At 38.1% G+C, this 60,948-nt stretch overlaps 1 long non-coding RNA gene and 9 other non-coding genes across 11 annotated transcripts; all 10 read right to left on the bottom strand.

The window, feature by feature from the left end:
• Positions 1-13,513: 13,513 nt before the first annotated feature.
• On the bottom strand, positions 13,514-23,026 carry LOC120539228. Of its 2 annotated transcripts, XR_005635575.1 has the most exons (18): positions 22,994-23,026; positions 22,275-22,317; positions 21,896-21,934; positions 21,133-21,167; positions 20,511-20,549; positions 20,288-20,310; positions 18,667-18,808; positions 17,876-17,899; positions 17,079-17,132; positions 16,224-16,291; positions 15,996-16,037; positions 15,742-15,770; positions 15,534-15,567; positions 15,126-15,194; positions 14,899-14,940; positions 14,621-14,652; positions 13,828-13,861; positions 13,514-13,648 (listed from the first exon to the last, which is right to left on the bottom strand). It is a non-coding gene; the product is annotated as an uncharacterized LOC120539228 (long non-coding RNA). The 2 variants fall into 2 exon arrangements; XR_005635576.1 differs by lacking the exons at positions 13,514-13,648; positions 13,828-13,861 and adding an exon at positions 13,973-14,009.
• On the bottom strand, positions 13,726-13,800 carry LOC120539864. Its single transcript, XR_005635719.1, has one exon. It is a non-coding gene; the product is annotated as a small nucleolar RNA SNORD31 (small nucleolar RNA).
• Positions 14,520-14,595, bottom strand: LOC120539865. Its single transcript, XR_005635720.1, has one exon. It is a non-coding gene; the product is annotated as a small nucleolar RNA SNORD31 (small nucleolar RNA).
• Positions 15,009-15,081, bottom strand: LOC120539860. The gene has a single exon (XR_005635715.1). It is a non-coding gene; the product is annotated as a small nucleolar RNA SNORD30 (small nucleolar RNA).
• Positions 15,435-15,504, bottom strand: LOC120539863. Its single transcript, XR_005635718.1, has one exon. It is a non-coding gene; the product is annotated as a small nucleolar RNA SNORD31 (small nucleolar RNA).
• On the bottom strand, positions 15,643-15,714 carry LOC120539862. The gene has a single exon (XR_005635717.1). It is a non-coding gene; the product is annotated as a small nucleolar RNA SNORD31 (small nucleolar RNA).
• Positions 16,103-16,179, bottom strand: LOC120539861. Its single transcript, XR_005635716.1, has one exon. It is a non-coding gene; the product is annotated as a small nucleolar RNA SNORD30 (small nucleolar RNA).
• Positions 17,221-17,290, bottom strand: LOC120539866. The gene has a single exon (XR_005635721.1). It is a non-coding gene; the product is annotated as a small nucleolar RNA SNORD31 (small nucleolar RNA).
• LOC120539867 lies at positions 17,994-18,119 on the bottom strand. The gene has a single exon (XR_005635722.1). It is a non-coding gene; the product is annotated as a small nucleolar RNA SNORD22 (small nucleolar RNA).
• Positions 18,915-18,980, bottom strand: LOC120539859. The gene has a single exon (XR_005635714.1). It is a non-coding gene; the product is annotated as a small nucleolar RNA SNORD29 (small nucleolar RNA).
• Positions 23,027-60,948: the final 37,922 nt, after the last annotated feature.

Here is a 60,948-nt window from a genome sequence, read left to right as displayed (position 1 = left end):
TTGTTTCACATTATGTTCCTTCCTTGTTGTAACAAAGTAAGGATCCAAATTAACCCTTTATCCTTGCGCACATTGCATCGATGATACATCACAACAAAATACACACTGGACCACCGTTTATGGCTGCACGGTCTTATCATAGACTGTACTTGAGCGTTTCCTCAGTAATCGTTCTTGACTGTATCAAGTCAAAATATTAAAGCAAGCTAGGACTAAAGACATAATTTCTACCACTTCTTCAGCTTATGAAATGCTGTATCACAACATACAATTCAAACTTAAGACTGTCAAACACAATAGATTTTAGCATCATAAAGGAAATGCTAAAATAATAGCAGTTGCAGGAATTTCCAGACATAAACATTACAGTTGTATACGTAAAAGGCAGTTTGGGCCATTAACACTTTCATGATTTGACAAGCTACAAAATCAATGTATTCATTTTGAATTTTAGCTGTTCCAACCAACCTTAGTCACTATTATTTTACAGACACTCATCAGAAAGACAATAAAAATCTGCATGTCTCTCAGATCCAAAACCACTTAGCATCTAAATTGTTTTTTCCCCCCTAGAGCTGTCACATTACTGACTAAGCTATCCTACACTCCTACTTGTGCTGCATACAAAACACTGTAATAAAGTGATAATGTACTATTAACACAGTGGTCCCATGAGATGGTCTTTATCTGAATCATATATACAGTGCATTTCCTGCATGCACTTTATACAAAAGGTTTTTCAACTAAACATTTTTCTAGTCAAAACTTGCATTGTCATTTATTGTTGCATCAGATTGCAGTTATTGTAAAATTAAGTACCACCGTTTTTTTGTTTTTTTTCCCCCCTAATCCACCAAAACAAATCCTTTGTACATGTCTGCTTCTGAATGTGCATTACAGGGATATTTTAGTTTACCACGGCAGCATTATGAGCGAGGCAGGTACAAGTCGCGGATCGGGAGGCAGTCCATCACACATCACACTCATACACACTACACCAAATCAGAGCCGACAATAAACCGAACCTGCATGTGTTTATGCAAGTGGGGCAAGAATTTGGATACCTTGAGAAAACCTGTGCAGTCACAGGGATAGCATGCATTCCCCACACTAGCAGTGTTCAGTCTGGGGATCGAATACAGACCCCTGGAGGGATAAGCACAAATTCTCATCCAGACTACCAAACAGAGAGAACACTCCATTAAGAATAGCATTTCAGTATTTATGTTTAAATCTTTTTTTAAAATCATGTTTTCTATTAATACATACTGTATATATTGAACAAGCGTCAGTCAGCCATTATCCAACTTGCTATATCCTAACTACAGGGTCACGGGGGTCTGCTGGAGCCAATCCCAGCCAACACAGGGTGTAAGGCAGAAACAAATCCCCGGGCAGGGCGCCAGCCCACCGCAGGGTACACACAAACATACCAAGCACACACTAGGGACAATTTAGAATCACCAATCCACCTAACCTGCATGTCTTTGGACTGTGGGAGGAAACCCACATAGACACGGGGAGAACATGCAAACTCCATGCAGAGAGGACCCAGGAAGCGAAACCAGGTCTCTTAACTGCGAGGCAGCAGCACTACCACTGCGCCGTCAAATTTCTTTGAACCCTAAGCCCTACTTTATAGTATGTGGTGCATAAAAATATTGCATAGTAATTTTATTTACATATACTCATTACCGAACATCCATCCATCTATTATCCAACCCGCTATATCCTAACTACAGGGTCATGGGGGTCTGCTGGAGCCAATCCCAGCCAACACAAGGCGCAAGGCAGGAACCAAACCCCAGGCAGGGCGCGCGCACACACACACACACACATACACACTAGGGACAATTTAGGATGGCCGATGCACCTAACCTGCATGTCTTTGGACTGTGGGAGGAAACTGAAGCACCTGGAGGAAACCCACGCAGACACGGGGAGAACATGCAAACTCCACACAGGAGCGAACCCGGGTCTCCTAACTGCGAGGCAGCAGTTCTACCCACTGCGCCACCATGCTGCCCCTTTACCGAACATTAAATTTGTCTCAGCATCATATTTATCCGTTTACTTCTTCAGAATTAGCCACTAAGCTGGACCGACCTTAACAGTGATAATTGTAACTGGAGACTGCATCCCATTCACAATTTAAAAATTTTGTTGCATGTACTTTCACTGCATTGTCACAATTTAGTTGTTATACTAATGAAGATTACTCTGGCTTCAAAAGCCCAATAATTAAGCATGCCATTTTTAGCAATCCCATTAACTGTATGTGCCTGTAATTATGCCATTTCCTTTAGTGCTTTACCTGTCGTATTATTAGATTTGCCTCATGCCTCAAATAGGGGCTGAGCCACATGGCTGACTGATCAATAAAGAGGTTTTGAATCACTACATAATTTAACTATGCAATTAACCTGTAGACTAGCCAGAGACTTAGCCATAAGGATTTTAACATGCCTCGATTTTCGAACTTTATACAAAAAGTAGCTAGATTTTCCGGAGTGCAGTTTCTTCCAGATACTTTCTTTTTTGCCTCCAAAATCCCAAACAGATTGAGGGTAAATTATCTGATGGCTCCATATGAGAAAGTGTGGATGTTTGTGAGTATGGTACCACGTTCAAGAATGGGCTCTAATCCCTGCAATCTGAACTGCATAAGCCAGTTAGAAAATGGAGAGACTGTTGGGACAGATATCTGTGGCCATGGCCTTTACATTCAGAAGCTGAAGGCAAGTTTATTTTTGTGGTCATTACTAATTTGTTTCTGTAAATGTATGGCTTTACAATTTAAAATGACTGCATTTTGCAGCAGTTTAGTCACATTATTGTATTCGCAAGACATGAAAGATAATTCAGTAAAAGGATAAAAGTGCCAATAAAAGACGAGTTTGCTTTGAAAGAGCCATGGGATTTTTTTTTCAATTTATTAAACTACAAATGATTTTTAAACAGCTGCAATTCCCTGCAGTCCTGTGCTGGCATTCAAGCCATGAATTAATCTCACTACCTTAATCGAAACAGCAACAAGAGAATGTCTTCTTGTTGTCAAGTCCACAATTAGGCATCTAAACCATGTTAAAGGAATACTGCACTCCTAAATGATATGTTTTTTTCATATACTGGGGGGCTTTGCCCCCGGCTCGCTTCACTCGCCTGCCCACGGCACGCTACGTGCCAGCCACTTCCCGTCTCTGCCGCTTGCGTTGTGAAGAGGGGGCTGAACGCATGCTAAGGAGATGCAGTCGGATCAGCTGTTGGCTTGCTGCGTGTCAATCATTTAAAAGCCTGTGCAGCAACTGTCCTTTTGTCTCACGGGACGTTAAAGTGTCTCAGAGAAAATCACGCATCATCTCCTTCCAAGCCTTCCAAGATTTTTTATTTTATAATAGAGAGATTACTTATACCACATAGTTTGCAGCGATGGCCATGAGATTACAATTTCTTGTTTTCATGCAGAACACAGATACCATGTGCACATTTTCTAACTAGTTGTTTTAGTGTACAATGTATTAAGATTTTACACATGAACAATAAGCTGTAATGACATTGATCTACATTCCTCATATTTTGTGATGTTTATCCATCCATCCATTCCCAAACGTGTTCAATCCAACTACAGAGTCGTGAGGGGAGACAGACGCTTTCCTAGCATCATCACGCACAAGACAGGAATCAACCATTCCATCACAGAGAAGTATGTGGTGCCTTATCTGAGACAGCAGCTCTGTGCCTTGTTGTTGGCGCTGCCTGTAGCCCAGTACTAGAATAAACTGGGTAAGAAAATGGAATAGTGAATAAATGTCAAAAACATTTTATACACAATGTGTGTGTGTGAAGTAAAAAAGAATAGAAATCTTTGTGTAAAAATACTTCTTTTCAAAGAACTTATGATTATACAATGCTTTCAATATATTAAAGGCTCAAATTACTTTACACCCTATTTCTAGCACTATAATTATTTTATAAAATTGCGCATTTTTTCTTTAAAATTTAGGTAGTGATGGTAATTACAAAGCTACTTTTTAAATGTTCTATGCATTACATCCATCTTACTCTAAACTATCACAAAAGTCAAAACTAATCCCAGTGGCACTGGCCAAACTTTTCTGGGATGTTAGTCTATTGCAGGTCATCCTTAGTCACTTATGTTGTCCCCGTATGAAGTCCCCAAATAACCCAAAAGGCATATTTATAATGCAAAAGAAATATTAAGTATACAGAGAAAGCAGATGATGATAGGATGTGAATTTGAACCTGGGTGCCTCAGAAATGTTATGAAACAACACATATTACCCACCCATCTACTCTTTCCTTTTTCCATTCCCTACAATTATCACAGAAGACCATAAAAAAGGGAAGAAAAAAAAGAACATAGCTTAGAGGAAAGGAATATAATTTGAATGGCTCAGCAGAAGAACTGTACATTGTATCAGTGCAAATCCCAATGATTATGCTAAATGCCCTTATTGTCCAAAAATGGTATTCAATAATAGCAGTGACGACGCACTGCACAATAACGTGCAGTGAATACACTTGACTTCAGCATTCCTAGTTTTCATCCTCTTTCTCTTTCTAGCATTCGTTTGCTCAGAAGTTGATGCACTTGCTGCTTCCTGAGCAGCTCTTCTTTTCGTCAGCATCTTTACGCGTTAAAATTGATAGTCAGTGTTTGTGTTGCAATTACTTAGCAGGTTTTCCTTAAGTGCCAGCTTAAGTGAAAAATTAAGTCTTCAATCTGCCTCAAGAATGATTTAAGATATAAAAAGAGGTAGGGGAAGTGATGGTGAAGGTGGTAGGGATGAGACGGCGCCCGTACGCATGCGCCACACAACTGCACTGCTGGCCGCTGCCGAGAGTTGATTCTACAGGGTGCGCACAAAGTTCATACACCCCTATCTTTTGGAGGATTTTGAAATCTAAAGGTTACCTCTTAGGAATCCAAAACATCTGTATGGGTCCCTCAATGAGCTCTGTTTAGCCGAATGCGCCGCCAGGTTCCTGCTCATGTTCTGCAATATTTGCGGTGTGACTTTCTGGAACGCTGCGCGAACCGCATGTTTCACTTCATCGTTCGATGAATAACTGCGCTTCTTTGATAAACCCCGAGAGTGCATTATCTGGAGTTGTGAGATCGGGGCTTTTCGGAGGCCACGGAAGAGGAGCGGGATTGTTGTTTGATCCTCGTCCGATCCAACGTATCCCAAAAACTTCGCATGGCGATTACGAAATGGGCAGGTGCCCCGTCTTGTTGAAACCAAACACTGTCAAGGACGCCCTGGTTTCTCAGATGCGGGATGAGCCAGCCATTCAGCATTTCCAGATAACTGATTTGGTTAACAGAACCATCAAAAAAATAAGGGCCAAACAAATGCTGTGCTGTCATTCCGGCCCAGATCTTCACGTGTGGTGGGTTATGCTCAATTTCTTCAAAGAAATGTGGATTTTCTTTTCCCCAGAAAAACACGTTTCGATTGCGGGAGCTGCGATAAATCGCGCACTTGTCAGAGAACATAACATTTTCCTTCTCAGCATTTTTTGGAAATTGGTGCAGCATCAGATCACAAGCTTGCTGACGTCTGTCCAAGTCAGCATCCAAACGCTCCGCGATCGTGAAAACACTTGTGTCACCCATCGCTTCGTCTTGGAATGACCGCCACATTGTTGCGATTTCTTGAGCGGCAGCAGGTGGCAGCACCAGACAGGACGTCGGAAACACACACGAAATACCGGGAAGACTTGGGCTGATGTCCACAGGAACCAAATTGTCATGGTTATTCCTGTAAATGCTCCTAAAGATAGGGGTATATGGACTTTGTGCGCACCCTGTACAATAAAATAAAATAAAAAATAAAAAGAGGAATAACCTTGGAAGTCCATCAACACCCTGAAAGCGGATAGTAGACGTCACATAGTATATGTGTACCAAATTTCAGGTGGATACTTAAAACGGTTTGCGAGCGACAGGTGATTTAAAATCATGGATAGAAGACAGACAAACAGTCACGGTAGTGTATTATATAAGAAGAAAAATGGTGCATTTCACTTCAGTGGCTATGAAATATATGGAGAAACGTCTTAGAAGAAAAGAGCTCTCCCATGAGGCAATGAAAAGCCATCATGCATGTCTGTCAGCCAAAAGGAGCTGGTGATGACAGATAATCAAGGGGGCTCTTAAAAGGCAGAATCTGGTAACCTCAGGCACCCGACCTCCCATAGGAGCCTATGAACCTTTTTCCCCTCCAAGTTCACAGGTTCGACTCCACAACTAATAAAGAGACAGAAACAAAACTATGCAGCAAAACGATACTGCACAACTTTGCCCTCCAATTGTGGGATCTGTTAAGCAGGTCTTATGAAGAATATACCATTATATTATCTCTATAATGTGCTTGGATACTGTATATTACATATTGTGCAATCTACAAACCAATACATACAATAACAACAAGACCAGGTTTAAAAAGCTAGCGGTTTCAGGTGTGTTTAGCTATCCAGACCTTTCAGATCAGCCTTTACTAAGAGCACAGGGACACCACATATGGGTAAGCAATGTAAGCGTTTAAGCTTATGGACACATCTTGTAGCCTCCACTGGTTTTAAGAGGATTTGACTATTTATGGACTCCAAAATGACTCCAGGTAGCTGGAGTGCTGGTATTTTATCACATCTAGACTGCAACTATTTTAATTGGATGTTAATTCACTTTGTACACGCAAAACACAAACTAAATGTATTACTGAGTTGATAAATTTACAAATATATCCAGCACATGACAAATTACAGATTGGCTGTGTGAATAGTAGGTTCACAGGTCTTTACAGTTAACGAGAATGTTACAATTTTAAGGAAACATTTCCCTAATAGCCCTTTAGAAAACAAACCAAAGATCTGGCAACGTCAACACGGAAAAGAGAAAACTCTGTTATCTCTTTGGCTACATTAAGTTTAGCTGCACACTAATTAATCAAAGAAAAGTCTGTTAAAAAAGGAAGGGGCTTAAAAAGAAGGGGACTTTTGTTATAATATATTTTGTTTTGTGGCACTTTGGTAGTGTTGTAAGACACAGGGGCCAGAGCGAGTCCATAGATCACGTCATGCAGTATAAACACACACAGGCCCATTTTAGCATTGCCAAACCACCGGCCTTTTGTGGAGTTCAGGGACTCCAGATCATCATTATCATTTTCAGACTCTATGAGGCAGTAGAATTCTCTTCTTGATTCTACCAAAGTACACAAAATGATGCAAGTACATCTACAGTAATGTAGGAAATCAGAAGGAAGCAAAGACTTTCTCACAGTACTTAATACATTTGACACTGACAATCCCATACCTCCTGTGACTATCAACCATTGATAAAAAAGAAAATACACACACACACACACATACACAGTCCCTCATTATTATGAACTAGCTAACACCCAGAAATGTGGTTATCAGTGAACCACAGTTTTTATTGGGTCTTATAATAAAGCATTTTCTATGGAGATTAAAGTTTGTACTTATGTCTATTTAAGGTCAAACTGCACAGTGAGCAAATATGGTCCAGCTTTGAACCCTTTGAATCCATTCCTGCCATCACCAAATGGGCAATCAGCTTTTATTTTAAATAGCAACATTCACACACTGTTACGTAACTAATCATTATAATTGGATTACATTTATAGAATACTTTTCTAACTACACAAAGCACTTTACACAGAACAGCAGGAGCCACTTCATCCACCACCAACATACAGCAGCTGCCATTCTTGCACTGGTATGCTCACTAAGCATTAGCTATTAGGCTGTGAATGGGCCAGCGAGTTACTCAATAAGGGTCAGGGGATGGTAAGGCGGCCAGAATGACCAGGCCATGGCGGCAAGCTTTGTCAGGACATCGGGGTACACCCTACTCTCCTGGAAAGAACTCAGGGATCTTTTTGGACCAGAGAGAGTCAGGACCTTTGTTTTACGTCTCATCCGAAGGCCAGTGTCCCCATCAGACCACAGAGTAAACACTTCCTTCAGTGTCAGAGCCCAGGATGTCCGAAATAAGATTAAGAGTCTACAGTTGGTAATGAAGTCAGTCTTACCAACACGTCTTCTAGTTGGACCATTCAATGTACTGTAGTTGCATTGCTGTTTTTTTTTTTTTATCATAGTGTTTACATGTGGCAATGTGGATGTTCAAATAAATGTTTTCTTTTTAAAAAAAAAATGGCGTCCCGTCCAGGATGAGTCACGTAGCCTTAATAGCAGAATGGCAATTTTTTTCCGAAAGCAGACACTTCAACACCAGGCGCGTCCCAAGATTTATAATAATCTAGAAAACAAAACAAAAACGACACCCTCCCAAAAGGCGAGTGGTTTCCGGTGAATTCAGCCTGCCCTTTTTAAATTTAAACAGAGGACTGTGGGTTTGCAATGCTTTCACGTTCTTGTGCTGGTCATAAAGCCCCCGGCTCGACGGCACTTACCAGAATTTCTAACTTAATGAAAGCTGCGCTTCTGTCGCTCGGTCCCGTCACTTCTCGCTTATATGGAGACGACGCGATACCGTCGGTTCGGGAGTCGTCTAACAAAGGAAGCCTGGCGAGAAGCGCGAAGAGCAATGCCAGCTTAGTGGTCAACTAATTCCTAGCGGCTCTGACCTCGAAAGTGAAGATTAGAGACAGCCGGCCGGCCTGCTGCCTCGTCTGTGGCACGGGAGGGGGAGGAGAAGCGCGCGGGAGAGCACAACACGCACACGACGTTTATCCGAATGCGCAGTCAACAGATTCATTGTAAGAAGTGACTGGAGGAAAAATAATAAATGTGCCGTTTGTATTAAATTAATTTGTACCTTTTTAAGTTATTGCTGCCCCCAGGACTGTGCTAAACGAATTCTCATCCATTTGCATACGTCCCCAGATAGCGGACATTAAAAAAAAAAAGTTGGCGACCTGACATAGTTCTTACTCTTCGCCTGTCGCCGAGTACTTTTGTTACACAATTTTGCCAACTATAAAAATAAATCCAAATTGAATTAAGCGTCTGAAAACAGCGCGCGCTTCCTAGCCAGGTCCATAACGTCATCTGCATGACGACATAAGTTGAAACCAATCAGCGAGTGCGACGCCTTACCGGAGTCTCAGGTGTTCAGTTATCTTTACTTGTGTATGCTTTAAGAAGAGGGAAATAAATCCGCTGGTCATGTCCTTGCTTTTTTTGTAAACATTAATTCAGGGGTGTCCAACGCCATCTATCCAACCCGCCATATCCTAATTCCATTCCTCTGAATTGATTCGTTTCTACATTAAATGGCAGCCAAATAGAAATGACACGTAAAACGAGCCAACAGATGACCAGCCAAATTGGAACGTCAAACTCCAGCTAATTTCACTCCAACCAGTTTCTTAATGAGAAGCCAATTATTGCTGTTAAGGCCTTTATTGAATATTATGACTTGCTCTCATTCTGCAACAGCAGTGTTGACTTTGTTTTCCGTCAGGATGTTTTGGTGACCTGAGCAGACCAACATGACCAAGACCTTCACCTTTTTTCAGATTAGCTGGTCATATAGCAGCTATTGTGTCTCATTATTTGGCTGTGCATTAAGGAACAAGAAACTAAGGGGTCGGAGTCACGTCAATTAAAGCCAAGGCAAAAACAAATCAATCAGCAGCAAAAACGGCTCACAAATTAGATAGATAGTCACTGCCAAAAGAGATCCTACTCTGCTGAGCCCTTGAGCAAGACCCTTAACGTGTAATTGCTCCAGGGGCGCCGTTCAATGGCTAACCCTGTGCTCTGACCCCAAGAGGTATGCAAAAACTAACAAATTCCTAATACAAGAAATTGTATAAGGCGAAATAAGAAAAAAAAAAAAAAGCAAAAGATACTTTATTAATCCCAAGGGGAAATTCACATACTCCAGCAGCAGCATATGGATAAAAAACAATATTAAAGAGTGATAAAAATGCAGGTATAACAGACAATAACTTTGTATAATGTTAACGTTTACCCCCCATGGTGAAATTGAAGAGTCGCATAGTGTTGGGGAGGAACAATCTCCTCAGTCTGTCAGTGGAGCAGGACGATGACAGCAGTCTGTCGCTGAAGCTGCTCCTCTGTCTAGAGATGATACTGTTCAGTGGATTCTCCATGCTTGACAGGAGCCTGCTCAGCGCCCGTCACTCTGCCACGGATGTCAAACTGTCCAGCTCCGTGCCTACAACAGAGCCTGCCTTCCTCACCAGTTTGTCCAGGCATGAGGCGTCCCTCTTTATGCTGCCTCCCCAGCACACCACCGTGTAGAAGAGGGCACTCGCCACAACCATCTGATAGGACATCTGCAGCATCTTATTGCAGATGTTGAAAGACGCCAGCCTTCTAAGGAAGTATAGTTGGCTTTGTTCTCTCTTGCACAGAGCATCAGTATTGGCAGTCTAGTCCAATTTATCATCCAGCTGCACTCCCAGGTATTTATAGGTCTGCACCCAGTCACCTCTGATGATCACGGGGTCCATGAGGGGCCTGGGCCTCCTAAAATCCACCACCAGCTCCTTGGTTTTGCTGGTCTTCAGTTGTAGGTGGTTTGAGTCGCACCAATTAACAAAGTCATTAATTAGGTTCCTATACTCCTCCTCCTGCAGCCCACGATAGCAGTGTCGTCAGTGAACTTTTGCACGTGGCAGGACTTCCAGTTGTATTTGGAAGTCTGATGTACAGTATATAGGCTGAACAGGACCGGAGAAAGCACAGTCCCCTGCGACGATCCTGTGCTGCTGACCACAATGTCAGACGTGCAGTTCCCGAGATGTACATACTGAGGTCCGTCTGTAAGATAATCTACGATCCATGCCATCAGGTATGAATCTATTTCCATCTCTGTCAGCTTGTCCACAAGGAGCAGAAGTTGGATGGTGTTGAAGGTGCTAGAGAAGTCCAGAAACAATTCTTACAGCACCACTGCCTCTATCCAAGTGAGAGAGGGATCCGTGTAGCATATAAATGGAATCCTCTGCTCCCACCTTCTCCTGGTATGTGAACTGCAGAGGGTCGAGGGTGTGGCGGACCTGTGGCCTCGGGTGGCGAGACAGCAGCCGCTCCATGGTCTTCATCACGCGACGTCAGGGCGACAGGCCAGAAGTCATTCAGCTCACTAGGACATGATACCTTTCAGACTAGGGTGATGCAAGATGTTGAAGATAGTTAGAATTAGAACAGGCCTTAGAATTAATATGGTTAGAATGAAAACATGCAGTCATTGCAGCCTACCAGGCCTGGAGTTGAACAACCCTGTATTTAATAATGCTCAGCCTCTGCCAAAATGAGACTTGGTTCCAAATCTAGTTGTATCCTGTTGATACTTTTATTTTTCTCCAAAATGAGCCATGGGCAGCAAGGGACATGAAAATGTAGTCATTGGAGCAGTTAACAGGAGCAGCAGGACTGACCAAAGACCTTCATTTCACCATTCTGCAGTTCTCCACTACTGCTTTACTCCCCTGACCAGCGAAACATTCAGCCACTCTGGCAAGTTCAAAGTCTGCCCCGTTTTCCCAGGACACCTCCCATGAAAATCAAGAGATTAATACATCACACACACGTACAATGTGCAGTGAAACGAAAAAAGCTAGCCTGCTCCAACACTGCAAAACAAAGGCAAACAGAAGAAAATAAATTTATGAGCAAGTTAAAAATTTGAAACAGGGAGAGGAAAAAAAAATGTAAAGTGACTGTGTAGCAAATTAATGCGAGTGTGCCATGCGTTAAGGCTGAATGTTTGTCGGCATGTCAGAGTTCAGGAACCTGACAGCCTTAAGGTAAAAACCTCAGTCTCTGCCATTAAGCTGTACAGCCACTTGCTTTACTTGAACAGGATGCTGTCCATTTCTGGGGTGGATAGAGTCCATAGTTATTCAAATTGCACTGATCCTACAGCACTTGGTACAGATTCAGGCTGAGGGGCAGGGCCAACCTCAAGATGCACTCTGCTGTATGCTCCACTTTCTGCAGGACTTTGCGATGTCAGACTGAGCAACTCCCAAACTAGCTGTGTTAGGATGATCTCTGGTGCCGGTGTAAAAGGTTTTCAGAATTCCACATTTGCCTCAGGTGATAAAAGCAATGCCTTGTCTTTCTGACCTGAATGTGTGCGCGCTTGGGTCCATGTTAGACCCACTTTTGACGTGCACACCCTCACACCTCTGGACCATCTCTACAGGACCTCCATTTATGCAGATTTGAACATAGGATCTACTGCTGCTTTCACCTGAAGACCACCACTAGTGCCACCATTCAGCAAGAGAAGTCTCTACCTCAACATTGTTGGAAATACCCAAGACCACTGTTTTATTAGCAAACTTTCAGTACAGTCATCTAAGTTAATCATCCCAACAGGCCCCTTTCCTCTTTATAGTGTAGTCCCAAAAGTAGAACTCTTCAGTTTTGACTGAATAGCTACATTTTTAGCTGGATTTCTCCTGGCTGCAGAACTCCCACAGGTAGATGTCCAAACCACCAATTGGCTCCTGTTGTTGCAGAGGGTCAGCACAATTACTCCAAGCTTCTCTTAGGGAGGAGAGCACAGACACCATGTGAAGAAAGTTCATTTATCCACAGCTCATGCCCAAAAGGGAAGTGGATGGATTGGTTTGGCTCCTCCACCACTACAGATAGGTAAGGAAACCACATAACTGCACTTGCACTGTGATCCATCTGTCAATCTCCTGATCCCTTTATCCTCCAACTCACGAACAAGACCTCAAGCTACTTGAACCCTCCCACTTGATCAAGTATACTTTACCTTTCACTTGGAGATCACAGCCCACTTTTTTTTTTTTTTTTTTACTCCATGGCCTCATATTTGGAGGTGCTAATCCTCATCCCTGCCCCTTTACACCTGGTCACAAACTGTACCCATGCATGTAAGAGTTCACAGCCTTCGAAAGCCAACAAGACCATGTCACCTGCAAAAAGCTGTGATGCAATTCTAAAGCCACCGAACTGGACACTCCCTTTCCTAGCTGCACCTTGATTTCTTGTCCATGAAAACCTCAAACAGGATAGGAAACAAAGCATAACCAAGGAAGAGGTTAAGACACACTGGGAATGATGTCAAGAACACTTGGACAAATCACCGACCATGGTTTGCCCTGCCACCCACAAATAAGTGGAACTTAACGTATATGGCATGTTAGATGATCCAGAAACATTACAGCCTTTTCTCTGAGGAAAAGCGCATTTAAAATGGACTGAAGAAAAGGGGAACTGTCCTGTGGTCAGACAAATTCAAATTCTTTGTGTCTTTAGTCTGGAGGATTGCAGCATTCATGCTTTCTACAAAGGACCATCCACCTTAGCACTAGATATGCAATTAAATATTCACAAGGTACCACAGAGGTAACTATTCATTTACTAGGTTATCCTGGAGGGCTGCAGGTTCTCTCATCACCCAAAATCTGCAACTACTGTGGCCCTCCAGGACTAAGCAAGAAGACTGGTATTCCAAATTTGTGGGACAAAGAAACCCAAACCACACAATTTAGATTCTTTAATGAATTGTACTACTACAGAAAATTGCATAATGCACAAACAGAGGATGATTAAATACAGATTTATTCTAGATTCCAGATATTAACTTGGTCAAAGTGTTGCAAAATCCCAAACAGATCTGAAAAGGAGGGAAAAAAAAAAATTAAACACGCACAACTGAACAAAAGCAAAAAAAAAAAAACCACACCACAACAAAATAGATCAGAGGATACCACTCAGTCACAGTAATTCAGACTGGGGCGGTAAAAAAACCTCATCACATCTGTTAATACAATAAGCAGATAAAGTGAAACTTACCATACTGCGTCAACTCCAAAATAAATCTACAACTCTTGGGAAGGAAGGGGAAAAAAAAAAAATAAAAATTAGATACAATATAAAAACTGTTTCCCAACCTTGGTCCTGGGGCACACTGGCTACAGGTTTTTGTTCCAATCAGCTTTTGTTTTTAATTGGTCTCCTGTGTTATTTCCCAAGTCCTGTGTTTTGGGAACAGAAATTAGAAAATTCAAGTTTGGCAAAATTATATGGGAATAATGTATTTTTTTTTCTTCAATATTTTCATTCTACTTTTCTAGGTGGTGTTCTAATTGTTTAATCCATTTACTAATTAGTGGGTCAGATGCTAAAGTAGATGTAGCCTTTGATTCAGTGTTTGCCTGGTTGTCTGCTCATTTTTAAAATTGTCATTTATAAGATACAACGAAGGGGGAAAAACTGAACAGAACGGGCAAAATAAAAGTTAAGCATTTAAATCTATAGCAAAAGCAGAAATTTGTAAATGTCTTATAAATGTAAAAATCACACAGTTGTGCTTTTCTGAATGTAGAAAAGAAATTGGCTAATTAAATGAGATCAGTGTTATCAGGGGTTACTGATTAGGAATCTGGTTGGAACAAAACATTCAGCGCCAGTGTGCCCCCAGAACAAAGAGGTTGGGAAACCAATATAAAAGCACAACAATTGAACAGCACAAAAAAAAAAAAAACTTTAGATCAGAGGATACCACTCAGTCACAGTAATTCAGACTGGGGCGGTAAAAAAACCCTCATCACTTCTGTTAATAGAACAAGATAAAAAGTGAACTTACCATATTGTGTCAACTCCCAAAAATCTGCAACCCTTGGGGAATTGGGGGGAAAAAAAAAAAAAAAATTAGAGGAAAAAAATTTGGAGGAACCTCCCACATACAGTATAAATCACCCCTCTCAGTATAGCGACGATTTCATTTCATAGCCACTTGGTGTAGCTCATTTTTAAAATATCCTCACAGAAGGGAGTTTGTAAAACTAGCTACTGTATATACATGAAAGGTTCTTAAATTAGAGCCAGCATAACAAGTCACTATAAAAAGTTGTGAATACATACCTTGAAATGCTATAAAGCGAATCAACATTCCAGTATCCAACCCTGCAAAGAGAACAAACTTAGATACAGAATATTGTTTGCAAACCCCCCTGCCTCTACACAATATTTTACAGCATCAGATTAAAAGGCTCAACAGCAATTTTCAGCCGAACGAGATTCCATGATAAAAAATTCATCATTGCAAAAAGGAAAAAACACCCCCACACCCCAGACAGACAGTCTCATACCTGGTGTTTTTTAGAAGGCTGAAGTGATCATTTCAAGTATTTGTCCACCTTCTTAGTAATTCATTACTCCTAAGAGGGGGAGTGGAGTGTCAGGGTCAAACAGGAAATCAATTTAGTCATTTAAATATTTACAGATTCACAGTAACTTGTTTTAATGTTAATTCTACAGTTCTTTAGTCTAGGGGAGAGATTTAAGTCAGAGGTTGTAGCTTTACAAAAAGCAAAACTTCCAATAAAGCAATGGAATGCAGTGGCATTTCTCCCCCCCCCCCGAATGCACTGGATCTGCTAATTTTAATATACATGAACAGCAATCAGAATAATACCACTCAGTCACAGTAATTCAGACTGGGGCGGTAAAAAACTCATCACATCTGTTAATACAAAAAGCAGATAAAGTGAACTTACCATACTGCGTCAACTCCAAAATAAATCTATAACCCTTGGGAAAGGAAAAAGGAAAAAAAATTAAATATAAAAAGCACTACAATTAAACAAAAGCAAAAAAAAAAAAAAACTCAGATCAGAGAATACCACTCAGTCACAGTAATTCAGACTGGGGCGGTAAAAAAAACTCATCACATCTGTTGATTAAAAGCAGATAAGGTGAACTCACCATACTGCGTCCACTCCCAAATCTACAACCTTTGGGGAAAGGAAAAAAGAAAATTAGAGGAAAAATTTAAGAGGAACCTCCCACGTAGAGTATAAGTCACCCTCTCAGTATAGCGACGATTTCATTTCATAGCCACTTGGTGTAGCTCATTTTTAAAATATCCTCACAGAAGGGAGTTTGTAAAACTAGCTATATACATGAAAGGTTCTTAGAGTCAGCATAATCAGTCACTATAAAAAGTTGTGAATACATACCTTGAAATGCTATAAAGCGGATCAATATTCCAGTATCTGACCCTGCAAAGAGAACACACTTAGATACAGAATATTGCTTGCGAAGTCCCCTGCCTCTACATATTTTACAGCATCAGATCATTAAAAGGCTCAACAGCAATTTTCAGCCGAACGAGATTCCATGATAAAAAAAATCATCATTGCCAAAACAAAATCAATAACTACACCCCCCCTAACAGTCTCACATACCTGGTGTTTTCTAGACGACTGAAGTAATCATTTCAAGCATTTGTCCACCTTCTAGTAATTCATTACTCCTAAGAGGGTTAGTAGAGTGTCAGGGTCAAACAGGAATTCAATTTAGTCATTTAAATATTTACAGATTCACAGTAACTTGTTTTAAATGGTAATTCTACAGTTATTCAGTCTCGAGAGGAGAGATTTAGGTCAGAGGTTGTAGTTTTACAAAAAGCAAAAAAACTTCCAATAAAGCAATGGAATGCAGTGGCATTCCAGTTTGTCCCCCTCCCCTTTCAGGTACTGGCCAGGCCCAACATGTTAAAGCTTCACCTGTTCTGAGAAGTTTGTGTTTGGTAAATCTAGTTGTAACCGCACTGTTAACAGGCAACATGTTTTCAACCAAGAAAACATTTAAGGCTGATCACTACTGTTTGACAGAATGGATCCCAAATTTCATGCTTCACAAATCAACTTAGTCTAGGCCTAAAATCACCAGCTTTTAAAGTATCAAACATGAAGATGCCAGTTATTTGCAGAAATGCAGTCATGATCATTTAGAGATGGACTGATATATTCTAACAGATACTAAACCTGGCACATCACACAAACCAAAAACTACTCTAAATGCACATTACACCAAGGCAAAAGGGGCAAGCAGTACAATAACCCCCCCAATTCACAACATGAGGCTCATTGCTCAATTATCCCTCTCTACTTTCAAATGATTAATACAGACTACATTAACACATTGCATGGTTCAAAAGACAACATGCAAGTAAGCCAAGTGAGCATGGAAGAGCTCTAGGGCATGCGATTTGCCTCTACAAAGCCAAAATATTTTACTCCATAAGGTTAAGCACTTACCATTTGGCTCATAATAGGAAAATGTTGAGTACAATACTGTTTAGCTCAGCTGATCTATACATGGGGTGAAAAAAAAAAACAACACACTTAAAATTGTGAAAGCATTTTTATACAATCCTATACACAGCTGCAGTATACACAGGTAAAATCAGAAGCATACCATTCAGTCACAAATTCAGACTGGGGCAGTATAGGAATTCATCACAAAAGGGTGATGAAGTTTGGTACCCGCCATTTCTTCAGAAACAGTATATAAGCATTTGCCTTGGACATAAGAAAATAAGTTCTATAAAGTTTAAAAATCTTGCCTTCAATGGCAATATACAACTGGAAAACATCCCTAAACTTAGACAAAGCAGCAAAAGGACCTAAACATTACTTGTTCTATTACCCGAATGGTAAGGATGTTTTCTGTTTGCTTGGGATTTCTAATACACATGGCACAACAAACATCCCAAAAGAAACCCCCAGAGCAGGTTAAAGACTAAGCAAGGCAAACAATGACCTGCACATCAGTCTTTTAAAATAGTCAAATCAATTTTACAATACGTTTAAAATCAAAATGTGGATCAATACTGTACAGCTGCCTTGGAAGATTTGGTAACAAGTATTTGTTTTATGGTGATGCCATTAGTCTCCATTATAAAGCACCAGTTTGTTCTCAATTTATTGAAACTCCACTTTAGAACAAATTTCCAGTGGTAAATGAATATATACCATGTTTTCTAAAAAGTAACATCAACATGAAAAATACCCAACTTTTCCTTTAACAGCACAGTTCAAGCTTTAATACCAACCTGGATGCTTTTCCATTATGAAGCCTGAAGAAAGAAAAATCTTTGATCAGTCAAGAAAGAGTTCAAAAGAACACAAAGCATCTAGTGTTTTAATATCTGAATCACTGCTGTATTGCTCATCCCATCAGACAGTTGGACACCAACAAATGTTCACCAGTCTATACTGACAGCTCCAGTGGGTTCACCTTTTCAGGCTCTGGAACAAGTTCAGTACGTAAGACATGGGAAAATTACATCATCAGGATGAACTACTTCATTTGCTGCCTACTACAAAAAGCACAATAGATGAAATGGATGTTCCAACTGAAAGTTTCTACCTCCAGTTTTAAAACTGCAGAGTAGATCAACCTTTCTAATATTACCATTTAAAAAGGAAAGCTTTGCCTTTAAGTACAGCAAATAATTCTAAACCCAAGTGTTTGGCTAAATAGCAACAAGAATTAGAATAAAAATGCTACTCAACATCTGAATAGGAGTAATTTACTCCTAATTTACTTTAATCTGACAGCAAAGCAGAAAAGCTCAAGTCTGCCAAGTGCCTGCTGGCATTAAAATGATGAATACTTGCTTTAAAGTACAAACATTTTTGTCATTACTATTCAAAGGGTAGCTCTACCTCTGCATCAAGTCAAAAGAAAAAAAAATAAAATAAAAAAACACCCCCCAAAACACACTGACAGTTGCATAGGCACAAGTTTATTTTTCAGGAACACTACAGGTTAAACTGACAGATCACAACCTTGTGAATTTTTACCCCTCAGAGCAGAAAAAAAATCCCACATACTACATACCTTTTAGATGGTATGCTCATCTTCAAGGTTGAGCACTATTCAAGAACTTAAAAGAATGCACAAAAATGCAGTAACTTGCCCAATTGCAAAGGGCAAATCTGAATTCATGAAGTGATCCCTTGAGCAAATAACCAATAGACATCTGAAAGAGGAATGGTCAAGTTAATGAGCAAGTAACCAATAGACATCTGAAAGAGGAAGGGGCAAGTTAAGAATTTTGACTTGTACAACTGGAATAGCTTACTGCAGTCACTCAGTTGTTCACACCTTTTCATTGCTGTTCAAAGTGAGCTAGATGGAAATCATCATTGGGACTGCAGTATTAAACTAGGAAAATAAGTTTTCAAAGACAAGAAACCCCAAACTTGGCCTTCTACATCACACTATTTCACTGTACTTTAAGCATAGAACAGCATTAACACAGTAATGTTTGCACTCTAAAACACTTGTAGAATACTCATAACTGATGTATTTGGACCACACCCAAAAACACACTCCACATACAAATAAAAGAACACCCATTGAAAGGGGCAGGTGTCACAAAATTCATGTCAGATGCCTTGTTGTACACACAAAGTCCCAGACATTCTGGTGAAATTAAATTGTGAACTTGGGGGTGTGTTTACAAACTACTTTAACCAACATACATTAGCTTTTTAATTAGTTTGAAACTAATCTGCCTCAATCTTGTTTGGATATACAATGCATATTCTACTTGTGAACTTGCATCTCTAACCACACACTGCATTGCAGAGAAGTCGTGGAACACCTTGGTACCCAGTGAACAATCCATTTGTATCAGATCCTGGACCAAGGATTTTGGATTCGGTTGATTGTGGGGTGGCAATGTTGCAGAGGAGGGTTGTGTTTGAACTAAACAGTTCAGGCATTCAAGTGGTTTACCAGTTTACCCTAAAACACATTTAGGACATTGTGCACAACTGGATAGTGGATATACATGAACAATTTTGCACAGATGTTTTAAAATGGCTTAGCCTTGTCCCAAGGAAAAGCATACTGTGTCGAGAACTTTATGAACAAAGATTAAATTTTTCATTCACTATTAACAGTTTAGGTAACAAAACCACTTGAATGAAGCTTTAAAAGTAGTTTTAGACTCCTGCTCCCAAAAAATTCAAAATGCTGAATGAAAATGTACAAACACAAAACTAATTGTATCCTATTTTACAGTCCTGATGCACAAAGCATGACATTCCAGTAGGCTAGCCAGTTGTCTCGTTAAAATGCATCGGACTTGGTGTGCAAAATGTATAGTCTACAACCTCTTGTTTTAATGATGTGCGAGCTGAGATTAGAGTATGCCACTCACTTGTGGGGAAAAAAAACCACACACACCCCGAGTCCACACATTCACTGTCCCATGTAACCTAAAAGGATAGACTGCAATGCATGTATATCGAGTGTACCACACCTTTAGCTAGTTTTCGGGCGGGGGGGGGATGGGAACCTGTAACTGTACTGCTTGGAAGACAGATGCTATGGACAGACTGGTGTCTGTCACACAACTTCAGGTTTCAGTACCACAATAGTTTGTTTTTTTCTTCATCTTTGTGCAATATTGACAGAACTTTAAAAGTTAGTAATTAAAAATCCAACTTACCCATCTCAATATGGCTATATCTCCTAAAAGAGAAATATAAATTAGCACCTATCATTACAAGCATAAAGTACAACAAATCATAACTGGTCTGATCAGTGCTTTGGTGACTAGAAAAATGCCATCAGGCAAGATTGCCGTCCAGTAAAAATGGGTTTTCCCCTATTTCATCCTCTCAAACCAGTCATTAAACTACACTGAATAATAAAACTACATATTAACTCACCAGAATCTTCATGGATCCATCTGTCACAATGAGGAGGTACTACAAGATAGGGTTGGGGTTGAGAAAAAAAACACCACAACACACATTAGAAGAGGCATCACAACTTCTACCTACACTATAGATTAGCATCTTCCAATTTCAGTAACCACTTTGGCCATTGTAACCATCACTTAAGTACACCTACATAAAAATGCAAGCAAGTCAAATTACACTATCAAAAATATATCACATTCAAGTCATAGTGACAGGAGACTCCAGCTGTCTTCAGTTTGAAAATAGTAAGCATCACTTTGTCATCAGACATATGCTTGTCAATTTACTCATCATTACAGCTAGAATGAGTATTGGGGATAAACTGAGCCCCATCACCCAAACAATTAAAAGCCCATGGCTGCTAATGTATCCCACAATATAAAAAGGTAGCAATTTGTTTATAATGAACTAAATGAAATAGGTACTGTACATGTGCAACAGATGAACAACATCTGGGAGTCAAGTGCCCCAACTCACATGGTCCAGTTACTAGTTTATAAAAGCAAGTTTCTAAAGACTACTCAAAATGTTATTTACAAAACAAGAATTAAACTGATAGTTGCATATTGGATTAATGCAAAATACATACCCGTTTGTAGTCAAGAGGTGACGGTTTCTCCATTGCTGTGGAGAAAAGTGTAATATTACAACACAACAAAAGCATAAATAAAAAATATTAAAAAAAAACGTTAAAAACTTTCCTGCAGCATCAGTACAGGTCTACACATCAGCCATAACTCAGATATGTGCTTGTGAATAAGCATCATTTGCTACAAGATTTTTTAGTAACCTACTGACAAAACTTGAGTACTGACTAGTACCTGACAGCTGGCAAAAACTTGGCACTTTCTATTTTCTATTGATTCCAATATTAACTAAACTCTAGGTGTCCAAATTGGCATACATCCCCCCCCCTTCTCAGGATCCCCTGCACCACTATCAACACTTCCCAGCAACTGTATATAATCAATCAGCCTGAAAGATCACATTTCAGAATCTCTGGCATCAGGACTTTGATTTCAAGACTAAATTATGGGATAACGCATCATACCCTGGAGGAGCTGAGCAACACTTCGTCCTAGGCTGACAAAGCTTTGAACTCTTACAGCTATTTAGAAATAAATTATGAGAAATTGTTAAAACTGGAGAGAAAGTGAAATGACTCATCACCACTGCATTATATGGAAAAGTTGCAGCATCTTGTTTGCTCTACACAAGATGGTGGCGTTGGGTGGCATGCATGGATATGACGCGCTGCCGCACCCACCATAAGGTCATTTCTTTCTAGCATCGGAATATTAATTCAACTCAGATTGATCTACGTTTAATTTGCTATTACAAAAAAAGCTTACCTTTTCTGTCAAATGACCATCAACGTAAGTTGAATCAACCTAAAATGGACAGACGATAAAACATAAATTACTGTATTTTAAGACTTTAAAAAATTATATGGTGTCTTGAAACATGCAGACGCTTTTCACATGTCATGTGCCACTCAGAATCTGGTAAAGGAGCTTCTTCAAACATATTCAGCAAGAGAGAGTTCACAGAATCATCAGAGAAGCACTAAAACCAAAGCCCTTAAAGCTTTTAGCAGTATAAGCATGCACTCGTTATGCCCTTTAGCCATGACGAGAAAAAAAAAAATAGAACGGGTTAGTGACATCGGCCTAAACACTGGCTCATTAAATTTAATTTAGCTATGTAAACATTCATATGAGGAAAAAATACCTTTTCGACTTCAAATGGAGACTTCAGTCGCAAAAGCATTTTGCTGAAACGGGGAAAAAACATGAATTAACAATCCAGCACATCAAGAAGGAACCTTGAGGAACAGTCAAAATACCAATACTCCACGTGGCCGCCATGTGCTACTCGCGCAGCTTCCCATCAGAAAATAAAACATACAATCAGCGTTTTTTCAGTACAGGTCTGTGATATTTATCATCATAGAGAGCCCGCGGTTAGCACAATAGGGGAGATGATACAAAAATCCAAACTTCTACTACTCGGTAATAAAATGTACCGTAAATATCTGCAGTTCCCCTAGGGTGTAAATATTTTTCTATACGTCTGGAAATACGATTAAGCCAACACAATAAGTATGTCTTTAGAGGAAAAATACAGAAAGTCAAAATGTTAAATACCGAAAAAAGAAATAAGCTCACAACCAAGCAAAACCTTAGCAAAAAAAGGACGGAGTGCATCTTTAAGACCTTTACGACAAACAGTCTCAAAACAAGGTTTGCCGTTCAGCAAGTGTAGAGGCTTTAGTTGTTCTGAAGAGTGCGCGAAGTAAATTACACTTCATGCAAAACCAATAACGATTTAAAAGAATTGAAAATAGGAAAACAGGTTTAAAAACCACTGCAATTAACGACTGTACTCACGAATATACAAAAATGTAAAATACCTCGCTTCCCAAATCACCAATCTAATCAATAACCTACCCACAGTAATGCTGGCGTGCAAATGGACGAATACTAGGCGTGCATGCCCTTATATACGTCACCCGCGTGACCTGGATGTATAACTGGCCACGTAATTGTTAAGGAAATATCTATCAATATATAAACTTCCATTGTAATACATGTGTTTACAATTGATTCGAAATTATTCTTAAACTCATTTTTTTAATTATTAACGTTTTACGTTCTGCGGTGTTCCCGCGCATGATAATCTCCATTTCCGCTTAATGTGTAATTAGACCCATTCGTAAAGGTCTCTTGTGCTTAGCTATAATATCGATCAAGATTTTCCACAATGACACTGCGAAATCGGGTAATACAAACTGTAAACTTTATTACAGTTTAAAATGTGTGAGCAATTCTAATTGTAATCGTTAACAAAACTACGAAAGAGAAATCGCTGAATTCTAGCCCTTCCCCCACACTGCTAGACCCTTCTCCAACACTGACAACACAAACTTTATTGGCATCCGTTCTTGTCAGCAATGAATTGTTAAGTTTCGAAAAGTTGCATATTAAAAATAGAGGTGTAAAAATATAATCCAGTATTCTACCTATTATGTAAATTGTGAAAGTGGCTTTTCTGACTGAAAACAAAGCTATATTTGCTGAAAATATTTTCAGTTGTTTTTCAAACATTTTCCAATTTTTGGGCTAATTCTGCTTTCATTTTAATTACGGGTATGTCTCTTTTATTAACAGGTTGCTCCCCCCCACTCCAAGATTAACGCCGTCAAAAATCTCCCCTATCCCCCAACATCCTACAGCCTATTGAAAAGCCGTGGGAAATCGATTTAAGTGTATTTCTCGAAAGAAAGTTTGGTTAGTTTTACGTTGATATTGTGGCAATCCAATAATGTGAATACAGATCACAAAAAGGTTAGTGCCATAATATGATATAGTGAACATGCATACAAGTAAAACATCAATACAAACGATAATGGTAAAAAATATATACAACAACAACATTTATTTATATAGCACATTTTCATAAAAAAAATGTAGCTGAAAGTGCTTTACAAAATGAAGAATAGAAAAATAGAAGACACAGTAAGAAAATAAAATAAGTCAACATTAATTAACATAGAATAAGTAAGGTCCGATGGCCAGGGTGGACAGAAAAAACAAAAAAAAAAAAAACTCCAGAGGCTGGGGAAAAAAAATAAAATCTGTAGGGGTTCCAGACCACGAGACCGCCCAGTCCCCTCTCGGCAATCTACCTAACATAAATGAAACAGTCCTCTTTGTATTTAGGGTTTTCATGGAAGGACCTGATGATGATGGTCACGTAGACTTCTGGCTTTCAGTCCATCAATGTTGGTGCATCATGATGCTTTGAGTAGGTGATGGTGGCGCAGGCCGCCACCACAAAGAAACCGGAAAAAGAAACAGAAGAGAGAGTAGGGGTCAGTACGGATTTTGGAGCCACTATGAATAGTTATTAGTACAGAAACGTACAATGGTCGATTTATATGTCTTAAGTTAAGGCATTGTAGGTGTTGTATATAGTGAGCAGTGTCTTTTTCTGTAAGCATCTAAGTCACTAGAAGACAGTTTTGTAGGCATTTTCGTATTTTACATTAAACCCTCACAACGTTACATCCGTTTTCAGAACATTTTATTCTTGTTTATTGCCATATGGCTCTGTTGTACAAGCATTCTGCTAGGTTAGGTTAGGTAGACTTTATTATCCCAGAGGGAAATTTGTTTGCAGCAGGAATGTACAAAACATAAGCCCTTGTTATGTTACACAAATACAAGAAAATAAACCAACACAACAATCAAAAACTAGAGTTATCATAAGTACACTCAAGATCTGTACAAAGAAGAATAATTGCCGTTAACAAAACCCACAACAATAATGTAGAATTCAGTAGCATCTCTAGAAGTTAAAGAATTGAAAATGGTTACGGCTCTGGGAATAAAAGAGTAATTAAATCAGTTGCTCTTTACCCTTGGGAGTCTAAATCTGCAGCCTGATGGCAATCGCTGAAATTTTGGGATGAAAACTGGATGGCTACTGTTTGACTGAACTGAGATGGCCTTTATTCTAACCTCCTTATGATACAGCTCAGAGACATTGAGCTGCTGCAAACCAATAATTTTACTGGTAATTTTTACTTAAAATATTTAATGCAGAGATTGGTAAACAACATGTACATTCAAATGGAACAACAAATTCAATAAAAGTGTCTTTATGGATTTTTCTACTTTAAAACAATTGAGTTTCTTAAGAAAGAATAGTGGTGTCTGCCCCCAAAGACCTATTAGCTTACACAGAAATACAGATTCAGAGCAAACCAATTCAGAGTTAGAAATCCTACTGGCCTGCATGTTAAAAACGGTAGACTAGAGAGGAAAACATGAGGATGGTGAGTATAAGGTTAGTCATGGGGTACTAACAGAAACGTTTCATAATGGCTTATGAAACCAATCTTAAGGTTCTGCAGCTCCTTCATTATTTGACAAATTAAGTAGAATTTTGTCACAGGGCTTTATACACTAACTTTATTTGTGAGCCTTTCATTCTATACCTAGTAATGCTATGGAAATTGAAGCTGGAGAACTCAGAAGTACTGTGTTACCACAATTACTGGACTTATCTTCAAGATGTCACACAATAAAGTGTTAGATGACTGCATGGAGAATCAATGCAAAAAAAAAAATACAGTATTAATAGTTTTTCTGGTAAATCATATGATTTAGTAATTCTAGTTTACACAGAAAAATGCTCTACTCATCACTAATGACTCAAAACAAGAATAATGCCTGTCATGGTGTTTGTGGGACCTTACCTGGCTAAAGAGTTCAATCTTCAAGCCACAAACCTTAGTGCTTTACAAATCAGGGTTCTTCATCTGTATAATGATTTTTGGGTATTTTAGTGTCTATTGATAATTTTATGCAAATAGTTTTTTCTGATTGTTTTCTTTGTTGTTTTTATACACAAGTGCCATCATTTTGTTCCCTTTTTTGATAGAAATAGGTCTCAGTTGCCAGCACATGAACTTCGAAAGTTGCACTGTGTAACATCATCTTCTGGAGGGCATTTAAGATGACAGAGCACTACAACTCCAAGATTTTGGCTCCTCTAAACAAATTTAACTTTCTGTGCTAGGAGCAGGACTGAAATACTTTTACAGCTTTAGACTTTCATATGGTACTTTGAGTTTGTCTTGTCCATTAATGCCATAAAATATTTATTATTCTTAGAAAAAAAAAAGATACATTTTGTGATGTCTGGCTGTCTAGTTTGAAATGCTTAGCAGTGTTAATTATAAATTCATATGGTGAACAAGACTTATGTGTTTTTTGTGATCAATCAGTGAGTATATATATCAAGAAATATATCAGAAAATGATCCAGAAATAAAACTGTGTGGCAATAAATGCAACAGTCTGCTATTCGTACAGTGTCCAGCCATGACCATCCCAATTCACCACAAACAACCTGATCAATGGCAGAGGTTAGTGAGTGACTAATAACAGACCATAATAAAGGAATATCTGCCCATTAGTTGAGCCACTAAAAAAACATGGGTAGCCTCAGAGGGACAAGCAACATTAAAGGGTCAAGAGAGGAGCAAATATTTGGGGGTATCAGCCGTCCAAGATTTAAAGTGCCAAATGGACATAGCCAAGTCATCTATGTATTTCCTTGATGTCCTGCTGACTTGCAGTCCAATAATAACACATCATAAGGGAAGAATCACAAAACACCTCTGTGACAAGCTCTGGGGTCTTCTAGACTGAAGTAAATTTGGTTTGAAACAAAGAAGCTTCTGCTTGTGAAACATTCTGAATTAGTATAGAGAGATCTAAAAAGATAGTTGTGTGTGGTAACAGAGAGATAGCTACACAAAAGAAACAGGATCCTGTATTTACACACAAACTTCAAGAAAAAACAGCAGTGGTGGAATATATGGAAATAAGTGCTGGGGACATCCAATCATTAAAGATGGCATAGTGAATCAGTCTCAAGTCCTTTAAAAATGGCATTTATGAAGAGGTGGGATAAAGCTTATGAAAAAATTTTACTTGGCTGTTTTAAAAGCTAGGGTTCCTACTGCAATGCTTATCACTGAAAATTAAGCATTTGGCAAAATGAATATGTGTCCCTGTTTATTGTTTGATTTTATTTATTGTTTTTTTTTGTTCCCACCTCTTTGCTATTTATAAATATCATTACAACATGGAATTTGCAAAACTAAAGCACAGGCAAATAATCATTTAAATACTGTAGTGGCCAAACTGGAAAGAGAAAGGAAGCTTGGACCAGAACAGGACAGAAGAACAAATCATGGTAATTATAGGAGAATGAGACACCAACTGAAAAAGAAATATCATCTCCCATGTATCTGAAGATTTGGACAGAGGAAGGTAATTGGGTCTGACCTGTGTTGAAAATTCAGATGAGCAATTTCATTTAAATATGCCACTTTTTCAGACTAGTAACATGAGTACAGTAGGTTTACTGAAACTGAAAATTCAAAATTGACAGTTAAAACAATGCCTGGATCACATTATTACTTGCAAAACGCACATTAAAAAGAATGTGTCATGATTTGACTTTGTCTTAATTTTTTAAAGCTATTTTATGGCCACAAAAAATCAACACAATATCATTTTTTTAAGTTGAGGTCAAGGAATTCATTGGTAGCAATTACTTTTTTGATTTTTTGTTGTTTTTGTAAGGGCAATGCCATTTTTGGATTTTTGTTTTGTAAATTATCTCCTGTTTTTGTCCCCTTTTGTCTTTGAGTTTGGTTTCTCTTGCTTTTCAAAACCCCAAAATGCTAAATCATTTCTAACCCCGATTTATAGGAATCTGGGTTATATTCGGGGTTACCCCGAATAAGGATGCTTATTCCACACAAACTTTGGTTATGTGCCTAGAAGAGGTGAAAGTTTGGATGGCAGTGAACTCCTTAAATTTTAATGAAAATAAGACAGAGGTTATAGTTTTTGGTCCTGGAGGTACCAGTGGGTCTATTTCTACTTTTGCTCCTGTGGATTTGGGTCCCCTAGCACAATATGGTACGCCTGTTATTATTATTATTTGGGTTTTAGGATAGATGAGGATTTTAGACTGGACAGTCAGATCAGTGCGGTGGTGAAATCTTGGTTTTTTCAGCTGAGACGTTTGGCAAACATAAAAAAACATTCTTTCTAAAGATCAATTCACAACAGTGATCCATGCCTTTATTACAACTTGGTTGGACTATTGTAATTCATTGTATGTTGGTGTTAGCCAGTCTATCCTGTCTCGGCTCCAGCTGGTGCAAAATGCTGCTGCACGTCTTCTAACTGGCACGCGGAAAAATGAGCATATTACACCTGTATTATCCTCACTGCACTGGCTGCTTGTTCAGTTTAGAGTTCATTTTAAAATTCTTTTATTTGTTTTTAAGTCTTTAAATGGGCGTGCTCTGCCCAACCTCGCTGAGCTGCTGCATATGCATTCTCCTTTTCGCTTACTCAGATCAGCTGGTCAGCTGTTTCTAGATGTGCCTACGACTCAGCGAAAGCTCAGAGGGGATCGGGCTTTTTCCGTTGTGGCTCCAAGGCTCTGGAATTCATTGCCGATCTACATTAGACAGGCCTCCGCACTGCCCATTTTTAAGTCTGCTCTTAAGACCTATCTTTTTGGTTTGGCATTTGATTCTGTGTGAGCAGTTGATGTTATTTGTTTTAACTCTGTTTAGTTGTTTAGTTGTTTTTTATTATGTTGTAATTAGTTATTGTTGTATTTTACTGATTGAGTTATTACTTTGTTTTGTTTAAATTTATTTAGTTTATGTACAGCACTTTGGTCAGAGGCTGTTGTATGGAAAGTGCTTTATAAATAAAGTTGACTTGACTTTAGCCTCATGCTTTAGGCTCTGTTTAAAAAGAAATTTCTGACTTACCGGCAATATTTACATTTTACATTTATATTTATTTGCTTAGCAGATGCTTTTGTCTGAAACAACTTACAAGTGAGGACAACATGACTGAGTTAACTCCAGTCTGGGGGACTGTTTGGGAACAAGTGTCACAGGACAAGGTTACAACATTGATCCTCACACGTGAAGAGCTCAGAACAAACTTCAACCTAGTTTGCAAAACATAACTGTACCAGTTAGACAAAAACTCGCCAAACAAGAGTGGCTTGAAATGCTTCTTAAACACTTGGAAGGAGTCAAATTTCAAATGGATGTGCACAGCCTGTTCTATCAGCTAGGAGCTACACACAAAAAGAGTCTAGTCTGAGATTTGATGCCTCACAGAGGTAGAATCACCAGATGCCATTCATCAGTAGACCTGAGTGGTTGAGAAGGAGCATAGGACTTCACAAGTGTCTCCCATATAAACTATATATAGGTGCTGACCCATTGACTACTCTGTAAGCAAGCATCAAGTATTTGAACTTAATACAGGTTGCTATTGAGAGCCAGTGTAGTGATCTGAGAAGAGGAGTGATATGTATCTACCTTGGCTTGTAGAACACTAGACGGGCTGCTGTATTTTTAATCAATCTCATTGGTGGCGCATGCTGGTTGTCCTGCCAGTAGAGACTTGCAGTGGTCCAGATGTGACAAGACCAAAGCCAGGACCAGAAGTTGCGTGGCATGCTCTGTAAGATATGGTCCAGAAAATGTAATACTGTATAGTAAATCTGTGAGACCAAGAGACTGTAGCAACATGCTGTGTAAAGGACAGGTGGTTATTGATTACCACCCTAAGGCTGTGTACAGAGATGTGGTGCTGAATAGAAAGATGAGCTGGATAACAAGGAGGTCTGTCTTTGCCAGGTTCAGCTGCAGGTGGTGTTTGTTCATCCAGATTGCAATTTCAGTGAGACATGCAGAGATTGTGCGTGATACTGTACGATTCTCAGGAGGGAACAACAGGTAAAACTCCATGGGACATGATGACAAAGCCCAGTGAGTAAGTGTACAGAGGAAAGAACCTTTGTACATGTCGTTCCCTCTGGAGAACAATATGGCATCAGCTAGAGTTTCTGCTTGTCTTACTGATATCTCAACCTGGATGAAAGACCACCATCTACAGCTCAACTTGGCAAAAACAGAACTTTTTGTGATTCCCAGCCACCCAGTCTGTTCAACTCCCCATCTCTGTACAGTTTGGCTCACTGTCACTAACACCTGCCAGGTCAGTTCACAACCTTGGTGTGGGTATTGATTAGCACTTGTTTTTTCTGACCACATTTCTACTGTTTCTTGTTCATGCAGCTTCATGCTGTACAACATTTGCAAGATCAGACCTTATCTGACAGAGTATACAGCATATCTACTTTTCCAGGCTTTGGTCTTGATGCATCTGAACTACTGCAACTCGCTCCTGGCAGGAGTACCCACATGTGCTATCGATTCACTGTAGATGATTGCAAAATGCAGCAGCCCATCTTGTATTTAACCAACTGAGACAAGCACATGTCACTGCTCAGCACCTAAGTATATGGAGACACTGGTGAGGTGCTATGCCTATGCCTGCTCACCCACTCAAGTCTGCCAGGAAACAGTGTCTAGTGATGCCGCCTCTACAAGGTATCAAGTCTCAAGTCTCAAGAGGAAGGACTCAAACCACCCAATGGCAATCCCACAGATGTCAAGGTCAGAGAGGATGTCAAGAAGGATCTAGTGGTTGACCGTATCAAAGACAGAGAAGAGATCAAGCAGGATCAAGGCAGATGAAATGTTGGTAGCTCTAGCCTGCCGTAATGTGTTGACAACAGTAACTGGAGCCATTTAGGTGGAATGGCCTTTTTAAAGCCTGACTGGTTAGGACCAAGCAGCCAGTTCTGTAAAAGACCAGAAGAGACTTGGTTAGAGACAGCATGTTCCAGTGTTTTGGATAGAAAGGACAGAAGAGATACTGGTCTGTAATAAACTGCTTGAGATGGCTAGAGAGTGAACTTCTTGAGAAGAGGATGTATTAAAAAGCTATTGTAATAATTTCTTAAAACAAAGAAATGAAAGAGTGAAAAACATTACAAATGCAGCAAGATTCAGAGCCACTGAAAAATAATAATAAACAAATACATTCACCTGAGTTGTTTGTTGTTACTAGTCTTTGAATTAGAAACTTAACCCAAACTGAATTCTGCAGGGATCATGACTAAATATCTTTCTGTTAATCAGTTACATTAATTTCTTACTTTTAAATTTGTATTTATTGTTAGGGATGCGTTACTATTCTTTTTTGTCCTGTCTGATTTCATTTTTTTTTACTTTTGTAACTTTTATTTTTATTATTATTTTATTATCACTTTAATGATATCATCACAGTATCCTTTTGCTTACCACCATTGAAACTTTTCACTGACATTTTCATGTAACTTATGGTAATGGCATCCAGTGCTTGACATTGAAGCAAATTACTGGTAACTCAATTAAAAAAGGATGCCGGTATGATGAAACATCCCCTTAAATATTTTTGAAAAGGTGCCAATACTAGACTGGTACTCATCACTTCAAACATTGCCGACATCCATTACTGGGATAACCTTTAATGTGTGAAGTCAGTATATTGCCATTTAAATAATTATGTCCAAATATTAAAGAACATGTTCTTTTAAAAAAAACTACAAGAAACAGAATTTCATTTTGAGTATTTCTTGCTAAGAACCTTGTTTTGTTTCCTGACTTTATTTTTGATAGATTTTTGCTGTTTGAAAAGCCATTTTGACTTCCTGTGTATCAGACTCTACTGTGTTTTTAGACTATTATTTGGTAGTTCCTCTGAAAAAAGTGCCACTGGTCTAGGTCATGCTCAATTTTCTAAGAAGAAGTGTGGTCAGAAATATGCCAAAAAAAAAACCTTCCACTTCATTGTGTCATCGCGAGGCTGATTTTTTTTTATACATGACTAGCCAACCCCTGCGGCTTTGACTGCGAAGAAGTGAGACAAGACAGTGAGGAGGGCCCTGCCCGGCTCCCTACTCCTGACATCACGCTTCCCCCTCTCCTTGGCCCGCTGCCTGTGTCTCGGATTAGTGTGAAGATATCACCCCTGCAAGCGAACTATGATTCTTAGCGCAATGAGAGAAGTTGCAATTATTAAGCAAATTCTAGAAAAAAGCCCAATCTAAATCCGTTAAGTAGTTCTCCCGTGAAAACGGACAGACAGAGAGACAAACAGACATTGGATTTTATGTACAGTATATAAAGCTTATATTTGAACAATATACTGTATCTTAATACATTGCGGAAAACTTGCTAGGCCAAAACAGAGTATCGGAAATTAATAAGGATAAATTAGTAAGGTACAACTTAAGTAATGGAATGTAAGATGTTATTGGCCTAGTGTGTAAACTAAAACTTAGATTAAAAGTGAATAACTGTCCTGCACCTCAGAACATTTAAAGTCTCTTTATCCAAAAATTCTTAATGTATAATTGTTCAGGCTGCAACTGCTTTGGGGTGATTGAAAATTTTATAAGTACAGTTATTTTCAAGCATTTATGTAAAGAGAGTACTCCAACTTATTATGAGATTAATATTCAGTCTATTTATGGAGAGCCAATTGGGATGAGTTGTATAAGCACTGATAGTCCCCCAGTACACCATAGGTTAGAAATATTCCATTATGAAAAAATCAATTTTTTGATAATATTATTCTGTTTAACAGTGTGTGCGTCAAACTGGTGTATATGTGGCACCAAATCCTAATCCCTAGTAAGGAGGATCAGAATTAAACTAGAATGACTCAATTAACTCCTGAACATTGCAAACGAAGGATTTGTTACAATGGCTTTGTAAAGCTAAATATTTATTTGTAGATAAATGTGTGTGTGGTTTATCAAACAGACACATACAAAGTCAACAAACAATCAAAGAAATGCAGCAATGTGCAGATGCTTGGAAGTACAGGGTTTCTGCATATCAGGTACAAAACCAAAAACATGAGCATGCTCACGCATAATCTGTGAGTGTGATGACACAACAGACAGCACACTCAGACGTTTGTACAAAGTCCATAATCCATAACTGATTTTGGGCTTTCCATTGATACAGTAAGGTGTACAGTATAAGGAAAATGGAATCTTGGGAGAAGTTGTTTTGATCAATGAACTGTTTGAAAATAGGAGGCTATAACACTATGGCTCATTAACACACCCCACATTTCCAATAGAATGCCAAGTGTTTAAGTATTTCTGTGTGTAAAGAAAAGCTTTAGGGTTTCCTCACTATCACCCATATAACTGTGGTATAATTGTACTTCATGATGTCACTTTAGCTATGAGACAGACACTTCGTTTCTGGTGTTGAGTTCAAGGCTATGGATGACAATATTAGTCAGAATTTAGTGAAAGGATTTATTCCACTCTGCGGTGGGTTGGTGCCCTGCTCGGGGTTTGTTTCCTGCCTTGCGTCCTGTGTTAACTGGGATTGGCTCCAGCAGACCCCCGTGACCCTGTAGTTGGATAATGGATGGATGGATTTATTCTACTAGTCCCATTGGTATCTATTTTCTGTGGAGAAGAAGGTTAAGTCAGTGTCACGTTTCATTTATTAGCAAGAGCTAAATAAGGTGACCATCAAATATAGCTACCCTTTTCTATTAATCTCAAGAGAAAATTTAAACAGTATCTGAATCACAAAAAGAAGACAGGCTTTTAATTCAGAGCCACTAAATCAGAAAACCATAATGTTAAAACCTAAATGTAGAACGAGAATCAAATTCATAGTGAGAAAGAGTGAAAGTCCTAATTCAGTGTAGTTTTCAAGTAGCGATAGTGATACGTTTTCAGAATGTATCCACAGTCTTGGATTCTGTAGGACATGTGGCATCAGCTTCTATACTGTCACTTTGATAACTTCATACCACTTGATTTACAGGACATGCCCCCTAGCAACAGATCAGCCTGTCACATTAACGAAGCTACAAAATGGATGCAGCAAGAAAATGGCATTTCAGGTATTTTCAAAACATGACATGAACAAGAATTAATAACCCTCAAACCTAAATATACAAAACAAATTACACTGTAAGATTCCAAGAAGTAGAAAATTCCAGAAAATATGTAGGTCAAAAAATAGATGTCTGAAAAAAATTCAGGACAGAAAAAAATGAACAAATAGTGATATATTGTAACAGTTACTAATTCTAAAATTTAAACTAAATTGGATTTGAGAAGTGCCTATACTTTGACTCATATTTGCAAGTGGGAGAATGGAAAACAGTTTTTATCACCACATCAATATATTACAAATAATTAGATATGCCATATAGATTGCTAGTGTATTAGTTATATTTTAATCCTTTGTTAGTGATATATTTTGAATTATTTTAGGCATACATATTTTCTTGTATATATCAAAGATTTTCTCATTTACTCAAATTATCAACAGACATCAAACATGTTCAAGGGCTTCTTTCACAATAAAGGAAAAACAGTTTATTTGTAAAGCTTGAAATGTGTATGTTTCAACAAACAAAGATGCAATTTTCTTTTTATTACATTAATAGGATGGGTCTAGAAATGGATTTCAATAAGGTTCAGACAATTCAAAGCATACCCACTTTAGTTCTCAATTACGTGTTTAATCAAAGGGATTTATGTAGCACTTTTGTGAACACTGGAAATTCAGGAAGCATTTATTACATTAAAACCTTTATTTATCACAGCTAAATATACAACATCTAGACACGTTCTTTCTCTTTAAATTGGAAGTTGATGTCACAAGTGTATTAGTCTGGGCAATTTTATTATAGCAATTCCCAGGTACTGATGTGCCTTTAACACTAGTAGATCCTACAGATGAATTATGATGTTAGTAATAGAAAGTTTCCAGATAGGAAGCTAGAATATTCTTTCACTATTTACACAGACAAGAAAATTACCTAAAATAAGACAATAGATTAAATGGCTGTCTGGCTCACTGGTGTTTAGTTTACAGTTAATTCAATTTTGTAATTTCTTATATGGCATGGGGTAAAAAAGAAAATGCACTTCCACATTAATACAAAGAATCAGTGCAAGATTCTGAATGAATTAACCTTTTAATAATATTTTGTTGCTGCTATTGAGATAACAGAACCAGGGTGTTCTGCTTAGAAGCAGATTACGGATTAGACAAAGCCCAGAGGATGAATCAAAAAGCAGGAAAAAGGAGTTGAAAACATGACAGCCAATTAAATCTCTTACCATAGTCTAATGGCTAACCAAAATCAAAGTTAAAAAAGGATTGCTAAGGTTTCAAAGCCAAACCTCACTTTAATTGTATAGACAAAGATTTTTATATTATCCTCAGTCACGGATAGAAAGAAAACCATTGCATAGATAAAATCAGATGGTATGACTTCCAAGACCACGTCCTCAAATCCAACTAGTTAACAAGGAACCTAATACAGTGGCATACTGTTTTGCTAACATTAAAATAAAAACAATCAAAGAATAATTTTGTAGCATTAACAGATAAATCCAATTGGGATGAAATCATAATCATAAGTACAATAATAATAACAAAGGGTTTAAAAAGAAAATATTATAAGCATAATACATCATAAAAACATCTCATAGAACCTAGACTGAAATTAACACAATAACATAAGGATATACTCCATATCGTAAAATGTCCTGAAGAGTTTGGCTTTGAATACTGTCAAATGTAACTAGTTTTTTCTTCAAAAAGTCTTAGTATGCAAGTAACTGAGAACGAAGGAGAGAAGTGTCAGACTATTTTGGATTTTTTTTTGCTCTATTGTAAAATTCAGAAGATCTTGGAAAAAACAAAGACCATGGTAGCAATAGTACTTTTGCCAGATTAAACAGCATCTTGAAGGAAGTGCCACCATCTTGAGTCAAACATTGAAAAAACCTATTGGATTCTCACCTGCAAATGACCCATCTGAAGAAACAAATAAAACATGAAAAAGGGAAAAAATATAATTTCAACTAATAAAGATGCTAATAAAGATGAAGGAAAAGAATGTAAAAAATATAGATTATTGTTAAATGGGTGTAAAGACCAATACATTTTGAAAGGCTGAAAAGAGATAATAAAATGTCAGATATAAAATAGAGGAACAAAACATTTAGAAAATGAATGTAGAGCACAAGATGAGCAACAGTGTTCAAGTACACCTGATAATAATGAAATTCATCAGAATGTAAATGCCATTTAATCAAATGGTGAAGTCACTTTGTATGGAAGTCAGAGCAAAGCATAATGAGGGTTAAGCTCCATGATTCTGTTCTGCTCAGAAGCAGAATAAGAATGGAAAATGGGCCAGAAGATAAATCAAAAGTGTAAAGTTACTACGATCTGTGGTTTTTCATTGTTCTTGTCTGGGATCCTTTGAACGTATATAGACAAAGTATACATCTGTTTTGGCTGTTTTAAGGGCAAGGATTTAAAAAATAAAATCAGTTTCCCCAAAAATGGAAAAACTTTTATTTTATTGTCTTTTCCATGATGCCATTTTGCTTTTTGGAGGCACCACCATTTTGTGGAAAAATTGTTTCCACTTTGCTAGGGAATGATCAGGTAGTTAGTGACAGTGACATCTCGTGGTCGTGGGTATAAAGGTCACAACAAACACTCCTTCAATATCTGAGATTAATACATAAGAGCCTAAACTTTTGCAATGAAACCTTTACGTATTGTTTCATTGGTGTTTGGATTCTAGCTTCTGTTTTTGGTCTTCAAATTCAATTTTGACACTGATCCATTTGACTGCTGGCTTTGACCTTGGCTTGGTTTAACTACATTCATTTGAAGTCCTATTGATTAAAGCTACATTTTCTCACCCTGAGATAGAAAAACAAGGGTACAAAAACCAGGCAGAGCATCAGTTATAGCTACAGTATTACCAAATCCTAACTTTAAACCAAAATCAAAGTCAAAAATAAGTCTCTGTGGTTTCAAAGCTTTAACTTTAATCACACGCACAAAGAATTTTATACATAATCGCAGATAGAGAGAGAACTGCTGTCATTTAACACATATCATAGATAATGTCAGATGTAGCAACCTTCCAAGACCACTCTCCCGAACAACTGGAAGCCTTTTCTTTAAACAGGGAACACAAAATGGCATCATGCTAGCAGTAAAATAAAATGAATCAAAGAAAATAATTTGGCAACATCAATAAATAAATCTAGTTATGGTAAAAACAATCTAAGAAATACCAGGGATCAATGAATATTAATAAAGGGTTTAAAATGTACTTATGCATGAATGTATAAATCATAAATGCTTATAAAATAATTGCTCTTTTGGGATCATGATTCTTTTATCTCTTTTCATATTGGTATTTCTCATAGTAACCACCAATATGGTGGTTCTCAAACTGTGTCATGTTTTGTGAGATCGCCAACATGTCAAAGTCAAGTAGTAGTAATATTTCAGGTTTACGTCAATATTTTGTATCTTATTCTTATTCCTGGCATGACATTTGTATACTTTTATTTTGCAGATTTGTTTGATGGCTGGGGTTTCAAATCATTTTAATAAAAGTTGATTTCCAAAAGAGGTCCATGTTCTTCTGTTGAAAACATTATTGCAAAAGAATAAAAACCAGTTATTAGGGAAGTTTCTTATCTTCAAAAACTATAATTTATAACAGGAGTCCACAGTTTATTTCCAATTTTTGGGGGAATGTTTTTTTTCAAATGTGGCTATCATCCATAAGGTAATGACCAATAGATTAATTGGGTGGTGGAGAAGTTTTGTAATTGCAATGTGAATACCTGCCCAGTCTAATAGTAGGGATATCTTATCAATTTCTGGTCATTCGATTAATATTCATAAGTCTTCAACTAATTTATCACATTTCAAATGCCAATTTTGGGTTGTGTTTTGAGGTAGTTTCACTGGAGGTTTCTCCTGAAAACCAGATGGTCTTTGGGATGTTGGGAATACACTAATTTTAATGTGCCATTTTCAAGGCAAATGTATTTGAATAGCAGCTACCATTGGATACACATTAAAATGAGCCAAAAAGTTGAACCTGGGGATTCAGTTCTACTTTTGTCTCCAAATTCAACTGTTAACCAGAAATCAAAGGTGAAAAACAAAGCAAAGGGTCAAAAAGAAGAATTCTCAAATGAAAATACAATAACACAAAGAAGATTTTCTTTAGAAATATCCACAGACTCAGATGACCAGGGAATGTGCAACACTGACCTTTTAAAGTGTCATGTTGATAATGTCACGTGTACCAAACTCTGGGAAGTAAAACTATAGCAACTTCATAAGCTAAACAGTTCACTTAATCATGGTGCCCATGAACAACAATCATGTGTTGTGGTAAAATGCAAACTGTTTTTAATGTTTTGAAATAGCATTGAAATAATTTTCTAAAAATAAATTATCTATGTCAAGAAATCAACAAAAGAAACAAGAAGGACACAGATTGATGCAGAGAAACTTAAAAAAAAAACAACAAACACCTGACACACAAAGACTCGGACACAAATCACAATAAACAAGAAGATTTATTTGTGGTAAACTCTTACAGGGAAGAGTTTCCAACAAATACAATTCTGAAGCAGAGCACAGCAATACTCTGTCTTCTTCTTTTTCTTCTTCTTCTTCTCTCTCTCTCTGCCTCCTCCGTTCCTTCCAGAAAGCTTTATTCTCCTCCTCCTGACTCTGGTTCCTCAAGTTGAGGCAGGCAGCTTGTTTTTATATAAAACCCTGGAGTGCTTCCAGTATCTCTAACGTTTGGCCTGAGAGCACTTTTGAGTAAGGCTAGATCCGGATGAAGTAGGGCTCACCTGTTCTCTCTGCGCTCCCTGGCATGGGACCCAACAGGGCTGAGCAGAAGAACTTCAGTTTCCATGATACCATGTGGGGATGCAGGGCACTGTTGCAACCCAGTGGGGCTGCCATCTAGTGCTCTGGGGTAGACAATGCCTTGTGTATGCTATCTCCTTCTTTCCTTCAAGGCTGATGGTGCCCTGTGTGGGCAAGGCTCCCAGCTGTCCCTCACACTGGCAGTCAATTGTGCTGATAACATTAGAATAACTGGAAATTGCTACTAATTGTATTTTCATCTTGACCCGTACACCCACACCATGCAGAAAGTGAACAGTCTGTTAATGGCTTCCAGCACAGATGAAGCTGAAGCTTTAATTGAGATATTTCTGACTTGTCAACCAGATTTCTCTAGTAGGTACCTATTGCCAGAAAGCCATCCTGGTTGTTAAAACCTTGAAATAAACAGGTATAGCGTGACTTCAGGCAGTCTATGTTTCTAAGGTCAGGACCAGTTTAACACATAGTTTCAATAGAATGGATAATAAGCCAGTCATCATCATGGGGAAAAAAATCCTGACAGTCCTAAAAGTTTGCTCACTTTGTACATGAATATTTGCATACTCTTCAAGTAGCACCAAACAAGACATGTGTCAATTCATTATACCATGAATAGGTCGTACAGCATGACATTTAAAGCTTTCTGAGAGAATCTCACCTGTGATTTTACATAATAAAATTATCATCAAGAAGGGGTTGCATTGGTTTGTAATTCAGAGAAGTGACAACAGGTAGCCAATATAAATTGAGGATAACCTGAGTAAGTTCTTCAGTGAAACTACACAGCATTATCCATATTAAAATGTTAGTACAATAGAGTGTATACATCATATTTGTCACTTTTGAGGTTTAATAGGTTTGTCATATCAACACATATTATAATAATGGCTCAGTGATTTCAATTATTATGTATGTGAGTCATCATTTAGCTGGTTTGGCTGCATTTTCCTACTTGATTAAGGGTGCAATCATTTCCTACTAACTTCATAATGTTGCAGACACATGAGCCAGAGCTGGAGTAAATATACACAAGTTCTTTCATCAAGCTTTATTTTATAAATCTTGACTGCTCCATAGAAAGTTGAGTACATACACTTAAGGTTTCTTTTTGTGCGTACACAGATTTTATAAATCTGATTCCAGGGATGTTTTGATAGACTACAACATCCTGCACCCTTGAATTTGGATTAGGTAGGCTATAAAATGAATAATAACTAGAGCAATTAGAGTCAAGCCATGACCCTTTCCCCTCATTAATTCCAAGTATCCCTTTCTCCAGTTAGGATCTAATTGATTGCTTTGAAGCACAAGACAAAAAGCAATGTGCCTTGCCAAACTTCTATCTGACATGGAAATAATGTAAGGTCTATGATAATTTAGAAAGAATATGTATGTGCAGGTTGTGTTGGTTAGTGTGAAATATGATGTGGCAAATTGTTGTAATGTTTGCACACAAGATGCATATATTACTTTTCTTATAATGCCAGCTTAGAAAGTAATAGAAATTCATACAATAACTGTTTCTTTCAAAGTGCACAGCTATTTACTCAACCACACTGCAATCAAGCAAACCACTGTAAAAGCAAGGGGTCTCTGAGAGTGTGTCTCTATGCCTGCATGTGTGTCTGCTCACTCCAAAAGAAGAAGAGATAAACTGATTTTTAGCCTTGGATTTCAGACTTGAAAAGATATCACTATTAACAAACATGAAGTCATTATTATCTATCAAAACATTTGATGGTAAAGGAAGATCTACCAAATAATAAAACACTAAGGTCTGTGTGTCTATTCCCTTAGAGTGATCTGATTGGTCAGTTAGGCTTTTGTGTGATTGGTCAGTTTGGCTTTCTTGACACAACAAAAGAGTAAATGAGAGTGTAAGACACACGAGGAGGAGTAAAGCTGCATGCTGAGAAAGACCTCTTCAAAAATGGAAAGTATAAAACTGGACAGGAGGGTAGAAAGGCGCTTCAACAATAATGACAGAGTCTGAAAAGCAGGCATTACGGGAACAAGCTGAAGAAAGGGAGCACTAGTGAAGAGAGATTCACATAGGCAAATACAGAGGAAAGGCACTGACTATAGGGCAACAGATTGCAAATATTTTTAAATTATTCTATTACCTGTCTATAAAACTCAAAAGCTGAAAACACCTAGAAAGCAAAACGGACATTACATAATTTTTATTTTAGCTTTGTTTTTGTTACCCAGGAATCTTAATATGTGTACTATATATATATGAAATCATTATACATTGTGCTTCAGGGTTCAGGATCATAAACATTGTACTTCTCCTTGCTAAGAGTCTAATGCATAAAGAAGATTGTTGATCTATGCACCAGAAGATCACTTCAAGTGGCTTCCTGAATATCTGAGCCACAACAGGCAGCTAATGGGGGAGAAGAAAAAATTTTGTTTTCATGTAATACTATGTAATCTCTTGCTATTAAAATGGGAAGAGCCTATTTTATATTTCAACTGAAATTCTTTTATTTGCTCTTTTGTCTTGTTAATAAGTTTTATACTAGAAAAATAAAGTTTATGCAGTAGAGAAGTGTCTGTTCAGATAACATTTTTTGCTCAGGTTGTGATTATTATAATGTTCCTGATGTTATATCTAATTTTTTTCATTAACCTAAAAAAACACAGAGATGAAAGTGGGCACTAATTTGTGTCTGCGATTAACGTAAAAAAATCCTGTCCCTTGAGGTGCCCTTTGTCCTCTTTTGAGCCACTCTGTGCACATCATTACTAATTAGACTGATTCTGGGAAGCTATGAGGAAGGATTGAAGGAGTTGAACTTTTTTAACAGATAATATGATTCAAGTGTTTTAAACTATTAAGGAACTTAGTGGAGCCTAAGTTTTACTGTTAAAATATAATATGCAACAAGTACACTAGGACATGGATTGAAACTTATTAAGGGCAGATTTCATATAAATGTGTTTTTTTCTTTACACACGAGTTACTGATAATGGTATAAATTACCAAGTAGTGCCAAGCAGTGTTACAGAGCCGAACTTTTGAGATTTTCAAACCTCAACTAGTGTTAAGGTGAATAAGGTATTAGAGTTGAATGGTCTGTTCTCCTTAAAACGTTTCCAATATAACAGATTTTATATATATATATATATATATATATATATATATATATATATATATATATATATATATATCTGTGTATTTTCTGTTTAGCCTTGTGGATTGTGTTTTTCCTTCATGCAATTTTATTTTTTTAATAAACTAAATTGTATTTAGAATAATGAATATCACATAACTACGCTTATACTGGAAATATGCATTTTAAGATTAAATAGTTAAAACTCGAACTGGCGTTAGTTTAAACTTACGACTTGTACTGCTCTTCGCAGTTGGGTTATTAAAATTCATGGATGTGTGAGTTAAGATGTCGAACAAATTAAAGGCCATTAAAACAGTGGAGGGGTTGTGATTTTCTATTGTCTTGTTAAATTCTTAATGACAGTTTTATTAATTCATTCATTTTTCAGAAGCGAGTTGCGATAATGTAGCATTCTAGCTCCAGATGTTAACTAACACTGGAAGGGTCGCCATCCATCTCCGGAAATTGACAGCTGCGATTTATGTTATAATCTGCGAATGTATAAGGGATCCTTAATTATGCATCAATTCAAACTAAAATGACGGAGCGTTTTTCACTTTTCTTAAATGAGAACTTCATATTTATCTCGGTTAAAAACTATACTATTAAGAAGATGTCAGTCATTTCGGAAAGGCTTGGCTATTTAAAAATACTGTATATACTTCTTAATAAAAAAATGACAGATGTTGATATGTACACGAGTTTTCTCGTCAAAGATAATGGTCAAAAGGTGCCCTCTAAAAAACAGTAGCTCATCGACATACCTGGGTATTTTAGAAATATTTGTACACCGTTTTAAATGAATGAGCAATAAAATAAAATGCATATTACTCTTAAATAAAAGAAAAAAAAAGAAAAAGCCATTTAATGCTTAATTCAGCCAATCCCGTCTAATCCATTCGGATATTATACATTCGGTATGTGTATTCACGGTGTTTTTAATCTATTCCTGATCCTTACAATCAATTCTTACGAAAATAGTTCGTAAAGAATCGCTTTGGATTCTTTTACATTTTAAAATGAGTAATATTTTGGCGATTTGTCTGTTCGTATTAGCGCATTAATGTACAGTTTTCTACATATAGAAACAAATGGAAATACTAGTTTTGGAAAATCTTTAATATTTACCTCTCCTGTATTTGTGTAATAATAACAATAATACATAATAATTATTATTGTATTTAATAATAATAATAATTAGTAGTAGTAATAGTAACATCCACGGATCGGACCTGAGGGAAATAAACTGCTCAGCTGTCCGCGTACTACACGAAACGGTGCAGCTGTCTGGAGAAGCTGAGTAGTACTAGGTGTAATAGTAACATAGAAAAAAAAATCCAAGTTTAACATTTGCTATGCTATGCGTTTTTCGTTTATATCACAGGAACACAACACAATGAAAAAAGTTGTTTTCAGAACATCCTTCGTTTTACTTACAAAACTATAAAAATCTAGCACGTGAATCTGCAACCAGCCCTCCATGCAAGTCCTCCAATTTACAGGGAAAATTTAGGGGTTGGTGGCCGGATTTGACACTCCAGCCATCGTAACAAAAAACTCCCACTGTTCCAGTGTGGTGCTAAGGTGTCACTCGCTGCACTCGGGTCCCAATCCAGGTGGTTTGGCTTGTGGTGGGTTCGGTAACGTACTATCAGCGCGGGCTCCCATCTATGCAATAAACGAAGTAATCTGAAAATGCAGTCCTGTAATCTTTCTAAACACCTGATTCATATACTTTTGATACTAGATTATTTTCAAATTGTAATCTGAAAAATAAATCTTTTGAATGTATGAATGTATTTTTTGAAAAAAACTAATGAAGAGACTGCCGGAATTGTAGTAGTAACTACGTAATAGTTTGGTATTTTATGTTTTATTTTTACATAGTCGCAAATTATATTTTTTATACCAAATAAATTTATATATTGTGAGTTATAAATCTCCCTTTGGTGGAACTTTGCTTTCGCATAAAATATTTAAATGATGCTACCTTTTTCCCATTTCTCCCAGCAGCCTTTGTTCGTCCTTGTCCAGATTGCAAGTGCATGAATTGGAGTCTATGGAAGCATTTTAATAGTCTCGGGCAAACGTTTCGACCGGTAGGCGGCACCCGAGCACCAAGCGACGAGACAGAGTTTATCATGAAGTCGGCTGCTGTGACTGAAAGAAAGAAATGAGTGTTACCGCGCCCGCCGGGCCCCCACGCATAACCAGTCACAGCGGTCTCGTCTCACATGTACGGCGGGGACTTTTGAAAGCAGGTATCAAGAAGTGGTAGAAAAATTTAACCGGTGTTGTTTTTCTTAACTTTTTGAAGTAATTCCATTGTGCTGGTGGTATTACGGAAAGTGACGATTCATTCCACCCTGCCTTTTAGCGGATTAGGCACCATAAAAGAGGGTTTTTTTTTCAAGTGACGGGGGGATATTAGCGGTTTTGATACAACGGGTTCTTTTCACCAGGGTTTCGTTTTTTGGTTTTCTTTGCCTTTTCCGGTCCTGTTATTATAAACACATTTTGTTACAGCTGGCCTGAAAATTACTTTTCTGTTACTATCTTCACGTTCAAAAATTCAGCCGTCATTATTTCCATTTAGTAATTGTCAGGTTGTATTTCTTAAAAGTGAAACAACGAGGCCCAGAAAACAATGCGGTTTACGACTGGAAAAGACACATAAATGACAACTGTCAGTGTGACCAAATACGACCGGATACATGTATTGTTTATCTTCTACGGCGTGTAGTTCAATTGTATTTGCCACTAATGGTGGTAAGAATCTAGGCTTGGGGGTTCATGGCTATGAAAGGGGCATACATAAGAAGTTTACAATAGATGCAGTACTTAACAATAAAGGTGTAGTATGCCAGTGTGGTGGAGATGCCAGTTCTTTCTGCTTGATTCCTGGTTCTGTTCCAAAGAAAGGTACATTCTTTGTGGTATCTCCATGTCCTCCCCACAAGTGTGAAGTCATGTGTCAGTTGAATTTTTATCCCCTATGATAAATTAGATTTGGATCTTTAAATTAGGTTGCTTTTGTGTGCCTTGTGTTGTTTTTATTACCTGGAGCAGGTTTCAGGTTTGCACTCATTGCTAAAGATTTTGCACTGGACTGGAAAAAGCAGATCTGGAAGTGAATCAATGTAAGTAATCTCTATCATGTATATGAGTCAGGATTTCATCATATCCTTTTATTGGAGCAAATGGCATTTCCTTCAACCTGTTAATTAATTTACATTATACAGTACATGCAGACCAATATCAGATAGTGCTTTGCTTGCAACTCTCATCAGAGATCAAAATGTAACCATTTCTAACACCCAGTATTAGCAAACTGACCATAAACTACACAGGACATATGTGACAAGAATTCAGGCAGTACACGTCACACAGTTTACAGAGTGGCAGCAGCATAGTGACTTCACTTTGTTTTTGAACGCCATTGAAGCATAACCATGGATAGACGGTGGCATACACTAATCCTGAAAGAGTATAACAAGAGTGGTAGGCAAAGAGGCTTCAGACGTGTGGAAATTCTAGCATCCCAGAATGTTAGTTGGGCCACATGCCAGTTAAGTGACTTGGCTTTGTGCTCTTCCTATCTTCCTAATGTATTTACTTCAGGGAGGGTGCTATGGATGAGACATGGTGGTGGAACTGCCTCATAGCTCCAGGAGACCAGGTTCAAATGCCACTCTGGTCTGTGTACATTCTGAATTGTTTTATTTGTGTACCTCAATTAGTTTCATCAGGTTTGCGAATGTTAAGTTAGTGTGTGCCGTTATGAACTTGAGACCCATTCAGGTCTGATGCCTGTCTTGTACCTAATGCAGCAGACACAACTCTGACTCCTCATGACCCTGAATTGGACTACGCAGACTTGAAAATAGATGGTTACATGGATATCACATTGCAAGGTCTTTGATTGCAGTTGGTGGGGGTACCTATATATCCACGCTGTTTGTACTGAGTGGCCAATACAGGGCAGATAAGGTTTATTTGGTCTGAATGATGCTGTCTTCTAGTTCAGTTTACCTTTTTTAAATAAAGTAGATTAGAACAGTTTATACTGCAAAATATGAAACATTATTTGCCCTTTGTCATTTCTGCACAAATTATTTTGTCACAGATGCATATTATATGATCAGACATAGGAAACGTAAGTGGCAGGTTAAATGTCACAAAGTGTGACAATCGAACCAGCAGCCCTGAAGTCTCAAGTATAATGCCTTGTTTAATGAGCCAGATTTCAAATGTGCAAGGGGGCATACATCCAATTGGCAAAGGCAAGGGTGTCCCCATGTAGACTTTGGTGGCAAACATGGGTGTGGGTCTACATTAATACTGGCGGTTGTGTGTAATAGACAGAGAATACATTCTTTGGATGTTGGGTTATTTTGAGATTTCAGCAACAAAGTGGGCATCAGAAATGGGGAAAAACTCCCTTTTCTAAATAAGGTGGGTGACCCACCCTCTGTATCAATGACATCTCTGGCTGTAATCAGGCAAATGCAATATGCAGTACAATAGTAGCAGCAGAATTATGCAATACCTAATTTACAGTGCCTATAAAAAGTATTCACCTCCTTGGAAGTTTCACAATTTATTGCGATACAAGACTGAAACACGGCAGATTCAATTGGGCTTTCACATTTCACATTGATCTATAGAAAAAGATTAATTAATGTAAAAGTTAAAACAGATCTCTTCAAAATTGGTCTACGTTAATTAAAAATATAAAACATTAAATAATTGATTGCATAAGTTTTTACCTCCCTTTAACATGACGCACCTAAATCATCACTGGTGCAGCTTTAAAAGTCACATAAATGGAGACCACCTGTCTGTAGTCAAGGGGTTTTAGTCTAAATACACTTGTATCTCGAAGGGGCAACTTTGTGGTGATTCAGTATCATGGCATAGCCACAGCAATGAAGAAAAAAGTAAACTCCAAAGCAAATCTGTGAAAAGGTAATTAAGTCAGGGAATGAATACATGAAAATATCCAAGTCACTACATTTCAGATGGAGTCCAGTTAAATCAATCTCTAAGAAATTGAAAGAGTATGGTACAGACGTTTAGTTGCTATGCAAGAAAATGACTAGTGAGGGAGAGCACCATGAGATCTGTAATGAATCTAAGGGAGGTACAAGCTACAGTGGTTGAGACTGAAGAGGATGTCAGTGCCACACCAGTTACAGCTTTATGGGAGAGTGGCAAAGAGGTAAAACACACTACATCTCAGCTAGAGGTTGCTAGTAGGCACATGGGAGACTCTGAAATCAGCTGGAAAAAGGTTTTATGATCTAATGAAACCAAAATCAAGCTTTTTGGCCGAAAGACTAAAAACCATGTTTGCTGCAATATCAATAACACACAATCCCCACCAGGAAGCATGGTGGTGGCAGCATTATGCTGTTGGGATGCTTCTCTGCAGCAGACCCCGGAAGACTTCTTTGGAAGAAATGAAAATACAGGGAAATCCTGCAGGAAAATCTGACAAGAAATCTGTGCCTTGGAAGAAGAGTTGTTTTCCAGTAAGACAAAAACTGCAAGAATAAAGCCAAAGCTACTCCAGGAATGACTTAAAAACGACAACGTTAATGTTCTGGAGTAGCTGAGTCAGAATCCAGATCTCTGTCCAATTAGAAACTTGCGGGTGGACTTGAAAAAAGCTGTTCACTCACAATCTGCATGCAATGTGATAGAGCTTGATTAGATTTGTAAAAAATAATGGGAAATAAACTGAAGCTGATAGAGAGAGTCCTCTCCACACAGACTCAGGGCTGTTATGGCGGAATGTAACTTAGGGCTGTGGGATGTCTGAGCCTATCCACGCTGTACTGAGCGCAAGACTGTACCCAGCCTTGGATAGAGTGCAAGTCTGTTCCACATTGGGGCCAGTTTAGAGTTACATTTATGTAATTGCTTAAAACTCCATAAACTGAGGGTAAAGAAGGAAGGAAAAAGCAAAAGTCCTATTAGAGGAAACAGGTAGAATCAAGTCATCTCTAAGGCCCCTGTGGTTGCCTTTCTTTTTGAAGTATTATGAATACATGCAGAAAAACAGAGTCGGGGGGGAAAGAAATTACTCAAAGGCGTGGGAAATGTTTTGTTCATGTAAGGGTCAGTCCCTACAATCTTGCTGCTAGATTTTGGGTCTGTGGAGAGCAGATTGTACCTGTAACATCTCTTGGGAAGAGTAGGGTAGAGTAATGTAAACTAGTGCTCAGGTAAAAATACTGTTACTTAAAAAACACAGTGCTGAAATAAAAATAAACATCTTTTAATGCATCATAAAAACATTAGGCTTTTTAACACTTCAGAAAACATTAAACCATTAAAATTACTGGTTGCAAGAAATTTGGAAGAGCCATAAACCATTAAAAAATGTAAAAATAAAACACTTTGCCTGAAGAAGGGGCCTGAGTTGCCTCAAAAGCTTGCATATTGTAATTTTTTTAGTTAGCCAATAAAAGGTGTCTTTTTGTTTGACTGTTCACTACATTTATAATGGCTAACACGGTACAACACCCTAGTACTACAGATCACTAACAGTATAAAAACAAGATATTTACTGTATGTTTAGTCTGGACAACTTCATTTTTTCTTAAATATGCAGTATATCCTTTCTTGCCATTGAGGGCCTCCAACACATTCCAAAAAAAGTTGGGATGGGACGATTTAGGCCAAATAATGAATTAAAAAAAGAAAATGATGATGGGAGTAGAAACTGATGATGTTCAACAGGTGATTGTAATCATACTTTGGTATAAAAAGTGCATCTAGGAAAGGCCTAATCCTTTTGGAAGAAAGATGGGAAAAGGATCACCAATTTCTCCACAAATACATGAGAAAATCATTTAAAGGTTTGAAAATAATACTTTTTAAAAGACAGATTAGAAGGGATGTGGACACTTCACTCTCAACAGTGCATAATACAATTAAAAGATTCAAGGAATCTGAAGAAATTTTGGTGTGTAAAGAGCAAGGGCACAAGCCTAAGCTGACTGCCAGAGATCTTCAGTACCTCAGATGACAGTGTATTAGGAACGGTCATGCATCAACAAGTAATATAATCATATGGGCTCAGGAGTACTCTGACAAAATGTTTTTAAGTAACAATATGTAGTTACATCCACAAATACCAGTTACAATTGTACCGTTTTAAAAAGGAGGCAGTATGTGAACAGTATTCAAAAGTCCTGTGAAGGTCTCTGGGATCAGGGGCATCTTGGATGGACCATCACACAGTGTAAAACATGTATTGTGGTTGGACAATTCAACATTTTGGCTGTTTTTGGAAGAAATGCACATTGTGTCTACAGGACCAAAGAAGAAAAGGATTATCCAGATTGTTGTCATCTACGAGTGTAGAAGCCAGCGTCTGTGATGGTGTAGGGTTGTGTCAGAGCCCTGGGCAAGTATAACTTACACTTCTGTGAAGGTACCATTAATGCCAAAAAGTACATATTGGAGCAATATACGCTGCCATCAAGACAACATGAACGCCAATGCATATTTCAGCAAGACAATACAAGACCACATTCTGCACGCATTACAAAAGCATGGCTACATAGGAAGAGGATGCAAGTGCTCCACTTGCTTTCCTGTAGTCCTGACCTGTTCCTCAATTGAGAATGTGTATGCATACCATAAAGATTGATTGCAAGAAGAATGGGACAAAATTAGACCTAAAACACTCAATAAACTGGAGTCTTCAGAGCCTAAATGTTTATTAAGTGTTGTGAGAAGGAAACTCAGTATTACAAATTGGTAAATGTTTTACTGTTGAAACCTTTTTTGGAATATGTTGCAAAATCTAAATCAAAATAGATATATCCTTTTGAAAAATAATACAATTCATTAGTTGTAACATCAAAATAATGGACTGTTATATTGTTTTCCTATCATTTATTATTTACTGCTTTCTGCTTTTTTTTTTTGTATTTTCCATATTATACAAACTTCTTCTGAGTTGAAGTTGTAATAGCCAAGTATTGAAAATACTGCTACTAATTATAATTCCTTTAGGACATAAAAATCAGTCATTTTTGCAGCTACCGTAGCATAGCTAATGAGTTAGTGATGTTGCATGGCTGACATTGATACTGAGTGACTGATGTCCAGTACACAAGCAGAGCTTGCTGTCTATTTATACAATAAGTTGGCAAGCTAAGTACACAACAGGAGAAAGTAAGCACTTATATCCACGTTTTTGTAAACTAGTGGTGTAATTTGTGTATTATTCCTCCGGGTACTCCAATTTCCTCCCACAGTCCAAAGACATGCAGGTTAGGTGCACTGGCGATTCTACATTGTCCCTAGTGTGTTCTTGGTGTGTGTGTGTGTGCGTTCCCTGCGGTGGGCTGGTGCCCTGCCCAGGGTTTGTTTCCTGCCTTGTGCCCTGTGTTGGCTGAAATTTGGTTCCAGCAGACCCCCGTGACCCTGTAGTCAAGATATAACGGTTTGGATAATGGATGGAAGGATGGATGAAAATATTACCTCTTTTGGAATTCAAATATGATAACACGTAATATAACTGTTGCTTTTTCTATTTTCACACTGAACGTTGACTGAATTTGAGGCCTGGGATGTTCTCTTGGGCCAGTTAGCATGGCCCTTCCATGCTTCTTCTTCTTTCAGCTACTCCCATTAGGGGTCCATATCTTCCTGTCCTCTAATTTTCTAAATATATTACTGTAGATGGGTCTTTCAGAACAATGTGTAGCACATTTTTGAACTTCTTCTCCTCAAAGATTACGACTCTTCAGATTAAATCACTAGAAACTGATGAGGCTTTTTTATTTGGTATCAGTGCTAGATGTAATGAATCTTATGATTTTTTATATTTTGCACAATTTGTATGCATTGGTTTCAGTTAATAATTAGTTTTGTGTCATTTATTTAAGCTAACATTATAATGGAGACATCGTCTCTTGCCATTTTGTGAGTGTTTTTTGTTGTTCAAGTCACTATTTCTTGGTGTTTTGTTGATGGCCGCAGCCTTTTTTTTTTTTTTACTGGTAACCAAGTGGTTTGCTATCAAGTGACTGGCATTGGTTCCATAATGTCTTCAAATGGCAGCTCTTTCAGATGACATTGCAACATCCTCAGTGTTGTAGCTTTGGAATTTCAAAAACAAACATTTGTTGTATTTGCTTGGTTGGCAATGAATTCTTGGTTAGTTTGGTTACTGAATTCTGCTTTGTTCTCTTTGACAACAATTTTCTTTTGCCTCAAAAAGTTAGGTTGCTTGTTTAGTTGACCCTTTCTGGTTACTGACCTCTGCCCGTTTATGTCTTTAAGATCTGAAAAGTTAATGAAGTCCAATTAAAATAATTTTAGGCCATTTTATGTCTGCTCCTAACCAGAGCTGTGGAGTTGGAAGATAAATCCTTCCACTCCGACTCCTTAGTTTCCGATACTTCTGACTCCGGCTCCCCGACTCCTCTGTATTTAATATGCTAATGTATTTTCCATGTTGTTTGAAGGAAGGCAACATACACATCATTTAACCAGAGAATTACTAGCTAGGAAGCTGACTCTCTACCATATTGGCCAGTTTAAACAAAAGACAAGAACCCCTGAACACACATCAGGCCATAGCACACACCTCCACCTACATCATTACACTTGTTTACACTCATATTAACTTGTTAAACACATTATATCTTAAATAAAACGAAAACACTTTTTGTAATGTACCATAATCCAGATTACAATATGTGAATGTCAGGTTGTATAATAGCTCAGCTAGGGATGGGAATCGAAAACCAATTCTTGTTGAGAACTGGTTCCCACTGTTTCAATTCCTTGGAATTGTTTACCATTTTTACAAACGATTCCCGTATCAATTCCAGTCGCCTCGAATGATGTCACCACGTTGCATAGCATCATTTACCCAGCAGGAAACATGGCGCCTAAGCGGCACAAACGTTCAAAAGTTTGGTTATACTTTAGGAGAAAGGATGACAACAGAGCAACTTGCAATACTTGCAAAGTAGATATTTCATCAAAGGGAGGAAACACTACGAATATGCAAAAGCATTTGCTCACAAAACACGCGATAACCTTAAATGAATGTCGTGTTTTTGATCCGCTCTGGACTAGTGAATGTCAACCCAGCAGCAGCCGTAACGTTTGCACGTCTTCTCCCGTTAATACGGCAGGTAACTAATCAACTAACATTGCATATTATGTTAGCGCGATTTGCCTTATTGCAAAACCTGCTATTACTGTGCATTGCATTTAGATGACCATGACGAGAGAGACAGACAGAGTCTGGCTGGCTCAGATGCTGGCAGTTCTCACTGCAGTCTACCGGTAGCTTCTCCTTTCACAGAGGCGGGGAAAAGTAAATTGACATAGGCCAGGATAGACGAATGTCACCAAGCAGTGACTAAGTTTGTGGTAAAAGGCTTGCACCCATTTGCCACAGTAGATGGCCCAGAATTTCGGTAAGTGAATGTGTTTAATTGTAGGCAAGTCAGGGAATGTCAAAGTTGCATGTTCTCCTCTTACCAGATGTTTCATCCGTTTCCATTTATATATCTTTTAGAGAAATGACAAAGACTCTGAACCCTAAGTACAAAGCCCCAAACAGAGACAGTTTAACCAACCACTTGATCCCTGCTTGGTATGCGGTCGAAAAGGCAAATCTGATTTCTGAGCTGAAACATGTGTTGAAGGCAGCCATCACTGCAGATGGATGGAGTTTTAGTCAAGATCATTAACTCACAGTAACGCTGCATTATGTCAGGAATGGCCAGGCTCAAGAAAAAAGTCCTCAAAACCAAACCAGTGTACCAGGCACAGACAGGGGCAGCTGTAGCAGAGGAGATTGATGAGATCTTGGAGGAGTATGGTATCAAAGACAAGGTTGTGGCAGCCACTGTTGATAATGCGGCCAACATAGATGTAGCTGTCAAAAGGCTACAAATTCTCAAGTTTACATGCTTTGCACACACCCTGAACCTTGGAGCTCAGAAGCTCTACAACTGTCCTGCCATTTCCAACTGGGCGGCAAGAATTCGCTCTGTGATTGTATGGATGAAGAGGTCCCACATGGCAAAAGTGGTCCTGAAGGAGAAGCAAGAATTGCTCAGTAAGCATAGTAAATATTTTTATAAGATTGTGTACATGTAAATCATTAGATCATGATCAAATTAATTCATAAACTAAGATAAGGAATATTACATTAGCATTTAAGTTGTGGATGTGTTACCCCTCAGAGCTGCCCAAGCATATTCTCCTCCTAGCTGTAAAGACCAGATGGAACTCTCTGTATTTGATGATGTAGAGATTCTGCGAGCAGTTTCCTGCCATCCAGGCTGCAGCCATCGATCCATGGATAAGAAAGTCCATGGAAAAGGAAAGGTGAATAGTATTGAAAAATAATGATAATATGGCTTAACTTGGACTCAGGTTTTATTTTTGTTTGTTTTATGCAACATATCTGTTGTATTTTTGTTTTGTTGATATGGCAGACTGGCTAAAATGGGCAATGATGACTTAAGAAAAGCAGAGGAGTTTGTGCTGCTCATGCGGAAGCACTACACCTCCACACTAGCAGTCTTCAGCGGCAAAAGTCCAACCTCTGGTGAGATTTTGCCCATCCTGCAAAAGCTACAGCAACACTACACCGTACAAGATGACTCTGCCTTCACAAAGAGCATAAAGGAGAACATTTGGAAAAATCTTTCCAAACGATACCAAGTACAATTGATGATTTATTTGTCATTAATAAAGTGACAGTTATAAATACTTAAGGATAGTCATGATGTCACATTTTTCTCCCTTTTAAAAATTTAATGACGCTGATATCCAGAGATTCCTGGAGGAGGCCACCATCTTGGACCCCTGATTTAAATCCAAAGTGGATAAAGATGAAGTCTAGGATCAGGGAAGCAGCAATTGCAGCAAACACAGAGGCAGGAGCAGATGAGGTATTTCAATATGACAGTGTCTTTCATTGTAGCACATTTCCATTGTGAGAGTGAGACCTTTCATCTATGGATCTGTGGTACTTAGTTTGATTTGTTTGTTTATTTGTCACTTTCTACTCAAGCACATGGAGCAAGGAGACACACAGGGAGAGTTGTTCGAAGATGAAGATGAGGATGAAGAAGAATATGTAAGTTTAGCTCATTGTGATGATAATTTAGATGTCATGGATTGTTAATTTTTTGCTTAATTTTTTATGTCCATTTCATTTCAGGCGCCACCAGTAAAGCAAAAAAAAAATAACGGCCTTGGAGAAACTCTTTCACAATAAGCTGCAGTCATTCCAACAACAGCAGCCCATTCTTTCCCTGGCCCAAAGAGTGGATCAGGAGATCCAACTGTATAGAAGCCTAACCCCCATCCCCTGCAAGGATAACGCCACCCTATGGTGGTGGAGCAAGAGAGAGACTCTGCTCCTGCTGTCAGGACTGACTGAAAGCTTTCTGTGTGTGCTAGCATCCTCCACCCCATCTGAGAAGGTGTTCTCCACAGCCCGAGAGACCATAAGTCCAGAAAGATTATGTATCCTTCCTAAAAAAGCATATATGCTTATATTTCTGCAAAATAATTGTTAATTCTCCATAGTTGATGGTTGCAGAATTGCACAGTGCACAGTTCCATTGGACTTGAGTTGATTGTATTTGTTGCTGGCTGATGTAGTTTTATTTTTGAGTGCTCAGCTCATATATACTTTTAAAAAGGAGAGTGTAAATGTTACTGGACATTCTTGTGTAATTGCCACAGAATAATTTATGTTATACTTTGTTATTGCTACAGAAGAATATTTATTTTATTATTATTTTACATTTACAAATTTTTTTCTGGGGACCCCGTGGCACCCCATCGAGGAGCCGTAGGCTGTGGATCTCTTAAGATCTCACTGTTGGGTTTGTAAGGTCATGCTACTCCTAAATTTCTATCTTGTTCAAAGATAAGATATAAAACAAAGTTCTAAGCTAATCGACCTGTGTGTTCTCCTTTTTTAAAAATAAGAATCGATAGGAGAATCGATAAAGAATCGAATTGTTAAACAGAATCGAAAATGGAATCGGAATCGTGAAAATCTTATCAATTCCCAACCCTAAGCTCAGCTGAACTTCACACTAGTAGTAACACAACTATGCACTGGGCTTTATTCTTACATCAGATAAGTACTTAATTATGACTGTTGTTTGTGAAATGCAACATTTGACCTTGCTGTATTTTTTTTCCTTACAATTGAAATTTATTAGGAGTCGGAGCTGATACATTTTTGCCGACCTTGACCCAGATTCCTGGTACCCAAAATTGTCTCCGACTCCTCGACTCCGACTGTACAGCCCTGCTCCTAACACTAGTAGCTTAAACTGTGAATGATACAAAATAAATAATAAAATTCATAGAAGAAGCCAGCTGATGACAAAAGGTCACAGGAGAACAGATTTTGTCTAAAAAAGTAGTTATTTAAACATTAAATGTAACAAATTCAGATGTCTTCTGTTAGTTTAATTATTTTTCCTCATATTTCACTAACTATGTGATTTATTATTTAATTTTCTTTGATGGCAGCTGGGGAGGCCCCTAATTAGACAACAGTCCCAAAGGTGCTGCAATTACTCATCTTTGCAGCACCGGGTAAACAACAAAAGTATTTCTCAATCACTCCTTCAGTCTATTGGCATTCATCTTTTTGTGTCCTTCATCCCACTTGTAAGTTGTGCTGTCTGTCATCCATTTTGTTTAGATTTTGTTTTTTTGAAATCTGCTTTATCTTTTTTGACTTTGCTTTTGGAATATGATTTTGGTATTTAACATTCTTGATACAGTTGTGTGTAATTTAGTAATTTCAGAATTTAGCATTTAGTGTTCTTTACAGCTTAATTTTTTTATTTTATTAGTTTTATTGTAATCATTCCATACAAATAAATACATTTTTACAAAAAAGGATGTTTGCAGCTTAAATTTTATAATTTTGAATTTCCCTTTTCACCATTTTTAAAATAAATTTACCTTAATTTTCTGGGTTATCCTCCACACTTTGACAATAATAGTCAGTAACTGCAAAGAGTTTGTTAAAAATGGAACTGGGAGATGTGCATATTTTTAAAAAACCGAAAACAAAAACAGTTTTCAGTAATACTTTGTTTAGTATTGTTATAAAAAAACAAAATCCAAACAGCTAAACTGTAAGCAAAGTCAAAACATGAACCGCCATATTGTTACTAAAATTAGAACAATCTCCAGAAAAAAGATGTTAAGAGTATTAACCAAATTGAGAAGTGGGAAACTATGAGACATTAAGCAGTATTCCTAACACTTAAAATTAAATACAAACATCTGTAATATTGGATAGAGAGCTCAAGTGTTGCTGTGGATTTCATAGTGGGGCCTTTGTGAAGTGAGTGTCTTGGGGAGGCATGTTTTAAAGTGCAGTGTATCAGCAAAAACACATCTGGTCACGTTCCTAGAAAATAAAGCTTTCAGAATATTCACAACAAATGCAGAAAACATTTGTAACAGTTTTTTTTCAATAACAGTAAAGACAACCCATTCAGCAGTACTTAAGTCTAACACAAGACTAGACAGCAGAATGTTCATTGTGGACTTACAGACTGAACCTGATGCAGTTTATGTTATGTACGGCAGTGACATATTCTCATCTATTTGAAGGTTCTAATAACTGCAGTGTTTACATCCTTTCATTTAAGAGTCACATAGTTTTGTCTTGTATTCTGGGTATCATGAGATAGCCTTTGTACTTTAGCTGGGAAGGAAAAATCTTTTAATAAATATCAGTCTTTAGAAATCACCTCTGTGTTCAACTAGATTTTAGTACACTACTCAAAAAAATGAAAGGAACATTTAATCATCACAGTCTAACACCGAGTCAGATAAGCTTCAGGGATATCAATCCGTCCAATTAGGAAACATAAGCGATTGTGGATCAACTTCACTTGTTTTGGTGCTAATGAAAGTGACAACAGTTGCACTGGAGAGGCAAAAGCAAGACAACAGCCAAAAAGAGAATAGTTTTACAGGTAGTGGCCACAGACAATTGCTATCTTCTCATCCTTCCTGACTGATTCTTCCCTAGTTTATGTTTTCCTAGTGTCCTTGTCACTACTGGTAGCATGAGGTGGTGCCTGCAGCAATTCAATTTGCACAGGTAGTCTAGTTGCTCCATGATGGCAAATCCATACATGCCATCGCATGTATGGAAGAACAGGAGGATCACTGCCAAAGCCCTACAAAATGTCCTCCAGCTGGATACTGGTGTACATGTTTCTGACCAAACTGTCATAAACAGACTCCATGAGGAGGCATGAGAGCCTGATGCCTTCTACTGGGACCTGTGCACAGAGCCCATAACCATGCAGCTCAATTTGCATTTACCAGAGAATATCACAATTGGTATTTTCACCATTGGCACCCCATTCTCTTCACAGATTTCACAGATGAGAGCAGGTTCACAATAAGTACATGTGACAGATGTGAAAGAGTCTGGAGACGCTGTGGTGAATGTTATGCAACCTGCATCATCACACACCGGTGGATCAGTGATGGTCTGGTGAGGCATATCCTTGGTGGTTCGCATAGACCTCCACATGCTAGGCAACGGTACCCTGACTCCTGTTAGGTCATGGAATGAAATCCTTAAAGCCATTGTCAAACCTTACGCTTGTGCAGTGGGCCCTGCGTTCCTCCTGCAGGGAAATGCCCAGTCTCATGTAGCCATAGTGTGTAGGCAGTTCCTGGACGACAAAGACATTGATACCATTGACTGGCCTGCACATTCCTTTGACCTGAATCTAATTGAGAACCTCTAGGATGTTATGTATTGGTGTATCCAGCACCACAAAGTACCACTATGGACTGATGCCTTGAACTAGGCTTGGGAGGAGATCCCACAGAATACCATCCACCATCTCATCAGAAGCGCGCAATGATGTTGTTAGGTGTGCATATAGGCACATGGGGGCCATACACATTACTGAGTCACATTATGAGTTGTAGTGATGAAATTCACACAAGTTGGATTAGCCTGTGATTTCGATTTTTGACTTGGATTTATGGTGTGATGCTGAATCCAGCCCTCGATGTATTGGTGATTTTGGTTTCCATTGACCGTTGTTACATTATTTTGTTCTCAACGAATTAGGCAGTGTAACTCAGTAAAGATTTTTCATTTGAATATTTCATTCATCGAGATCCGATATGTGATTTAATTGTTCTCTTCATCTTTTTGAGCAGTGTATATTGGTTTCAGCATTGGAGTGTTGTGACACTCTTTTACCCCATTTAGACATTATTTTGTAAGTTAATGACCTTTGTCAATTTATATTGTTTAAATTACTACAAAGTTGACAAAGTTAATCTAAGACTTCTTGTGATCCTATCTCTTAAGTTTTTTTAGTGCTTTCCCCCTCACGCATACATTCATTTTACCTACAATCAAACTCCCATCTTTGCTGGATTCAGCATTTGAGTCAGATTTTATGATGATTCTAAACTGTTTTTTTCTATTCATACTTAAATATCAGCTGCATTTAGGTTGCTGGTTTCTTTTTAAGTGTCTGGGTGGTGGTCAATATAAAAATGAGAATAAGAACTAAACACAGGGCAAGCTCAAGGAATCTAAATCAAAGGAGTAGCCATAGTTCAAAAGTTTAAATCACATATAAGTGACTTGACACAATAAGGGATGCTTGAAAATTAAACTAAAATATGAGTACTCCATGTATGTCATCAACAAATAACAAGAAACACTGCCAGTGAAATAGATGCCATTTATTTGCACACTTAGCCCTTCCTAACAAGTTCTTTGTCTTCTTCCTCAAAGTTACCCCAGTTGAGTTTGGAGATGATTACAAGCATGGAGGGCTTAAACATTCACATGAAAATCTGCGCTCTAATTAAGATTAAGCTGTCTAGACCAGCACAGAATAAATTACACTGTAATGTCTAATCATGTCAGTGCATTTCTGGACCACCAAAATGCTGGAATGTTCCCTCAGTCTATCCCATAACATATTTCTGGCTGTGTGGTCAGTGATGTACAACTGACTTGACCTGGGTGATCATTCAAATTATTGAAACAAGTGTCTGCGGCAGACAGGTAGGTTTGGTGAGTAATGCATCTTGGCAAAAATAGTAAACAAAAAGACAAAGGTTACAATTACCCAGATTCAAGCAGCAAGATCGAATCTTACACCAAAACCAATGAAAGCTGTGAGGAAAAAAATAAAAGTCTGGTTATATTTCCTTGTTCTTTCAAACTCAAAACATTAAAATGTAATGTTAGACACTCTTTCTAGACCAGATACTTACCCCTTAAGTGGTCTTCGGTAGAAAACTAATAACTTGGACTCTGACTGTAAAATATATTTTTCAAGAAATGTTTTTAAATTCTACATTAAAACAAAATACATCAAATTATCCAACTGATTTAATCCAATTTGGGATTGGGCAAGGCTGGAGCTTGTCCAATCAGCATTGTGTACAAGGCTCGAACCAACCTGGATGGAGCAACAGTTCATCACAGGGCCCACTAACACGGAAAGTTCCTCACTCACACACACTCACTTAAGCCAGAGCCTTTTGTAGTTGGCAATACATATAAATTGGATACGGTAATAAAATTGAATTGGCTAGCAGAAGACCCTCAGAGACATGTGGATGGCACAATGGCAGTGAACAGGCCATTTCTGCAACCTCAGGGCTCTAAAGTTGTGATGCAACAGTGCTAAACACTACATCACCATGCCTCCAAATGTCTTTGGTTGTTTTAAAATTATTGTAATTGATTTTAAAAATAGGTTCCTACTCACACTGACAAAACATGTCATTCCAGTCTGGCACATTTTCTGCTGCTAACAGGATATTTGACATGCTATGTAATCATCACATCTAACAGTCACACTTACAGAACTATCACCACAAATAAATTGGAGGAGTGACATGTTGGTTGATATTTAAGAACTGAATTGGAACATACTGTACAGTCATATGTAAAGATCTGGATACCCTGCTTACACTGCATTTATTACTGAATGTCGAACACAACTGGAATATTGTAACCAGAACGGCAATACTGGGAAGAAGTAAATATCTCCGAACAGAGTCCAGATGCACAGGTTTTAAATAAGAAACATGTGGTGAACAGTGCATGTGGGGGCCCAGGTGTATCATATATCTCTGCATCACTCAGCCACCTTCAGCAAAGAGCCCAGTGGAAACCTGGAATTCAGCCAGTGCGTATTTTGGCACCCATCTCCTCAATGCCACCATTTCCTGTCACCTGTGTTGCACCCACTCATCATGTGAGCTATTTTAAAAGTAAAAAAAAAAGTACTGTCAAGAAGGTATAAAAACTTTCTATTGTGTTGATGCAGCATTCATTTTTCTCTAATATACAATATGTTTTATGTAGTTTGCTGACCTACTAATGGCAAACACTGCACATGCATCTATTCCAAGGAGTCAAAACTGCTCATACTAGCATTCCCCTTTTATTTCTTCACAACTTCATCTGTTTCTGTGAAGCAAGAGGCAACATTGCTTGTTGGTATAATTGTCATATGACTGAGTCTATATTCTCAAATGTTTGGAAAACTTTCTATATAATCAAGCCTTGCAGTAGACTGGTGTCTTGTTTAAAGCTTATTCTTGCCCAGTGCCCAATTCTGCTGGGATAGGCTCTGGTTCCCAGACCTAGATTGAATTATGTAGTTTTGTTGTAATGTAATCAACTGTAAGACAATTACATATTGGCAGGTAAAGTGTTTCTGGTAAAAATGGACAGAGTTAATGATGTTTGTGGTAATAAATAATAGATACCGGAGCCTATGAGTGAATGGTGTTCTCCTGTCTTCAGTTTTTGGGTTAAGGGTCTTAACAGATAGGATTTTGCTTTCTTCTGATACATTTTATAAGTTATAAGTATTTAAATAAATTCATTTTTATTTTTCCTTTTTAATTTTTTCTGGAACAGTATGAAGCACCATTCAAAAACATGTTTTTTTCGTTTGCCTTAGAGACAAAGCTGATTTAGCTCTGCCTAATGT

The sequence above is a fragment of the Polypterus senegalus genome, chromosome 11 (assembly GCF_016835505.1).
Source record: "Polypterus senegalus isolate Bchr_013 chromosome 11, ASM1683550v1, whole genome shotgun sequence".
Taxonomy (NCBI): domain Eukaryota; kingdom Metazoa; phylum Chordata; class Cladistia; order Polypteriformes; family Polypteridae; genus Polypterus; species Polypterus senegalus.
Note: the sequence above shows the minus strand (reverse complement) of the source record. Positions and strands in the feature narration are given on the sequence as shown.